The following is a 72,089-nucleotide window of genomic DNA, read 5'->3' as shown; positions in this document are numbered from 1 at the left end:
TTAAATACGAAAAACATATATGGGTAAAAGCCTCACATTTAGATTTAAACCTATATTCCATCAGTTAATGTAAAACCCACCAAAGGAACCTGATTGACAAATCAAGTTCCTAATATAGTCAATGGAAGTTCCTGTTCGCACACATAAAAAACCAAACGATCCGACAAGGCATGTTTAAAGGTGGATGATTTTCGAATACGGCAAGCAAAGGCTGGCAAGAGTTCGAAATGGATCCTCTTGACTGATTTTGTTAAAAAATTACGGGCGGAGAACCATAAAGATTCATCATTCAGTGATAAGAGGACCCCAAAGGACATCGCCAGAACCAGAAAGAGACTTACCCGATAGATAGACACACTGAATTCCAAATGATATTGTCGGCGTTCCCATGATGTGGCGTGCCGTCGATTAAGCCAGGATCAACCGGCATGTGTAGGCCAATCCCTTTAAATATGTTACCTAGGGGGCGGAGTTGTCCCAATGACTCAAAGTAGATCGTAGAGATAGAGAAGGGACTCCACAATGAAAAGGGAAAAAAGATTGTAGGGTTTCTTCGATGGATACCCTTATCTATGTTACGATATATGGGCAAAAATCTTAAAAGGCAAAAGAAATATATATAAGAAAATAAAACAATATATAGAATTCAATATATAGAATTCGAGATTTGAAACCACGTAATTACAAAAGAAGTAGATCGTAAAAATAGAGAAGCGACTCCACAATGAAAAGGGAAAAAAGATTGCAGGGTTTCTTCAATGGATACCCTTATCTATGTTACGATATATGGGCAAAAATCTTAAGAGGCAAAAGAAATATATAAGAAAATAGTACAATATCTAGAATTCAATTTATAGAATTCGAGATTTGAAACCACGTAATTACGAAAGAAGTTTATAGTGCGATATATATGTAAATATCTTAGATTACGGGAAGGGTGTCTGTGAGACCAAGTGTGTGGTCAGAATGATGGATACAATGTGTCGAATTCAATGATTAGAATTCTATGTTCAAACACAGGTGATCTCAAGAGGGATGCTAAAAGAAGGACCAAAGGGGGTAACAGATAAGGTTATAGAGATAAACTCATCAAACGAGATTGTATTAGCAAGAGTCATGTCATAAGAAATTACTATTTTTTGTGGAACTACATAAAAGGAAATTGAATGGGCTAGGACATGTCCAAGCTCGAACGACCCTGAGTTAACAATTGTTGATACGCTAAGAAAGTGATGAGTCATGAAATTATAGGTAAATACTAAGTACTGGAAAGATGTTAATGGAACCTTAAAGGATAGCATTTTCCCAAGGAATTTCTGAATTAAGGCCCTTGTTAAAGGTCCCAAGTGAAAAAATCCAAAAAACCTCACGTTTTTTTTCGGATTTTACCTCCACCTTTACTTTCAGGGAGTTTGATTTTTTCAATGATTCGCCATTTGAAATCATCTGGAGCGTGTTGTTTCTCATTAAAGTGTTTTACCAAAGGAGCTGTTAATTTGTGGGTGCGGATGGCTGAACGATGTTCAGTAAGTCTTACTTGGATCGGTCTAGATGTTTCGCCCACATATCCTAACTGGCATGGGCATATGATGAAATAGACACAATTGGCGGTTTTGCAATTCCACATATCCTTTGCATGAACATGGCACCCATTATGCTCAAACGACTCACCTCCTAAGATGTTAGTACATGATTTACAGGAGGAACATTTAACGGTACCTTTAACAGGAAAGTTATTATCAATGGTACTTTGAATAAAATCAGATCTCAAATGATTGCCAGTAAATCGCGAGTGCACAATAAAATCTTTCAGATTTTTGTTTAGTTTATGGGCAAACAGCGGTTTGTCCAATTTAATCTGTGATGTAGGATTAGAATTCAAAATGTGCCAGTTGCTATTCACAATATGTTTCACTGTATTATCTACGGTGGAGTGCTTAGTAACACAGACAAGTTGGGTATTTTCTTTTGTAGCTTTTTTCCTAAGAAGTGAATCTCGATCGTAAAACCTTGCTCGTTTAAACGAGTCCCTAACTAATCTGTGGGGATATCCTCTGTTCAGGAATTTTTGGCGCATAATGCTGGCTTGTGCATCATAATCGGCTAAGTTGGTGCAGTTTCTCCTGATTCGGATGAATTGGGAGAAAGGGATGCTTTCGCGTTGGCAGCGAGGGTGAAAACTTTTAAAATGAAGAAGGGTGTTCCTAGCGGTAGGTTTCACAAAAAGATCAACAATCAATTTGTTATTTTCGTGTTTGATACTTAGATCTAAAAATTCCACTTGATGTTCGTCATGGTGAGCTGTGAATTTCAGATTCACATCAGTGAGATTAATCCACTGAAGAAATTCCAGTAGAGTCTCTTTCCCACCGGTCCAGACAAAAAAGATGTCATCAATATATCTGGACCAGTGGGAAACACACTCATAAAATGGGGCAATTTCGTTATAAACCATAGGGGTGACTAATATGCAGTTAAGGGAAGGTTTAGGGGCTGGCAAGTGTGGGCACTTGCCCAGCCAGCATGACAGTACCAGACTGCACACAGGGTCTGCACACAGGTTCTGCAATGGCAGACCCTAGACACATTTTAAGGCTGCTTCTGTGGGTGGCGCAACCAGCGCTGCAGGCCCACTAGCAGTATTGGAACAGAATTGTAGGAGCACTCCGAGTTTAACTAGTTTTCCAATCTCATACACTGGTGCCGTGATTGTGAAGGGTTGTCAATCCTGGTACTTAAGTGGTTATGGTGAAAATTGAATTTCCACCCAATCACGCACTGTTCACTTGGCGCTGCTGCGCTTTCTGCGATTTATTCTTTTTTAATCCAGTTGAAACCACTCCTGTGTTTATTTTCATGAATTTCCCTTTTATTTGTTTAGTATACTCTTTTGTTGATAAATTGTCAATTCATTCTACAACAAACATATAACTTTTTACTTGCAAACACAGATTCGCAGTGCATATTTACATTGCAATTATTCGTTTGGCACTTATATTACATTTCATTTAATCAACTTTTCTTGGATGAGCCCAATGCATTTCGGCACTTACACCATGTTTCTTATCTTTTTTCATAGAGATTGCCCCTGATGAAGGCACACACAAGTGCCGAAAAGGGAAATTCATGAAAATAAACACAGGAGTGGTTTCAACTGGATTAAAAAAGAATAAATCGCAGAAAGCGCAGCAGCGCCAAGTGAACAGTGCGTGATTGGGTGGAAATTCAATTTTCACCATAACCACTAGCAGTATTGACATTCACAAGCCCTGGCACTCCTGGTGCACTTTACTGGGGACTGACAGTAAATCCAATGAACCAATCAGGTATACCAATCACAGTTATACTTTTCATAGGGAGCACTGGCACTGCGGCACGGGTTGGCCGTGGTGCAGTGCCCTGAGCGGCGGACACCAGCAAAAACATCTGAGGCACATCAGCAAAAAGTGGAAGGGAAACTCACGCCAAGGTGCCAGGTCTAACAACCAGTTACTGTTTCTCCTGGGCACCGGTTGCTGTTTCACTCAAGCATCAGTTTCTGTTTCTCCTGGGCACCAGCTGCTGTTTCACTCAAGCACCAGTTGATGTTTCTCCTGGGCACCAGTTGCTGTTTCACTCAAGCATCAGTTGCAGTTTCTCCTCACACCGGTTGCTGTTTCTCTCAAGCACCAGTTGATGTTTCTCCTGGGCACCGGTTGCTGTTTCTCGCAAATTCCAGTTGCTGTTTCTACTGAGCACCGGTTGCTGTTTCTCTGAAGTACTAGTTGACATTTCTCCTCTGCACTGGTTGCTGTTTCCCTCAAGCACCAGTTGATGTTTCTCCTGGGAACCGGTTGCTGTTTCTCTCAAGCACCAGTTGCTGTTTCTCCTCACACCGGTTGCTGTTTCTCTCAAGCACCAGTTGATGTTTCTCCTGGGCACCGGTTGCTGTTTCTTGCAAATGCCAGTTGCTGTTTCTACTGAGCACCGGTTGCTGTTTCTCTGAAGTACCAGTTGATGTTTCTCCTCTGCACTGGTTGCTGTTTCCCTCAAGCACCAGTTGATGTTTCTCCTGGGAACCGGTTGCTGTTTCTCTCAAGCATCAGTTGATGTTTCTCCTCGGCACCAAGTTGCTGTCTCTTGCAAGCACCAGTTGATGTTTCTCTCAAGCACCAGTTGCTATTTCTCTCAGGGCACCATTTGCTAGTTCGCCCGGGACTTTACAAGAGCCTGCCTCAGGAGGTAACTTCTCCGGTATGTGATTTTCTACTCAGCAAATGGTGCCGGAGGTGAAACAGTATCTGGTGTCCCAGGTGATGATGAACTTGTTCACTAGGCAAGACATCAACTGGTCCCTGGGAGAAACAGCAAGTGGTGCCCTGGGTAAAACCAGCAAGTTGTGCATTGGGAAAACCAGCAAATGGTGCCCTGGGAGAGCCCTCAGCTGGTGCCCTGGGAGAACCAGCAACCAGTGCCCTGGGAGAGCCAGCACATGGTGCCCTGGGAGAGCTAGCACCTGGTGCCCTGGGAGAGCCAAGCAATACAAAAGGGGATGATGGACGGAGCGTTTGAGCAAATCAAACACTCACCCCCAGTCAACTGATCTGGGTTTAATCCATCACCATTCTTTAGCCCACTCAGCCACCCCATTTCAGACATGGCTATATGCAAATCAGTCTGACCCTTTGCCTCATGGGAAAAGCCCAGCCCGAACTGCCAAGCCATGTCTTCCATGGACCGGAAACAAGCATCCTGGGACCGGTTTCGGATTCATTATCCTCATCAGGCAGGCTATCTTGAATCCAGTGGCCAAGTGAGCAAGGGACTCACGTCTGAGCATACCCTGCCACACTCAGGGCGAACAAAGCGATACAAAAGGGGATGATGGACGGAGCGTTTGAGCAAATCAAACACTCAACCCAGTCAACTGATCTGGGTTTAATCCATCTCCATTCTTTAGCTCACTCAGCCACCCCATTTCAGACATGGCTATATGCAAATCAGTCTGACCCTTTGCCTCATGGGAAAAGTCCAGCCCGAACTGCTAAGCCATGTCTTCCATGGACCGGAAACAAGCATCCTGGGACCGGTTTCGGATTCATGATCCTCATCAGCCAGGCTATCTTGAATCCAGTGGCCAAGTGAGCAAGGGACTCACATCTGAGCATACCCTGCCACACTCAGGGCGAACAAAGCGATACAAAAGGGGATGATGGACGGAGCGTTTGAGCAAATCAAACACTTACCCCCAGTCAACTGATCTGGGTTTAATCCATCACCATTCTTTAGCCCACTCAGCCACCCCAGTTCAGACATGGCTATATGCAAATCAGTCTGACCCTTTGCCTCATGGGAAAAGTCCAGCCCGAACTGCCAAGCCATGTCTTCCATGGACCGGAAACAAGCATCCTGGGACCGGTTTCGGATTCATAATCCTCATCAGCCAGGCTATCTTGAATCCAGTGGCCAAGTGAGCAAGGGACTCACGTCTGAGCATACCCTGCCACACTCAGGGCGAACAAAGCGATACAAAAGGGGATGATGGACGGAGCGTTTGAGCAAATCAAACACTCACCCCCAGTCAACTGATCTGGGTTTAATCCATCACCATTCTTTAGCCCACTCAGCCACCCCATTTCAGACATGGCTATATGCAAATCAGTCTGACCCTTTGCCTCATGGGAAAAGTCCAGCCCGAACTGCCAAGCCATGTCTTCCATGGACCGGAAACAAGCATCCTGGGACCGGTTTCGGATTCATAATCCTCATCAGCCAGGCTATCTTGAATCCAGTGGCCAAGTGAGCAAGGGACTCACGTCTGAGCATACCCTGCCACACTCAGGGCGAACAAAGCGATACAAAAGGGGATGATGGACGGAGCGTTTGAGCAAATCAAACACTCAACCCAGTCAACTGATCTGGGTTTAATCCATCTCCATTCTTTAGCTCACTCAGCCACCCCATTTCAGACATGGCTATATGCAAATCAGTCTGACCCTTTGCCTCATGGGAAAAGTCCAGCCCGAACTGCTAAGCCATGTCTTCCATGGACCGGAAACAAGCATCCTGGGACCGGTTTCGGATTCATGATCCTCATCAGCCAGGCTATCTTGAATCCAGTGGCCAAGTGAGCAAGGGAATCACATCTGAGCATACCCTGCCACACTCAGGGCGAACAAAGCGATACAAAAGGGGATGATGGACGGAGCGTTTGAGCAAATCAAACACTTACCCCCAGTCAACTGATCTGGGTTTAATCCATCACCATTCTTTAGCCCACTGAGCCACCCCAGTTCAGACATGGCTATATGCAAATCAGTCTGACCCTTTGCCTCATGGGAAAAGTCCAGCCCGAACTGCCAAGCCATGTCTTCCATGGACCGGAAACAAGCATCCTGGGACCGGTTTCGGATTCATAATCCTCATCAGCCAGGCTATCTTGAATCCAGTGGCCAAGTGAGCAAGGGACTCACGTCTGAGCATACCCTGCCACACTCAGGGCGAACAAAGCGATACAAAAGGGGATGATGGACGGAGCGTTTGAGCAAATCAAACACTCACCCCCAGTCAACTGATCTGGGTTTAATCCATCACCATTCTTTAGCCCACTCAGCCACCCCATTTCAGACATGGCTATATGCAAATCAGTCTGACCCTTTGCCTCATGGGAAAAGTCCAGCCCGAACTGCCAAGCCATGTCTTCCATGGACCGGAAACAAGCATCCTGGGACCGGTTTCGGATTCATAATCCTCATCAGCCAGGCTATCTTGAATCCAGTGGCCAAGTGAGCAAGGGACTCACGTCTGAGCATACCCTGCCACACTCAGGGCGAACAAAGCGATACAAAAGGGGATGATGGACGGAGCGTTTGAGCAAATCAAACACTCACCCCCAGTCAACTGATCTGGGTTTAATCCATCACCATTTTTTAGCCCACTCAGCCACCCCATTTCAGACATGGCTATATGCAAATCAGTCTGACCCTTTGCCTCATGGGAAAAGTTGAGCCCGAACTGCCAAGCCATGTCTTCCATGGACCGGAAACAAGCATCCTGGGACAGGTTTCGGATTCATAATCCTCATCAGCCGGGCCATCTTGAATCCAGTGGCCAAGTGAGCAAGGGACTCACGTCTGAGCAAACCCTGCCACACTCAGGGCGAACAAAGTGATACAAAAGGGGATGATGGACGGAGCGTTTGAGCAAATCAAACACTCACCCCCAGTCAACTGATCTGGGTTTAATCCATCACCATTCTTTAGCCCACTCAGCCACCCCATTTCAGACATGGCTATATGCAAATCAGTCTGACCCTTTGCCTCATGGGAAAAGTCCAGCCCGAACTGCCCAGCCATGTCTTCCATGGACCAGAAACAAGCATCCTGGGACCGGTTTCGGATTCATAATCCTCATCAGCCAGGCTATCTTGAATCCAGTGGTGGTGTGGAGTGCAAAAAAACGATGGATTTAGGCCCAGATCCTTGTACTGGGGTGAATGTATGACATTGTTCTACATTCTGTCCATCAACTTTGTTTTTTGCAATTTTCACCCCGAGTGTGCTGGGGATGCTCAGACGTGAGTCCCAGGCTTTCCACACCACTGGAGTCAAGCTATCCAGGCTGATGAAGGCTGATAGCCAGAAACCGGTCCTTGGATGCTTGATTCCGGTCTGGGAAAGACATGGCTTGGTAGTTCGGACTGGACTGTTCCCATGAGGCACAGGGTCAGAGCTGATTTGCATATAGCCAGTGTCTAACCCAGGGTGGTGTGGAGTGCAGAAAAACGATGGATTTAGGCCCAGATCCTTGTACTGGGGTGAATGTATGACATTGTTCTACATTCTGTCCATCAACTGTGTTTTTTTGTAATTTTCACCCCGAGTGTGCGGGGGATGCTCAGACGTGAGTCCCAGTCTCTCCACACCACTGGAGTCAAGCTATCCAGGCTGATGAAGGCTGATAGCCAGAAACCGGTCCTTGGTTACTTGATTCCGGTCTGGGAAAGACATGGCTTGGTAGTTCGGACTGGACTGTTCCCATGAGGCACAGGGTCAGAGCTGATTTGCATATAGCCAGTGTCTAACCCAGGGTGGTGTGGAGTGCAAAAAACGATGGATTTAGGCCCAGATCCTTGTACTGGGTTGAATGTATGACATTGTTCTACATTCTGTCCATCAACTGTGTTTTTTGCAATTTTCACCCTGGGAGAGCCAGCACCTGGTGCCCTGGGAGAGCTAGAACCTGGTGCCCTGGGAGAACCAGCAACTGGTGTCCTGGGAGAACCAGCACCTGGTACCTTGGGAGAACCAGCAACTGGTGTCCTGGGAGTACCAGCAACTAGTGCCCTGGGAGGACCAGCAACTGGTGCCCTGGGAGAGCCAGCAACTGGCTTCCCCGGGTAGAACCAACACCAGGTGCCCAGGGAGAACCTGCAACTGGTGCCCTGTGAGAGCCATCAGCTGGTGCCCTGGGAGTACTAGCAACTACTGCCCTGGGAGAGCCAGCAACTGGTGCCCTGGGAGAACCAGCAACTGGTGCCCTGGGAGAGCCAGCAACTGGTGCCCCGGGTAGAACCAACACCAGGTGCCCTGGGAGAGCCAGCACCTGGTGCCCTGGGAGAACCAGCAACTGGTGTCCTGGGAGAACCAGCAACTGGTGCCCTGGGAGAGCCAGCACCTGGTGCCCTAGGAGAGCCAGCACCTGGTGCCCTGGGAGAGCCAGCAACTGGTGCCCTGGGAGAACCAGCAACTAGTGCCTGGGAGAGCCAGCACCTGGTGCCCTGGGAGAGACAGCACCTGGTACTCTGGGAGAACCAGCAACTGGTGCCCTGGGAGGACTAGCAACTGGTGTCCTGGGAGAGCCAGCAACTGGTGCCCTGGGAGAACCAGCAACTGGTGTCCTGGGAGAGCCAGCACCCGATGCCCTGGGAGAGCCAGCACCTGGTGCCCTGGGAGAACCCCCCGGGAGAACCAGCAACTTGTGCCCTGGGAGAGCCAGCACCCGATGCCCTGGGAGAGCCAGCACCTGGTGCCCTGAGAGAGCCAACACCTGGTGCCCTGGGAGAGCCAGCAACTAGTGCCTTGGGAGTACCAGCAACTAGTGCCCTGGGAGAGCCAGCAACCGGTGCCCTGGGAGTACAGCAACTGGTGCCCTGGGAGAGCCAGCAACTGGTGCCCTGGGAGAACCAGCAACTGGTGTCCTAAGAGAACCAGCAACTGGTGTACTGGGAGAACCAGCAACTGGTGCCCTGGGAGAACCAGCACCTGGTGCCCTGGGAGAGCCAGCACCTGGTGCCCTGGGAGAGCCAGCAACTGGTGCCCTGGGGGAGCCAGCACCAGGTGCCCCGGGAGAACCAGCAAATGGTGCCCTGGGGGAGCCAGCACCTGGTGCCCTGGGAGAACCAGCAACTGGTGCCCTGGGGGAGCCAGCACCTGGTGCCCTGGGAGAACCAGCACCTGGTGCCCTGGGAGAGCCAGCAACTGGTGCCCTGGGAGAACCAGCAACTGGTGTCCTGGGAGAACTAGCAACTGGTGCCCTGGGAGAGCCAGCACCTGGTGCCCTGGGAGAGCCAGCACCTGGTGCCCTGGGAGAGCCAGCACCTGGTGCCCTGTGAGAGCCAGCAACTGGTGCCCTGGGAGAGACAGCACCTGGTGCTCTGGGAGAACCAGCAACTGGTGCCCTGGGAGAACCAGCAACTGGTGCCCTGGGGGAGCCAGCACCTGGTGCCCTGGGAGAACCAGCACCTGGTGCCCCGGGAGAGCCAGCACCTGGTGCCCTGGGAGAACCCCCCGAGAGAACCAGCAACTCGTGCCCTGGAAGAGCCAGCACCCAATGCCCTGGGAGCGCCAGCACCTGGTGCCCTGGGAGAGCCAGCACCTGGTGCCCTGAGAGAGCCAGTAACTAGTGCCTGGGAGAGCCAGCACCTGGTGCCCTGTGGGAGCCAACACCTGGTGCCCTGGGAGAACCAGCAACTGGTGCCTGGGAGAACCAGCAACTAGTGCCTGGGAGAGCCAGCAGCTGTTGCCCTAGGAGAGCCAGCACCTGGTGCCCTGGGAGAACCAGCACCTGGTGCCCTGGGAGGGCTAGCACCTGGGGCCCCCCTTGGAGAGACAGCACCTGGTGCCCTGGGAGAACCAGCAACTGGTGCCCTGGGAGGACCAGCAACTGGTGCCCTGGGAGAGCCAGCAACTGGTGCCCTGGGAGAACCAGCAACTGGTGCCCTGGGAGAGCCAGCAACTGGTGCCCTGGGAGAACCAGCAACTGGTGTCCTGGGAGAACTAGCAACTGGTGCCCTGAGAGAGCCAGCACCTGGTGCCCTGGGAGAGCCAGCACCTGGTGCCCTGGGAGAGCCAGCAACTGGTACCCTGGGAGAACCAGCAACTAGTGCCTGGGAGAGCCAGCACCTGTTGTCCAAGGAGAGCCAGCACCTGGTGCCCTGGGAGAACAGCACCTGGTGCCCAGGGAGAGCCAGCACTTGGGGCCCTTGGTGAGACAGCACCTGGTGCCCTGGGAGGACCAGCAACTGGTGCCCTGGGAGAGCCAGCAACTGGTGCCCTGGGAGAACCAGCAACTGGTGCCCTGGGAGAGCCAGCAACTGGTGCCCTGGGAGAACCAGCAACTGGTGTCCTGGGAGAACTAGCAACTGGTTCCCTGGGGGAGCCAGCTCCTGGTGCCCTGGGAGAACCAGCACCTGGTGCCCTGGGAGAGCCAGCAACTGGTGCCCCGGGTAGAAGTAGCACCTGTTGCCCTGAGAGAACCAGCAACTGGTTCCCTGAGAGAACCAGCAACTGCTGCCCCGGGTAGAAGTAGCAACTGGTGCCCTGGGAGAACCAGCAACAGGTGCCTCGAGGAGAACCAGCATCTTGTGCCCTGGGAGAACCAGCAGCTAGTGCCCTGGGAGAGCCAGCAACTGGTGCCCTGGGAGAACCAGCAACTGGTGTCCTGGGAGAACCAGCAACTGGTGCCCTGGGAGAGCCAGCAACTGGTGCCCTGGGAGAACCAGCAACTGGTGTCCTGGGAGAACTAGCAACTGGTGCCCTGAGAGAGCCAGCACCTGGTGCCCTGGGAGAGCCAGCACCTGGTGCCCTGGGAGAGCCAGCAACTGGTACCCTGGGAGAACCAGCAACTAGTGCCTGGGAGAGCCAGCACCTGTTGTCCAAGGAGAGCCAGCACCTGGTGCCCTGGGAGAACAGCACCTGGTGCCCAGGGAGAGCCAGCACTTGGGGCCCTTGGTGAGACAGCACCTGGTGCCCTGGGAGGACCAGCAACTGGTGCCCTGGGAGAGCCAGCAACTGGTGCCCTGGGAGAACCAGCAACTGGTGCCCTGGGAGAGCCAGCAACTGGTGCCCTGGGAGAACCAGCAACTGGTGTCCTGGGAGAACTAGCAACTGGTGCCCTGGGGGAGCCAGCTCCTGGTGCCCTGGGAGAACCAGCACCTGGTGCCCTGGGAGAGCCAGCAACTGGTGCCCCGGGTAGAAGTAGCACCTGTTGCCCTGAGAGAACCAGCAACTGGTTCCCTGAGAGAACCAGCAACTGCTGCCCCGGGTAGAAGTAGCAACTGGTGCCCTGGGAGAACCAGCAACAGGTGCCTCGAGGAGAACCAGCATCTTGTGCCCTGGGAGAACCAGCAGCTAGTGCCCTGGGAGAGCCAGCAACTGGTGCCCTGGGAGAACCAGCAACTGGTGTCCTGGGAGAACCAGCAACTGGTGCCCTGGGAGAGCCAGCAACTGGTGCCCTGGGAGAACCAGCAACTGGTGTCCTGGGAGAACTAGCAACTGGTGCCCTGAGAGAGCCAGCACCTGGTGCCCTGGGAGAGCCAGCACCTGGTGCCCTGGGAGAGCCAGCAACTGGTACCCTGGGAGAACCAGCAACTAGTGCCTGGGAGAGCCAGCACCTGTTGTCCAAGGAGAGCCAGCACCTGGTGCCCTGGGAGAACAGCACCTGGTGCCCAGGGAGAGCCAGCACTTGGGGCCCTTGGTGAGACAGCACCTGGTGCCCTGGGAGGACCAGCAACTGGTGCCCTGGGAGAGCCAGCAACTGGTGCCCTGGGAGAACCAGCAACTGGTGCCCTGGGAGAGCCAGCAACTGGTGCCCTGGGAGAACCAGCAACTGGTGTCCTGGGAGAACTAGCAACTGGTGCCCTGGGGGAGCCAGCTCCTGGTGCCCTGGGAGAACCAGCACCTGGTGCCCTGGGAGAGCCAGCAACTGGTGCCCCGGGTAGAAGTAGCACCTGTTGCCCTGAGAGAACCAGCAACTGGTTCCCTGAGAGAACCAGCAACTGCTGCCCCGGGTAGAAGTAGCAACTGGTGCCCTGGGAGAACCAGCAACAGGTGCCTCGAGGAGAACCAGCATCTTGTGCCCTGGGAGAACCAGCAGCTAGTGCCCTGGGAGAGCCAGCAACTGGTGCCCTGGGAGAACCAGCAACTGGTGTCCTGGGAGAACCAGCACCTGGTGCCCTGGGAGAGCCAGCAACTGGTGCCCTGGGAGAACCAGCTCCTGGTGCCCTGGGAGAACCAGCAACTGGTGCCCTGGGAGAGCCAGCATCTGGTGCCCTGGGAGAAAAAGGCACCTGGTGCCCTGGGAGAACCAGCAACTGGTGCCCTGAGAGAACCAGCATCTGGTGCCCTGGGCGAACCAGCACCTGGTGCCCTGGGAGAACCAGCAACTGGTGCCCTGAGAGAACCAGCATCTGGTGCCCTGGGAGAACCAGCACCTGTTGCCCTGAGAGAACCAGCAACTGGTTCCCTGAGAGAACCAGCAACTGCTGCCCCGGGTAGAAGTAGCACCTGGTGCCCTGGAAGACCAGCAACAGGTGCCTCGAGGAGAACCAGCATCTTGTGCCCTGGGAGAACCAGCAGCTGGTGCCCTGGGAGAGCCAGCAACTGGTGCCCTGGGAGGAACAGCAACTGGTGCCCTGGGAGAACCAGCACCTGGTGCCCTGGGAGAACAAGCAACTGGTGCCCTGGGAGAACCCGTAACTGGTGCCCTGGGGGAGCCAGCACCTGCTGCCCTGGGCAGGGCCGTTTCTAGGTGTTTTGCCACCCTAGGCGACAATTAAAAAATGCGCCCCCTCCCTTTAGTACCACCTCCCCTCAAAAACATGTTGGAATTATGAAGGTGCAACCCGTGTTCTACCTAGAGGCATTTAACAGATAACCATTACACAAAAGAATATGTTGTTAATTGGATATCTTCTCAGGCACTACAGTGTTCAAGTCCTCACACATTCACATAATATAATATAACAAGCCAATGTGTTCAAGAATTATTTGTATCATTTACCCCACTGTCAAAGATTTTGAAAACAATATTTCTGATGTCCTATATATGAGCACATGAGGTAAAGATTGAGAGGATAGGTTAGTGTGTGAGTCAGTATGAATTGCTTACTGATAATCTCGATTAATCTTAGTCGTGTTTGCCCCAGTTACTACTAGAGAGGTGAGTCCCAACTCGAGACGGGAAAATCCAGAAGCATGTTGAAAATGCAAACCAGGTCCACCCTTCTGAGCATCCTAAATAGGTAGCCATTCCCAGCATTTTCCTGACATACCTAACTCGAATGAAGGCCAGGCAAGCCAAGCGGAGGGCAGGAGTGATGTTATGATTAGGATGAGGATAAGTAGGTCTAAGGATAAAGATGATTACCTAAACACATTACCTCTACATCATTGACACTTATCCAATTATCACTAATGAAAAATACTATTATCCCATTGTAGACTTTAGAAAAAACAGATGCAAAGCAACCATTCCTGCAAGTAACAAAGCAGAGAAATCCACAACACACACAGTCACCACTGTGGTCCCAAGCCAGTATACAGAAAACGATGCTGCCTAAACAGTAGGAACGTCAGCCGCCCTGATCGACAACCTCAGCAACCTCGGACTCAGACAACTTGTCACAGCACCCACACACTCTGCTGGCCACACGCTTGACCCCATCTTCTCAGCGAGCAGCCACGTCTTCTTCGACCACACCACCAAACTGCACTGGACCAACCACCGCTGCATCCACTCCACCTTCCAGAAACCCACCACACACCACTGCACGCAGCAGATGCCTCGCCGCAGCTGGGGCAAGATCACCGAGGACCAGCTAACCGCCGCCCTTGCCCAGAACACACCCGCAGACCCAACTGACCCAGACGCTGCAGCCCACAGCCTCAGGCAATGGATCAACGACTGCGCCAACACCCTCTCCCTGCTCAAGAAACCCCCGAACACCCGCACCAGCAAGAGAGCCAGCTGGTTCTCCTCCAGGCCTCCAAGCGACCCTGCCGAAAACTAGAAAAAAATGGGACCTGCGAAAGAACACCGGAAAGCTACACAGCCCACAGGAACACCACATACCGACACCACCAACTCATCAGGTCTGCCAAAAGGACTGCCTTCGGAGACCGCCTAGACAACAATGCACACAACAGCAAAGAGCTCTTTAGCATCGTGAAGGAACTCTCCAACCCCAGCTCCAACACAAAACGACATCCCACCGTCACAAGACCTGTGTGACTCACTGTCCACCTTCTTCCATCGCAAGATCACAGACATCCACCACACCTTCGACGCTGTCACCACCCCGGCTCCCACGACCGCCAACCGCACAAACCGCCTGCGTGCCTGGACCAACATCACTGACACCATCAAGATCATGAACACCGTCCACTCCGGATCCCCGGAAGACCCCTGCCCACACCACATCTACAACAAAGCCAGCAGCACCATTGCACCCCACCTCCGGAAAACCATCAACATCTCCTTCGAGACAGCAACCTTCCTGGAGAGCTGGAAGCACGCAGAGATCAACGCCCTACTAAAGAAACCAAAGGCGGTCCCCAAGAACCTCAAGAACTTCCGACCCATCTCCCATTTCCCTGCTCCCATTTTTTTTTTGCAGAGTTTTATCTAGCGCGAACTAGACCCAAACTGAATCAGGTATCAGAGCGCTTTACATAGCACCAGTTACGTTACATGAAGACACGCATTCATTTTAGGCACGGGGAGATTAAGTGATTTGCCCAGAATCACAGGAGGTTTTTGGCATCGTTACCGAGACTCGAACCCAGATCCCCAGGTCCGAGGTCGAGCGCCCTAGCCGTTAGGCCAACCCCTCTACCCTATTCCCAGCGAAGGTCATCGAAAAGGCTGTCAACATACAACTGACCAGCTTCCTCGAAGAGAACAACATCCTGGACCCATCCCAGTCAGGATTCCGCAGCAACCACAGCACCGAAACTGCCCTCATCGCCGCCACCGACGACATCAGGAACATGCTCGACAATGGAGAAACCGTGGCCCTCATGCTCCTGGACCTGTCAGCCACTTTCGACACAGTCTGCCACCACACACTAAGAGCACACCTCCACAATGCTGGAATCCAAGAGAAGGCCCTGGACTGGACCACCTCCTTCCTCTCCGGGAGAACCCAGAGCATCTGCCTCCCCCGCTTCCGCTCCGAAGCCACCGAGATCATCTGTGGCGTACCCCAAGGCTCATCTCTCGGCCCAACGTTGTTCAACGTCTACATGCCACCACTCGCCCACGTCGCCCGACAGCACGACCTAAACATCATCTCCTACGCCGACGACACCCAGCTGATCCTCTCGCTCACCAAGGACACCACATCGCCAAAACTAACCTCCATGAAGGAATGAAGGCCATCGCCGACTGGATGAGGAACAGCCGACTGAAGCTGAATTCGGACAAGACAGAGGTCCTTATCCTCGGCTCCACCCCCTCGGCCTGGGACGACTCCTGGTGGCTGACGGCACTAGGAGCACCCCCTACACCCACCAACCACGCACGAAACCTAGGGGTCATCCTCGACTCCACACTCTCCATGACAAAGCAGGTCAACACAGACTCCTCCTCCTGCTTCAACACCCTCCGCATGCTTCGCAGGATCTTCAAGTGGATCCCCACCGAAACTAGAAGGACGGTCAACCAGGCCCTCGTCAGCAGCAGACTGGACTACAGCAACGCACTCTACGCAGGAGTCCCGGCCAAACTCCTGAAACGACTCCAACGCATCCAGAAGAATGACCGCCGGCGGCAGATCATTCTCCCACCTCGCCGCCAAGACGTGGAACACCCTCCCCATCCGCCTACGGCAGACCGAAGGCCTTCTAACCTTCTGGAGACTCCTCAAGACCTGGCTCTTCGAACAGTAGCAGCACCCCCCCGCCCCCCCAACGCCTTGAGACCCTCACGGGTATGTAGTGCGCTTTACAAATGCTATGATTGATTAATTGATTGATTGATTGATAGAGTTACATTTAAATCATTAGTTCTGGCCCACCGTGCTCTTCACGGTTGCGGTCCTCTTTACCTACAGAGACATTTTTCCTTCTATGTTCCCGCCCGACCCCTGAAATCTTCATCCCTATGCTTTTCACAGGTTCCTCGTTTCAAGTTTTAGAGGCTAGGGGGCAGCTCCTTTGCGGTGAAGGCAGCTGTACATGGAATGCCCTTCCTCTTGCCCTGCGTACTACCCAGGACCCAGTGGACTTTAAAAGGAAACTGAAAACACAACTATTTTCTTGAATTTCACTTTCCACACCCCGCGTCGGGCCACTCAAGAGTAGCTGTGCACGTTACAAATTCATGTAACATAACATTTTAATTCAAAACTGCTTCTTAATCTGAAAGAAAATGGAGACAAAATGTGTTATTTCAACAGGGTAGGTACCCATGCAGTGGGATAATCCTAGCCTCTGTGGGGCCGATGCACAGAACTAATCTGAGACAAAATCCTAAACTTACTACCTTTGGTATTCAAAGAAGGCACTTACAACTCCTAACTTTATGTCCGCACTAGGGCCGGAATTTCCGCACCGAACCATACTCTCCTCACCCGGACCTTACTCTCCGGCTAGGGCCATACTCTCCGGCTCGAGCCGCAATCTCCGGCTGGGGCCGGATAAAGTATAACAAATGGGCAGGAATGCAATCTTTACAAAAATGGAACATTAGGAATGTGTGATAAATAGTAGAGGATGTCATGAAAAACAGTTTGGGCAGGGAAAAGGGAACGGCCAGACACTACATCATAACCCAGAAAAGTTTTCTCCTTTGCATCATGGTACATGCAGTGCACAATTTGTGCTCCCCTCAGTGTTGACTGCACAGAATGAGTGTATGGGTACTGCCTGAGAGAATGGATGAGTGCATGAGTAGTACCTGAGTGCAAGGTTTGGTGGAAGGGTAATGTCTGGGTCATTTGATGAGTGCAAGTATGAGTGCAAGGGTAATGCCTGGGTCATTGATGAGAGTATGGGTAATGCCTGAGTGAATGGATGAGTACATGGGCACTGCCTAAGTGAAGCTAGAGTAAAAGAGTAGTGCCTGTCTGATTCCATGAGTGCATGGGTAGTACCTCAGTGATTGGATGAGTGTATGGGTAATGCCGTGCTGGAAGAATGGGTGCAAGGTTAATGCATGTGTCATTGGATGAGTGCATGGTTAGCGCCTCAGTGAATAGTTGAGTGGAAGAATAATCCATGAGTGATTCCATAAGTACATGGGCAGTAACTGGGTGATTGCATAAGTGCAGGAGTACTGTCTGAGTGATTGGATGAGTGCATAGGTAGTCCCTGAGTGACTTTATTAACTAGTTCAATCCCCATAGAAAGGGGGGTTCGCCAAGGATGTGTCCTGGCATCAACTCTGTTTTCCTTATTTGTTAACGATATTCCTTGTTTTCTACAAGGTTGTAATAATGATGCACCGAAGCTGGGAGGTGAGTCGATACCGGCCCTACTATTTGCGGATGACACCATTCTTATATCGCAAACACCAAATGGCCTACAATCTTTGCTTAGTACTTTCCAAACCTACGGCAGTAAAAAAGGCTTAGAGATAAATACTAATAAGACAAAGTACATGGCAATAAATCCTCATAAGTCTTTCAAGGAAAATTTTGTTTTAAACGGACAAAAACTGGAATACGTCCAATATTTTATCTACTTGGGAGTTTCATTAGATTCTAAATCAACATGGAAAACCCAAATTGATAAAAGCAAGCTGTTATTAACACAAAACACACTACCGATTTTGAAAAGACACGGAAATAGTCTCAATAAAGCGGTATTTCCAGCACTTGAGATATTCCGGTCTAAAGCACAATCGGCAGCACTATATGGTGCTGAATTATGGGGCCCTTTGAGCAAAAAGGCGTTTGAGGTTAATGAGAACACATTTTTAAGAGCTTTGCTAAAAATTCCAGTACGTACACCGTTAACTCCGCTAATGCTTGACCTTAACATGAAGCCTACGGATCACCATGTAATTATTAGACCATTGATGCTGTGGGTCAGGCTCTGGACAACACCTGAGCTACTAGATTATAGGGTGGCTCTAACAGAGATTAAGGATCTGGATGAAAATAATTGTATTACATGGTTTAAACATGTCAGTACTTGGCTCAAGAAGATTGGCTTAGCACACTTTTGGAGTAGTCAATCAACATTAACCTCAAATTCAAGAAAGATACTAAAAGCATCCTTCTGGGCCTTCATGGACCATATTAGATTGAATGATAGAGCAAATGGATCCCTGACCAGTGAGTTTCTTAAATTTAAAGATAGTGCTTGCTTTGAATCCTTTTTGGATTAAGTGAATCCGGCGTTGGCTAAAACGCTATACTTGAAGTACAGATATGGTGTACTTATGATAAAAACAAGCATAGCAAGGTGGACAAATCTTAGCAACGACATAAGCAATGACATATGCATGTTGTGCTCAGGAAAAGTTAAGGAAGATATTACACATGTTCTATTTTTTTGTCCGGCCTATTCGACCCCAAGAAAAAGATGGATTAAAGCTCTTTGTATAAATATGGGTGTGAGATCGCATAGAGAAGCAGAAAGGATTTTAAAAACTGATACTCGCCAGGTTATTGTTTTTGGTATTAGCAGGTTTCTGCTGGCTGTAAATTTCCTCAGAATAAAGGCTGGTGAGAGGCTTTAGGAATTCTTAGGGAATTGTTAATGAAATGTATGATTTATTCGGGAGCTAATGTAACCAACTGAAACAGCAAAGGATAAATGTTTGTATATCGAAACCATTTATGCTTTATGGAACTAGTTGTATTTTAGCTTGCCGGATACGTGCTTGTAAATAGAATGATCTTATTTATATATATATGCCTTTTTAAACTATTTATATGGGTTTTAGCATAATTATTTATCCCCCCAATACATTTCTTATTAATTGTTGATCTATATCTATCTATGGTAGTTGCAATTTTGTGAAAACATTTTTTTTTCTTTTTTGTGTGTGAACTGTATTTTAATGTATCTTTTATGATACTTTTGTATCGAAATAAAGATCAAAGACTGGACTTTATTAGTTCATGGCTAATGTCTGTTTGCTTAGATGAGTACATGGTAAGTGCCTGAGTAAAAGGATGACTGCAACAGAAATGCCTGGGTCATTGGATGAGTGCATGGGTAGTGTATCGCGGAATGAATAAGTGCAGAAGTAGTATTAGAGGGGAATGGATGAGTTCAACAGTAGTGCCTGAGTGATTGCATGAGTACATGGGTAGAGCATTGGTGATTGCATAAGTGCAGGAGTTGTGTCTCGGTGATTGCATGAGTGCATGGGTTTTGCCTCTGTGAAATGAAAAATCCAAGGATAATGCCTGCGTTATCCTATTAGTGCCAAATGTGTGCTACAGAGATTAGATGACAGCATGGATAGTGTTTGTGTGAAAGGATCACTACCTGGCTGATGACATCAGCAACATAAGGAACGTGTTTAAATAGTGTATAGGATCAACATAATTTTTATTTGCTAATAAATAACATAACAGTGTTGACTGCACAGTCAACACTGAGGGGAGCACAAATTCAGCACTGCATGTACCATGACGCAAAGGAGAAACCTTTTCTTGGTTATGATGCAGTGTCTAGCTGTACAGTTTTCTCTGCCCAAACTGTTTTTCATGACCTCCTCTACCATTTATCGGACATTCCCAATGTTCCTTTTTGTAAAAATTGCAATCCGGCCCATTGATTGCACTTTATCCTGCCCCAGCCGGAGATTACGTCTCGTGCCGGAGAGTACGGCCCTAGTCGGAGTGTACGGTCTGGGTGCGGAAATTCCGGCCCGAGTGTGGACGTAAAGTTAGAAGTCGTAAGTAACCCTGGGCAAAACACTACGCTACGCTTGCGTAGTTTGCGAAGTCTGCGCTACTTCGCACTACGCGAACTGCACGTAGCACAGTGCAAACACGCGTAGCGTAGTGCAGCAATCCTTTTTTGCTTGCTCGCGGTCCTCAATGTCAAGTTTGTGACCGCAAGCAAGCAAAATGACATCCCTGTGAGACTTTTTCCTCGTTCGCAATCAGCAACATCAAGTTGTTGATCGCGAGCGTGGAAAATAAACCTCCCGGCGAGATTCTCAACGCGGGGAGGTCAGGTATCTCATTACGAGTGGTCGCGTATGCTCGCGATGAGAAACTACCAGTCTGCGTTGAGAAAGCTGCAGCTCGAGTAAAAATCTACTCAAGTGGCAGAAAACTACAGCTCTCCCTGGCAAGATGCCGTTTTCAATGATTGCACAGTGCCGGATGCTTGTCCGCACTGTGCAATCATTGAAAACAGCATCTTGCACAGTTCGAACAAGGTCCTATGCAGTTCGCGTAGTGCTACGCGTAGCTCGTGTAGTGCAAATTGCACCTTGCGTAGCTACGCGTAGGGCTACTTTGCAAACTACGCCCAGCCCTAGTTGTAAGTGCCCTCTGTGAAAATAAAAAGTAGTAAGTTTAGGATTTTGTCTCAGATTAGTTCTGTGAATCTGCCCCTGTGTCTTTAAAAAAAGTCCACGCATGTTTTATCAAAGAGAACTAGCTCTCGAGTGGGTGCTCCTAGCGTATCTTCGTTTTGGATAGGAAACACATTATGTTTATAGTAAGGCCCTCACTCACCAACCTAGTTGGTGACATGCTTCATCATCATCATCATCATCATCACTGAGTGCACCTTGGGTTTGCTACGACGCCTGGATGCAGCGGAGCTGATATTGTGCTGTGAGAGTGCAGTGAAAGGAAGTGAGTGAATGTTAAAAAAGCTGTCCTAAGGGTCCCTGGGATAAACAATTACTATTTTAATGAGTGGGTCCTTGGAAATTAGTAAAAACGAGAGCTATATGGCGGCTGAAGCAGGTACCGAGAAGGGTCCCAGACCTTGATGAAAGTGTGACTACAGGTCGGGCCCCCACATGGAAGTCATGAGGCACTTTCCGTATATTGTCTGAGAAAGTGCCACTAGAGGAAATTCTCCTCTATCACATCTCACACCTTTGCACACGTTTCACATACAAGGTTTTTTAATAACACGTTTTTAGACCACTCACTTTGCGCTACACAAAGGTCCAGAAGAAAGCCATACCACTAAGAGAGCATGGCTGAAACATGTTGACCGGCTAGGATATTGGAGTTACCTTAAGATGTCCTTAAATATCCGACTCTCGTGATCACACTGCAGGGCACATCTTCAAATTTTCATGTGTTTTGCCCTAGTCAGCGGTATTCACTTTATCACACTTGGAAGAACGAACGGCTGAATGGCCCGTCTGGACTCAAACCTGTGACCATGGTGTTAAAGACATCCTTATAAAGATGACGTATTACAGGAGTGAACCACCAGACCCTGCATATGGCTGAGCTTAGATTCAAAGGCTAGATGCACACATGTGTCCCCAACACAACGCTTTCATTGATTTTCAAAATCTTTATTTCTGGTCAGGTCACTTATGCTAGGTCTGTTGCTTGGGATATCTGTCTCTGTAGCTTGATATTTCTAATGCATTCAAGAGCAAATCTTAATTTCAGTGGCAAAATAATGAACAAAGATAAGTTAGACTAGTCTGAACGGAAACATGACTTGTCCATGTGTATGCCACTGCTTATTTGTCTATATTTTCCTAAAAGTGAAGTTAAACTAAATCTGAACACACACAGCCTTCTCCATTGCAGAAACACGATGTACACGATCTTACCTTCAAATACTAGCTGCAATTTGCATGAAACTGTGCAAAGTCAGATACTCTTCATTAATTGACTGTCCGAACTATGACATGCATGCCAACATTTTGGAAAGTGGGAGATTTAAAAAACAATAATCAGGAGAATATATGTCTCACATTGACTATTATTGAGGAAGAGGCCTTAATCAGGTCTGTTGACAACAGTTTAATTCTAGGCGACCTCAACCTAAGATGGAATGAATCCAATAACCCACTGATTCAATCTCTCAACACCCTTCTACAAGACAATGATTTGATCCAACACTGCTCAGAGGAAACACATTACAGAGGAGCGACCCTGGATGCCATCATTGCGAACAAAAATGCAATCTCGATTGATCACATCATCCCGGTGGACTGGTCAGATCACCACATCATTCTCTTGCATATCCTTCAGCCGGCCCTATCCCTCCCTCCCACTCAAGCCCCCCCTAAGTGGGTTAGGAACACTTCCAGAATCTCCCAAGACAAGCTAGAAGAGGGTCTCTGCACACTCCTTCCGAACACGTCGGAGTCCCTCTCTACCTCGGAACTCACCTCGCTCTACCATTCCAACCTCGAGCTCGCCCTGGATCAGCTGGCACCTCTAAAACTAAAAAAATCCAGAAGCATCCCCTGTAGGTCTTGGTTCTCTACAGACATCAATGAGGAAAGAAGACATCTAAGAGCCGTGGAAAGAACCTGGAGGACCAACCCCACCGCCCTCCATCGAGACCAACTCAAGACAGCACGCAAAAACTATTATACCCACATCAAGAGCAAAAAGTCATCCTTCTTCTGCTCCGCACTAGACAATGCCAAAAACCGCCCCAAAGAACTCTTCAACATTATTAGGAACCAAACTTCCATCCCTAAGGCAGCCAACCTAGTAGCATCCAAGACCCAATGCGAAAACTTTGCAAGCTTTTTCAATGAAAAAATCGCCAAAATTGATCGCTCATTCAGCATGAGCCCTGCACCCAACCACAACCCTCCACTAACCCCGTCTATCCTCTGGGCATCCTTCCAGCCGATTAAGGAAGAAATGATAAGCAATCTTATCGCCACCGCTAAACCCTCATCTCACTCCCTCGATCAACTTCCCTCGAGACTGACAAAGGATTTGAAGAGCACTCTAGCCCCTATCTGGGCCAAGATCATCAACAGCTCCTTGAACGAGGGCTTCATCCCCGACTGCCTTAAACTAGGTCAAGTCACACCACTTCTGAAAAAACCTGGCCTTGATCTCATGGACTTGAACAACTTTAGACCAGTCTCGAACCTTCCATTCCTAGCCAAAATTCTTGAAAGATGCTTGCTTTCACAATTAACCCAACATCTTGAGGATTCTAATCTATTGGACCCACACCAATCAGGGTTCAGGAAAGGCTGCAGTACTGAAACCGCAATCCTAAATGTCCTAGATGATCTGCACATGTCACTCGACTCCAACCAATGTAGCCTTCTCATCCTCCTTGACCTCTCGGCTGCGTTCGACACAGTGGATCATACCCTCCTACTCAACGCCCTCCGAGAGAGAGCGGGCATCAAAAAGACAGTCTTAAAATGGTTCTCCTCTTTTCTGAACAACCGCACTCAAAAAATAAAGATCAACAACTTCGAATCTGACCCCCTCCCCATCAGTAGAGGAGTCCCTCAAGGGTCAGTACTCTCGCCACAACTCTTCAACATCTACATGGAACACCTCACCTCACTTCTAAGGAACTCCAACATCCCCTTCCACCTTTACGCGGACGACACACAACTCTATTTGAAAACCACTTCGATCGCAGACATTCACAGACTTAATGCGACACTCGTGGAGGTCCAACAGTGGCTCGCAGCCAATCACCTCAAACTGAATGAAGAAAAAAACGGAAGTTCTCCTAATTTCGAACAAAGATGAAAACCCACAAATAGTGGACTGGCTCAAAGCCTTAAATGCCCTCAAAGTCTCTCTAACGCCAACGGATTCCGCTAAATCCCTAGGAATCACTCTTGACCCCAAACTGGACATGAACAAACACATCTCTAAAACCGCCAAAAGCGCGTTCCTGAACCTGAAACTCCTATACAAAATCAAACCCTTCCTCCCCCCCAAAGACCTGAAACAGGCCACGCAGGCACTTGTGCTCTCCAGAATTGACTATGGCATCGCAGTGCTAACTGGAACTGCCAAGGCGCACCTAGGACCTCTCACCTCCACCCTCAACGCAGCAGCAAGAATGGTCACAGGAACTAAGAAATTTGACCACATCTCTCAAGCACTCAAAGAACTGAAATGGTTCCAGATTGACCAACGAGCCAACTTCCGCACAGCTTGCCTCACACATAAAGCCCTGCATACAGGCAAACCGGAATACCTGGCCTCCAAACTCAAAAGGGCAGGTCAGTCCAGGAACCTCAGAAGCTCCAACACACTACTACTCATCCCTCTGAAATCACAGAAACGCAAAACCTCAAATAAATCCTTTGCGGGGAATGCCCCCAGGATCTGGAACGCCATCCCCCCCCCCCCACATCAGAATGACCGTCTCCTTCCCGCAATTCAAATCGCTACTCAAAGCCCTCTTCCTTGAACACTCTGGTGCCTAAGGAGAACCCCACGCCTGATGGTCGAAGTCCGTATGACTGTCGTACAGACTCTATTTCCTGCTTGTTGTTCTTGATTCCTGTCTTGCTTATTCTCATTTGCTGCATATCTGTATTTGCTGTGAAGCGCTCTGATACCCTCGGGTCCAGCTAGTGCTATATAAAACTTCAATAAATAAATAAATAAAATATATGGGACTTGCAAGTGTGCGGCCGCAGGACCTGATATCAGACATACAGATACATGTTTTTTCCCTTTACCTGTCAGTAGCACGGAGAAAGCACTATGGAAGACAGAGAGCACATGACAAAAATGCTGTGCACTGGCCTTCAGGAGCAGGTTACTGGCAATGCAGAGTCCAAGTCACACAAGACCAGTCCCTGCCATCTGAAGCCCGCAGACGAATCGGGTTTCTGCATGCAGGAATCGGGAGGCGGGAGAATAGCCTTGAAATCGGTGATCACCCGCCTGAAACGGGAGGGTTGGCATGTATTCTATCATTACCAATAGCGAATAGAAAATAACGCTCATGCAAAAGCCATGGACCTCACCGGCCTGAGACTTGATTGTTGCACAAATATATTTTTTTACCTCGCTACTGCAGCATGAGGCATAGTCCGCATGGTCTGCAGCGAGGCCCTGCTTAGTTCGAACCTGGTACATTCACATAGGGGCCTGTACGGCCATTTCTGGTCTGTAATTTACTATTGAGAGCAGCATGAGGACTTACTGGCTGTTCCCAGGCAGAAGAACCCTGTGACAACAGGCGAAAGATAAGGTGGCCGCCTTCCTTCTTGTTATGTTCCATATAGGTACCCCAATATTGGCCCGGGTAACATCCCAACCTTTCACCTATATTCATCCCTACACTACATACATAACGGTCTGCTAGGACTGACCCTTTACCTAGTTACGGTACTGCTCACAGAACGTGGGGTTTTCCTTGAGTAATAGCCTCATACATTATGCATGAGGATCCTTGGAAACTCAGCAGGACCACCATCTCCTGTATAATAACTATGTACAAGGTTTATTCCCGACATCATCCTAAGTCTGCTAGTGGCACAGCAAGGTAGAACCCCTGGGGAAATCTTTGGGTATATAAACATCACATTTTGCTGAGATAGTCAGAGGAGATCAGGACTTTCTCAGCCGACACACTGGCGCGGGACGCTGAGGTTCCTGCGTGCAGACACTCCAGCTCACAGTGGTCTGACATCCCTTGTGGGGTGTCCATCTCGCGACCAAGACGGGATCCCACAGTCTCTCACTTCAGATAATGGGGTTGACTTTCTCCTAGAGGGATTCTTGGCTGAACACCTACACACATGCTAGGTACACTTAAGTATATCTAGATAGGATTGCATCGTAGGAATACGTATTTTTTTGTCCTGTACTTTATATACTTGCCTGTATTCATGATTATAGGAAAATTGTAGAAATCTACCATCCTATCAACCTGATTCATGTACATGCCGTTTTGCGTGTCCCTAATAGCGAATCATAGCGATTCGCTATTGAGGACACGCAAAACGGCATTCATGTAGGAATTGCTACTTAAATAGCGATTCCTACATGTTCTTTATTTGCGAGTAGCAATTTGCTACTCGCAAATACTCCCCATTCATTCCTATGGGCCAAGAGGCCCATAGGAATGAATGGGGATTTGCGAGTAGCAATTTGCTACTCGCAACTAAGATAGCGATTTTAAGGGTGCCAGGGGTGTCCAAAGGACGCCCTGTAGCACCCCTAAAATGCACTTTTGGACAGGTGTTGCGCACACACATGTCCAAAGGACATGTGTGTGTGCTACATGCAACTTTGAAAAATGCTTTTAAAAGCATTTTTCTGAGTTTTTGCTATTTACCGACAGGTCTGACCTGTCGGTAAATAGCGGCCCCAAAAGTTCAAAATCGCTATTTCTTGATGTTTCATGAATAGCATTTGAGGAATCTCTATTAGAGATTCCTTAAATGCTATTCCTCGCATATTTGCGACTTCTTAAATAGCGATTTTTGCATTTGGTATCATGAATACCAAATGCAAAAATCGCACTCGCAAAGGGCCAGATTCTCAGAATCTGGCCCTTTGCGAGTGCAATTTACCTACATGAATCAGGCTGTTAGACTTTCCTAGTGCTTCTAATCATCTATATCTGTTTCTTACTAGTGGTTGTTTCAGCACACCTATTTTACACTGGAATGACGAATGTTCAATAAATGCTTTTTGAAAAACTGCCATATCGTTTATTCTGTGTATCTCTCTGAGACAAAGTGAGCACGAGTGACTGAGCGAAAAGTACTGTACTGTTTCCACGATCCCTGATGGGACAGAGTTGTCATGTTCGATAGTTGCCAAGAACTATTCTCTCCTTGGTAAGAGGAGTTTCCTGTGGCACTGTGAGCTAGCTGGTGTACAGGCTAACATATCCGGCGGGGGTGTCTAGAATCAATCAGCACACCAAGCCCGCAGTGTATGTTGTCTAAACATGCAGATCATATATAGATTTATAAGCATTACACAACATTCTGTGCCCTTCTGGTTCCTTCCCACTTACAGGACATGTACGCATGAACGCACCAGGCCGAGCTCCCACCAGCACATGCATATTAGTTTTTTTGTTTTAATTTTTTTTATACCAGTTAGGTAAAACAGGATGTCATTCATATTTGAATTTATTTATCTATTTTTATGTTATTTATTTATTTTTAGAGTGTTCTATAGCGCAAACCAGACCCAAGAAAGGGTATCAGAGCACTTTACATAAAGAGCAGGGTGTACACCTTTAATGGAGAGCATTGCAGACAAAATAAATAATATAAAACTAACAGAGAATAGCAGCATTGAGAATTCTTCTGAACAAGAAAGTAAGTTCAAGTTCGTGCGGGTCTTAACTTCACGGTCGAAGTGACCCGAGAGAAGAGGTAGTTAGGAGGTTGTAGAGCTGGTGTCATAATTGTGCGGATTTAAGGAAGGAATTTGCTCATCAAGAATAATTGCTGTTCAACACTTGCTCATCTCTCCAGCCAAGTCTGTGGAAGAGGCTGAAACGTCAAAAACAGGCACTTCGTTTAGGCGTGTGTAGCATGGGCAGAAAACATGGCTAAAAGGTGTTAAAGTTACACTAATTAAAGTTATATTCCATCCCTCTCACGCTGTTTGATTTATACAATTCTTAAGACATTTTAATGAACATCATATTATTCACCACCTCTTCCATTAGAGGTTCACGGCATTCCAAATTTCCAGTCCCAATTCTTTTTTATTCAGGTATTCCGTTGTTAAGATGGGGAGTTGCCTTTGCCTTTGGCTGAGCTGGTCACCACGGCAACACTGAGTCGGACAAGGATGCAGATGGAGTGCAAAAGAGGTGACCAATGCAACGTCTAAAATCTTCATTCCCCAACCACCAAAAATGCTTTTTAACCATGATTAAACCCCATCAAATGCAAACCCACCCTCTATTGTACTTTAGGGCATTTGATCAGTTTCCTCATGAATGCCTAAAGAAACATTTGTAATGAAAGTACAGCATTCTGTACCTATAACAGCACAAACCCCACCTTTGGCAGCCAAGACAAACTCAGGTGGAGTTGTGATTTGTGAAAGAGCACTTTGTTAGGCTACTCATTGGCCAGAGATTAAACCTAAGGCAATTGCAGCCAAGTTGGATACTTCCTGTATTACTTTTGTAACTTGACACATCTCATAGCTTGGCAGTCTTACTCCATCTGCAGCATGGCAAAAAACCTCATGCAGCCTCTGGAATATCTCTGGGCTGTCTCTTCGGTGGAACTGGAGGCGGTGTTGAGGAACCTGTAATTGCGGGTTGAATGTAAGCAGTAAAGCTGATCCAGGCCACACATGTGCTCTGTTCCCCGTCCAGGCCTTCCAGCGGCCTACTATGTGCCAGCAAGACTCCAGAAGGGGAGACTGCTCTGCTCAGAGTTACTTGGTTAAAAACAGGAGACTAGATTTGCTTGGAGCTTTTGACATGATCAAGTTATGTTGACAAAGCTGCATAAAGACACTATGTAATGTTAGAATATTGGAATGTTGGGAGCTCCATTGAAAACAATGGAGTGCTCTGGGCTTATTATGGCTGGTATAAGCCTGGAGCTCCAACATTCCAATGTTTCTTTGGTCTCAGCTCTGGCCCATAAGGCTTTGTTCTTTTTTGTTAGAACATTCTTCCCTCTAGTGGCAGAATGTTCTAATAGCCTTATAGCCCTTTGTAGCTGGGCTATACCGGCTATTGAAGTCCCTCTCCCTTGTTAAAGGCACTCGCCTTCGGCTCGGGCCTTCAAACGCTGGAGAGGGCCTTTAATAGCCGGTATAGCCCTCTACGGCAGGCTATAAGGCTTTAATGAAGTCCAGTAGCCGAGATGTTGTTTCAGTTGATTTATGAAGTCTTGGTTACAAGTTGATAAGTTCATGTGAACCAGCCCCACCAGGAGCAGCCTGCCTGCTGCCCAGCCCATGCTCAACTGTCCACACTCACACCAGGCACCCAAACATTCCACTCATGTCCACCACACCAACATCCCACTCATGTCAATCACCCAAACATTCCACTCATGCCCATCACATCAACATTCCACTCATGTCAATCACCAAAGCATTCCACTCATGTCAATCACACCAACATTCCGCACAGAACAGTCACACTGGCTGAGCAGCGAGGAACCAGGTACATAGGAAAAGCGTAAAAACAACGACAGGATATCACACACCACAGTCTCTGACTTTACAAGCCAGTTCTTGGACAGCGAATGCAAAAGAACATAAGTGGACATAATTAATTGATCAGACAAGGGCATCACTTGATCAGCAAGCAAAGGTGGGTAATACTACTATCAGGAATGAAATGCCTGCACCCATCCAAGTCACCACAGTGCGCCCTCTACTTAAAAGAATCAGGACGACGGGCACTCCCCTTGGAATACATGGACAGGATTTGAATCTTTCTTCAGCACGAAGAAAGATTCAAATCCTGTTTGTACTTCTCCAGAGCTTCTATGTAAGTCTGGAGTTCACAGAGGGAACGCGTGTCCTGGCGGGGGGCAACAGGCTTAGTATGGGTAATTGCTCCATGCTCTCTTCCCGCCCTCTCCAGAGAGAGACGCCGTCCAAATAGGTTTGCAGCAGAGAGGGCTCACCAGGTCCACTGAGGAATGAGGCAGTGGGGACACTTCCCACTACTTAAGTCATTGGTAGGAAGAGAGACTGCACCCTGATGATGCTAGGAGCGGAGGGACTATGGGACACAAGTACATTAGAACGGTCAACTTCTGCTTACCCTTGGCAGGTCCAGGGTCTATCAGTTCGATCGTGCGCTCGCGGCACGGTGGGTGCATCCAGGCATGCAGCCTGCGTCCCTTCACAGCAGTATTCATGGTGAAAAGGACACGGTGCAGGCCTCGCCACTGGGGGAGAGTGCAGACTTTTGGTGTTGGATTTGCACGTGATTGGTGTCAGCTGGTTGTAAATTATGGCAGGCTTATTTCAGGCTGGAAGGAAGGGCAGCTTTGACCTAACATTGGAAACAAGTCAGTTGTTAATGTTGAGGAAGAGTAGACATCATAATGCAAGTGTAAACCAAGTAAAGCTGCAGACACTGAAGGAGTGACAAGAAGTAGCAAAGAGTGACCAATCTATGGAGGACTTTGCTTAGAAGTTTGGTCGGGGTGCCTCCAAACGGCCAGAGTATCAACAGTAGAGTGTCAGCCTACCTGAGCCCAGTTATCCACACTCATCTTAAACAATTGGTTATTCAATGCTCCATTAAACCGCTGAGCCTTCCCTGGAGACTTGGGGGCAGAGTTACATCACATGGCGCATCCCTGCAAATCTGCAGGGACGCGCCAAGTAACATGCGACAGGCAAAACCACCCGTGCGCCACCACTGATGCGCCACAATGCGGGTACCTTGGCATATGGATGGGCACATGCGTTTCGCATCCACCGGCTGAAAGACGGCGCATTGTTGGTGTCACATCGCAAGCGTGACGCGACTCCAGCAAGGCTCGGGGCTGCCCCTATACCTAACGTGCTGCGTCAATCCTTACGCCTACTTCAAGCAGGCCCAGGGTTTTGACGCATAATGGCCATAAAAGTGACTGAGTGAAATCTTATAGATTCAACTCAGCCACTTTTGCGAGGCATTCCTGCGCCGGAACACCCCCCCCCCGCGCCGAAACACCCACATGTGGCGCAGGGGTTTACAATGTGACGCATCTCCTTAGATGCATCACGTTGTAAATACCTCCGAAGCATGGTGCTGGCTTTGCACCGCCACTGCGTCACAAAAGTGACACAATGGCGGCGCAAAAGTGGCGTACGGGGCTTGAAAATCTGCAGCTTAGAGTGGTACACACAATTGAAATGTTCTTTTATATTAAAAGGTTTTCTTAGTATTTGGAAGACAAAGAACACAAAATGAATTCCTTTATTGCTTCCAATCTGGAGAGTTAATACTAACTCTGGGCAGTGAAATGTGCTCCGTTTGCGGACTTTGCGGAGTTTTTTTCCTTGCTCGCTTTTATCAACATCAAGTTGGCGATCACAAGCGCAGAAAATCCCCCTCCCGGCGAGATTTTTCCTCGTTCAGGATCGTCAACATCAAGTTGGCGAGCGTGGAAAATCAACCTCCTAGCGAGATTTCCCAACGCGAGCAGTCAGATTTCTCATTGCGAGTGGTCGCGTATGCTTGCGACTGCTCGTGTTGAGTAACCATCCGCTCACATTGAGAAAGCTGCTGCTCGAGTAAAAAGCTACTTTAGTGGCAGAAAGGAAGCAGCACCCGCTTGCGCTGTGCATGGTGCCATTTGCAATGATCACACAGTGCGGACAAGCACCTAGCACTGAAAATCACTGCAAACGGCAATTATCTAACATACTCCGCTGCTCGCGGTGCTCCGCATTGCGCAGCAGTTTTTTTTGCAATTCGCGGAGTTCATCATAGCGGAACTCCACAAACTCCACCCAGGCTTAGTTAATTTCCAACCTTCTGATAAAATTGCAGTGCAGAGCAGTTTCTTAACCACACTAATTGCATACGTTGTGCGCAGGCTTCAATCCATCCAGAGAATATGCACCTACCACTAGAACATGAACATAAGAACAGCATCAAGATATTTGAATGAATTCTATTGCATATGAACAAAAGAGGCCCCATGGAGGTGGGTTGGCAATGGGGGTGGTCTTCACACTTTTATTGGTGTTGAAGGTTTGCCAAGTGGCAGAGGCTTGAAAATACTGTTGGGCAATGGAAAGATACATGAATCTTCTAACGTGCAACGCCGTGGTGCTAAATTTAGGTGCAACACCCTGAAGGCATACTGCTAATGGCATTGAGGTTTCTTTTGCATTCATAGTTTAACCATACATTTATTCATTCTCTGGGGCACATTGTATTTCAGAAAGATCCATTAGGGTGGGCTTGAGGGGCTCAGTAACCTGGCACAGATATATGGCAACTTCAGACTTGAGAGGCAAAGAAGCCTTTATGGTAGTTTGACCATCATAACATTTTCTTTGAACCAAGGGGGAAGCCAGAAAAGTAAAATACCACCCCCCTCCCCCGAACCAGAGCTCTTATTGCACCAAGCATGTGAAACAAGTCATTGCGTCCCTCCCCAGAAGAGCTTGTTTTTCTCTTCCATTCAAGCATCTATCCATACATCCTTTCATCCTATCATCCACCCACTGATATCATCCATGTCACCTTTACATTCTGTTAAAAATTAAATCTTTCATCCATCATTCAGTCTGTCACAATTTTGTTGCCTGTCCACCCATCCATCTATCTATCCATCCATCCATCCATATCTGAACCCATCCATCCATCCATGCATGCATCCATCCATCCATCCATCAATACATCCGTCCATACATACATCCTTCCCCTTATCTATCCCCCTTCATTCATCCATTCATCTTCCCCACTGTCACTCATCCATCCATCCTTCCACTCAGCTATCCATCTTTTCAGTTATCTATCCCCCTGCATCCATCTATTCTTCCATCCATCCATCTTTTTACTATCCATCCTCCCTTTCACTCCATCCATCGATCCATCGATCCATCCATCAACCCATCCACTCATCAATCCATCCATTCACCCTTTCGCTCATCCATCTGTCCATCCTTTCCTCCATCTACACTCATCCATCCATCCATTCTTTCACTCATCCATCCTTACATCTAGCCTTTTGCTCATCCTTCCATCCTTTTTCATCATCCATTCACCCACACTTTCTCTCACCGATTCATCCACCCTGTCACTCATTCATCTATTCATCCATGCATCTATCCATCAACCCTTTCACTCACTCACCCTCTCACACTTTCACGTCGGTTATTATTCTCCCTCTGCCGAGCTGCAGACAGAAGGGGTCTGTCAGGATCAGGGTAACGAACAATGGTGCGCCTGCCTAAAAACAACGAACTACTAGTCCCAGAAACCCAAGCGGCGAGTAGGCGGGAACTATAATAACTTCCTAAACCCGGGGGACGGGTTGTATTGGATTCCATGTTTGTTCCGTTTTGATTGCGGTGTGATCTGATGCTGCTCTGAGAGCTGTGGTGCTTCGCTAGCTACGCGAAGACACGGCCGTTGCTCTGTGTGTTGCAGGTGAAGGGAGGAAGGGCGCTTTCTCCCCACTGTTGGAAGCACCGTGAGTCGGCTGACTCGCGGCTGCGCGTTCTGTGGTGTTTCGCTGGCGGCTTACGCGAAAACACAGACCCGCTGTATTTCCGGACTGGTTTACCGTTCAGGAGAGGATCGGCTGATTCTCCTCGGGGTGCGTGGTGCTTCGCGGCGTTCTGTGCAAAGACACGGACACCCCTGACGTAGAGCTCCAGGTTCAACGAGTCGGTGAGCGGCTCGTCGTTTCAGTCTCGCCTGGATCAAAGGGAGTGACCTTCTGGTGGAATCAGGCGGAGGGGACGCTTATTTCAGATTGGACGGTCGGAGTATCCTCACGTTATCACGGGAACGCTATTTTGGTGAAGGAGCCCAGGACCTCTGTAGACTCATTTCGTTTGGCGGAAAGGTAACGAGGAGTACTTCACTCTTGGGATTTTCTTTGAGTTTTCTTTTTCTTATCTTCGGGGATATTGGTGCATGTAATACCTCGCTTCTGTGATGTAACAGAAGACTATATTTGATTCTGCTGAGGGCTGGTTTGTCTACCCTATCTAGGACTTTGGCTTCCTGGTATATTAAGGGGAACCCTGTGATTCGCAACAGGTATGTAGAATGTAGGTGTTCGAGTAATAAGAGAGGGAGGGGTGATATTGAACAGAGTCAGTATATTTGTGTTTATGTTCACAGGACAGAGTCCCAGAGCACCAAGGAAGAAGAGAACCCAGTGTACTCCTGGTCAACAACTTCACGGGTTCGAGGTAGGCGGAGTTCCTAGGGAATCAAGGGAAAGGAGGGGTTATGGGAATGGGACACCAGAATACTCTAACGGTTTGTCCTTTGTATTCCAGGTAACCGCCTCGCAGAGCACCAACCCGGCCCCCCTATTTTTTCCCTCGCCGGATCACCTCTAGGCTCTGGGTGTCCTTCCTAGAACCAGGCCTGGGGAGATCCGGAGGTGGACCCTCCATAGCATCACCCGGATACCGAAGAGCATCGGATATCCTTGACAGAATCCAATACCCATGATACACTGCTCTTCCTGGTCCGAGTGTTCCTTCAGGATGGCTACCATGGACGATGTGCTTCAGGTACTGTTGTTGGTTCAACAGGAGCTGGCTGATTCCAAAGCAGAAACTGCAGCTCTGAGGGAAAAAGTGGATAGGCAAACACGCAACCCATTTGACGCCTCCTCCTCCAACCCCCATATCCATGTCACCGTGCCACCGTGCCTCCCCCTGTTCCGTTGGCTACGCCGGAAAGGTATCCCATAAGATCCAGACCTTCCTCACCCAAATAGCGTTACACTTCTCGTGCAGACCAGCTTCCTTCCCAAACAATCTGTCCAGGGTCGCTTTTGCGATTTCGTACCTCTCCGGGGATGCAGCCGATTGGGCGGTCCCGCTGGTACGGAACGATAGTCCTCTGCTATCGGATTGGGAAGGGTTCAGAAAGGAACTCGAAAGAGTCTTTGACCGTAGGGCTACCACGTTTAGCGCAGACAAGGAGTTGTTAACGCTTAGACAGGGAAGAAAAGATCTGTTGTCCTATATGACGGCGTTCAACCATCTGATAGCAGAGACTGCCTGGCCCGAAGAAAAGAGAATGTCCCTCTACTACCAAGGTCTGTGCGATGAAATGAAGGACGTGTTGGCACAGATAGACCCACAGCCTACCTCATGCATTGACCTTATTAATCTCACCTTGAGGCTGGACCATCGCATGTCCGACAGACATGGGGGTAGTCGAAGGGGAGACAGGGCACCACCGGTGAGCGATCAGGAGACCAGAACCATGGCTTCGTCCAAAGAAGCAGGGCCCAAACCCATGGATATTGGAGCGGTTCGACTGTGGTAAATAAATAAATAATTACCTGATCTATTTTTGACTATAATCAATAAACGGTTAGCTCAATAAATAAGAGTCAAGATACGAGGTAGCTAGAGTATACAGGCTTTAATTAAGCATAAAGGACAAGAACAGGACAGCCTGTACGGGATCTGGGGAAGATGCGCATCTGGGGGCAGGAACAGGCAATTGGGACAACTTTTTAATAACAGTACATTAGTATATATAGTTAAACAAAATACATGGCATTCAATACAGTAGGCGTAGCAGTAGGCGGAGTTTGTAGCAGTCGCGAAAGATAAGGCATGACTGATGCAACAAGAAGGCGTGTACAGGGCGTATACATAGACATGTGGTGCAAACGTAACAGAATATGTCATAAAAGGGGCGGAAACATGGAGGGGGCTACCTGAGCAGCTGGGACCTCTAACCTAATGGTGCGCGCAAACTGACAATGACGTGTTACTAGGGAGAACTGGGGGGCTATGACTTCTGTGCTAGAAGAGGAGACTAAAGTCTGGAGTGTCAGAGCGACATGTACCTAAAGCCTATCTGGTATCTAGTGTTTAGAGAACATGTTGATAGAATCCAAAAGTTAGCAGAGCAAAGGCTAACAGACATTGAGACTGGTGCATACATTATCCTATATGTAGTGCGTGTGCGGGGAATATTCTATGAATATTAATACAGTATTTCTCTTACATGGAGACATAAAGGCTAGACCATGACGGAAACTATTGATGCGATTCAGTAGCTTAGGAATGCAAAGAAGGAGGGCTGGACTGATAGCTAGAAACATAACATACTCTTGGCAGACTCGGAGGCAGAGCCAGGCCGAGCCGGGCACTGCGAGGCATGAAAGTAAGCTAAGGGTCAGGGATACAGGTGGGGGCTGTATCGCTCCTCGGAGAGGGTTCAGGAAACAGGAGCTGAATCTGGGTCCGGGCCCTTTTGAGGCCTAGAAACGGGGACTTTCAATGAATTAACGTGCACACTGTGAAACGTGGCAACGTAGCTTTACATAGGCCTGATATTCGTTGTATTCACGAAAACTGGAAACTGGCATACTAGAGATGGACACAACTATAATTGCGTCTTTAATCGATCAAAGGGGAATACATGCATATCGATCATGCACATATGACATTACATGGGGAACACGTAGGCACATATAACATGGCAAAATTTACTTTTCCACATTCCCTCCTTGTGCCCTACGTTTCCATCAGGAAACATCTATATTCATGATACCATCTATCATTTCATACAGCATCGTTTGCTCGTCTCGAATTGTCTTGGAACGGGATTTAGGACTAGGAATACAAGAGGTAGCACAAATGCCGCAAATCGCAGGGCCACATTGTATACAGAGGCAGCAACTGAATATGATCATTACTGCAATACCCAGAAATGACAATACTTTCCATCCCCAGGCAGATATGATACTCCAGAGCCAACCGGACCATGTCCAGGTGCCTGGATTCTGGTGTAACTGATGGGCAATTTTATGAAGTCTGGTTATAGCTGAATAAACAGACGGCGCGTTATTAGGAATGAAAATGCAGCAACTAGATCCGATGACTCTACATGCTCCTCCTCTATCGGCCAGTATGACGTCAAGAACGAGACGATTTTGGAGCACGACAAATCTCATAGCAGATTGCTCTTCGGTTAAGTTACCTAGAGCAGAAGTAGTCTCATTCACTACTGCTTCAAGTGTTCTGGTTAATCTACGGATTGACTTCTATTGAAATCTGTATACTGTTCTAGAGCAGTTTCAGTTTGATCGACAATTGGGGACTCAATCTCCCTTCTATGTCTGACGTGTACTAGATGTGTGTTTCTGTGATAGTCAGATGGGGCTAGAAAAACTGGTGGCAGTAGGAAGGCAATGTAACAGGTTCCATCCCAATCGAGGGGCAGACGAACATATGCGGTCTGACCACAAACAAAATAAGAATGACGTGAAGCTTTGAAAATAGATTTCCCACTGTCACTATACTCGACAGTAGTAGTACAATCACTATGTCCTACATGTACGGAACCATTATTTCGGACACATAATTCGCCTTTGACTGGTAGTACTGAAATAGCAGGTAAGTCTGGAGTAGTATCAGACTGAACATTCAGGACCATAAAATTCGAAGAATAATTACCTAAATTGTAAACTTCATTTTCTAGATCTAACCCTGTTCTATGGGGAAGACCTTGCTTGTCTGGAAAACATGTTCTATTCAGAAGGGACATATCATTTGAGGATGACGTTAACATGGACCATGCTCCACACGAACCATTATGTGAGAACGGATAAGGAAAGAGTGGCAGAACTCCCTTCGGTGTCTGGAAAGGGGGGAGTCGACCACACACCCAACAATTGGTAGCATTGCTGGTCTGGTGAGAATAATGTAACATCCTGATGAATGTGTTATTGCGCATAGCAAGACGATAGGATAACTCGTGAGGAGGCAGATCACTAAATGTGTGCTCTACTGTAGCATTAGAAAACTTATTTACATGAGAAATCGGAAAACATAAATGCAATGCATAACTTGTGCAGGTAACCATCAAACTTAGAAACAATAGAAAACTTAGAAAAACGATACATCGGACAGAGTTTTGACTAACTCTCTCACTATGGGGGTCTATCTCATACATGTCAGATACCTGTCTAACCGTTTCACCCGAGGGGGACTTAGACAATTAAACTGGCTGACTTATTTTACTAGACCGGAGTTTTAACTTATACTCCTGCTGCGGAGTTTTCTCTAACAGAGGAACTTTCAATTCGGGATTGAGATTAATGTCTGATTTAGAGTCTGGTTTCAGGCAGTCTTTAAATATGGAACAGTCTTTGGAATTGTCATTAAAAGTCTTTTTTCGGATTCCATGAAATTTCTTGATATGCGACAGATGGACCCATCCCTTGCGGCCTTCCAACTTCACGGCCGTACGGGTGGTCAGAAGGACTAGTTTCGGCTCCTTCCAGCGAGGTTCCAGCGGACTTGAACGATCAAAGTTCCTTACGAGTACCAGGTCGCCAGGAATGACCTCGTGCGGTTTCACTTCAGTATTGTCTGGGAATGCAGCCGCAACCTGTGAACGACAAGAGTGTAGGGCAGACATCAAGGAAGCTAGGTAATCTGTCAACATATTACTGGAAACATCTGTAATACTGCGGGGTCTAGGTGTACCCCACATATTTGGGGGGCGGCCGAATACGACCTCATAAGGGGACAGACCTGATCTGGAGTGTGCGACCATGCGCATAAAGAATAAAGCAACTGGCAGGGCAACTAGCCAGTCTACCCCTTTCTCTTGACATATCTTGGCAATACGTATTTTCAGGGTCTGATTATGTCTCTCTACGAGACCGGCTGCTTCTGGATGGCGTACACAATGGAACTTCCACTGGTACCCTAACAAGAGGGAAACATGTTTCATGAGCTCAGATGAGAATGGCTGGCCGTTATTAGAATACACGACCCTAGGGAGTCCATAACGGGGGAAGAATTCACGAACCAACTGCTTGGCAGTGGTTGCTGCTGTATAATCTGGAACAGGATATGCTTCTGTCCACCTGGACAAAGCGCATACAACTACAAGGACATACTTGAAACCTCGACATCGCTCCATCTGAATATAATCCATCTGGAGGACTTCGAAAGGGTGGTCAGGGGGCTGGAATCCACCTTGTTCCACCGGGACACTTTTACCTGGATTGAATTGACAACATATCATACAAGTACGGACTTTCTGCTTGGCTGCAGCTCGTAAATGCTTGTTAAACCAAATGTTCTGAATACTGTCTAACATGGCTTTTTCTCCTAGGTGTGCTGGACTATGTGCGGTATTGATAATGACTTGAACCATAGAGTCGGGGAGAAACCATGTGGCTTTTCCCTTCGTCAACCATCCCTGATCTGTCTGGACCCCTCCTTGTTCGGACCATTTCTTGATTTCTTCAGGAGTAGCATGTAACTGTATGTCTATGACATCTTGTGTAGGGTCCTTAACTGTCATACAAGTAGTCTGTTCTGGAGTGGATGTCTGTGTCTTGTTAACTGGAATGTCTGGTGTCTGAGCTGTAAGCTTGGCTGTTCGATCTGCTAGATCATTACCTTGGGAAATAATGTCAGTAACTTTCGTGTGTGCTTTGCACTTCATGATAGCGATAGCTGTCGGTAAATGTATTGCATCTAACAGAGCTTGAATGAGGAGACCATGCTGAATCTTGGTTCCATGAGAAGTCATGAAACCTCTCTCCTGCCAGAGCACTCCGAAGTCGTGTACAACTCCGAATGCGTAACGGGAATCCATATATATGTTTACTTTCAGGTTCTTGGCACGTATGCAGGCTTGGGTCAGAGCAACTAGCTCTGCTGCTTGAGCAGACAAGGTGTCAATACGGTGTGTTTCAATAACTTCAGTGTCAGTAGTTACTGCATACGCGGCTACTAGTTCTCCTGTACTAGTTCTCATACATGAACCATCCACATAAAGTGTCAGGTCAGGATCAGGTAATGCAATGTCTGTCAGGTCTTGTCTTGGCTTAGTCATAGTGTTAATGACTTCCACACAGTCATGTGTGGCAGGATTTGAAGTAACTGACGGTAACAGAGTAGCAGGATTTAGAACGTTGCAGCGTCTGATTTCTATGTGTGGCTGGAACAGTGTCAGTTCATAACCTGTTAAACGTGCAATGGTCAAGTGCTGAGTCTGTGTTCGATTTAGAAGAACTTCCACGGAGTGTGGAACTTGTACTGTCAGGGAGTGTCCTAATACTATGGAATCACTTTGTCTGATTGCTAGAGCTGTGGCTGCAACTGACTTGAGGCACGCAGGTAAAGCCTGGGCTACTGGATCTAATGTGCTCGAAAAATAAGCACAAGGCTTGTACTGTCCGGCTTGATCTTGTGTGAGAACAGATAATGCAGTACCATCACGTTCTGTGACAAAAAGTGTAAAAGGCTTACTGTAGTTCGGTGTAGCTAGAACAGGTGCTTGGCATAAGGCTTTCTTTAACTCATTAAAAACAAGTGTATGTTCAGATGTCCAAGGGAGGACAGTCGATACGGCTGCCTCCTGTGTCGTTAACTGTATCAGTGGCTTTGCTAGAAATGCATACTGAGGAATCCATTGTCTGCAGTAAGAAGTAAGGCCAATAAAAGCACGTACCTCCTTCTGTGTCTTGGGCTGTGGAAGACTCGCTATTAACTGGATACGGTCTGGTGTCAACTGCCTACCCCACTTGGACAGTAAGTGGCCTAAGTAGATCACTTGCTGGACACAGAACTGGAGCTTCGAAGGGGACACCTTGTGCCCCATCTCGGCTAGGAAATACAGAACTGTAAGTGACGCTCGCTCGCAAGCACGCTCAGAACGGGCTGTGATCAGTAGATCATCTACATACTGGAGCAGGGCAGTGTCAGCTGGCATGTGAATATTGTCTAGTTGTCTTTTAAGTGCTTGACTGTAAATGCTAGGACTTTCTGTGAAACCTTGAGGAGCTCGTGTGAATTTATAGCTCCTTCCATTTAAACAAAAACCGAAAAGGTACTGGCTATCTGGATGAATCGGAACACTGAAAAATGCATTCTTGAGGTCTATTACAGTGAAAAATACAGCTTCAGAATCAATAGCTGTCAACAGAGATGAAATATCTGGGACTACTGGATACTGGGGTATGATACATTTATTAAGTTCTCGAAGGTCAATCACTAATCGATATACTGGAGGTGCATTTGGATCAGTACGTTTCATGACTGGAATGATAGGTGAATTACATACATTGGAGTCAGTTTCTACAACTACTCCTTGAGCAATGAGCTCGTCAATAATCTTGGATAAGGCTGCTACAGCCTCAGGTGGCAATCTGTACTGTCTGATTCGTGGCAAGACTACACCTTGTTTGAGAGTCACACGATGGGGTGTGATTCGCATAAAACCTACATCAGTTGGACCTTGCGCCCATAAATGCTGTGGAACATTAGACAATCTTAGATCAAAATCTCGTAATACATAGTGACCTTTAAAATCTCTTAAGAACAAACGTATTCCTTCTGGAGAACAGCAAATAACTGCACCTAATTCTTTCAATGTTTTAATACCTAACAAATTTTCTGGACATGACATCGTAAGTAACAAATCAGTAGTTCGGGACAATGGACCAACTTCTAGAGTAACTGGCTTTGATATCTCGTTTACAATAGGCTTTCCTGAAAATCCAAGGGAAACATTTCTAGAGCCTGAGAGCGGAGCCCCTGGAACCTCGTCATGACTGATGGTAGTCCTACTTGCCCCTGTATCAATCAAAAACTTTCTGTCTTTCCCTAATACTTGACTATGCACATAGGGACCCTCTTGATCTACAGGTATCTCGATGAGAGGCAAGCCTACCTCCCTCTCTAGGCTGTTTCATGAATACGGTTGATATTCTGGATACTCTGTCTGGGCATACTGGTACATCTGCTGTGTAACATGCTGTGTTGCAGCAATAGGCTGCGGTGCTGGAACTGTCTGTTGTGCATTCTGTGGCTGAGAAGTCTGTGAAACTTGTTCTTGCCTAGGCGGACGTGGTCTTTCTTTAGTTTTACCAGTAGCTATGTCGTGTTTCAGAACTGCACACTCGTTTATAAAATGACCTGGCTGTTTACAATAATTGCATGTCCCTTTAACGGGAGTTGCAGGATGACTGGCTTGATTCGGACCCCTCTTCTGACTGTCTTGTGGAACAGATTGTGCAACTAGTACTTTCATTTTCGTGTCCTTCATACATCTTCTTTCGTGTTCTTGCTCTTCCCTGATTCTGTTCTGGTGATACTGAAGCATCTGTAACATCTGGGACGGGGTACTAGCTTGCCAAGTACTTTCGACTTTCAAAACTCGATTTTTAACTTGTGGACTTGAATTCTCGACTAGTTTAGTAACAAAAAGATGAGGGTATGACTCGCTACCTGTCTTCAGACCACTGTTGATAATGAAACATTTTTCGAATCTAGAATAAAAATCACTAGTATCTTCATCCTGTTTCTGTTTGCATGCTGAGATTGCATCCCAATCTTCCTTTTTCGTGGCTAATAATCTTGGCAAAACCTGAATCAATAACTCTGGCAATTCTTTACATTTCTCTCCAAGACCGGTACCTGGTACTCGTATCTTATCTTCAGCTTCTAGAACTGCCCAATCAATCTTTTTCTCTCCCACCTCCCATTCTTTTTCCTTGAGTTTCTCATATACCCCTGCGGGCAACAGGACCTTTAACATTTTAATGATATCTGGATACGTGTATTCTCCCATACGGAGCATGTCTTTTAATTCTCGATGGAACCCTGCTGGATCTTTGTCGTGACAGGGAATTAATTTCTTCATCTCTAAGAGTTCCATCTTGGTAACTGGGGTGTAAACAAATACTCGTTGCATTTCACCATCCGGTGTCCTAACTGGATGTACTTCTCGTAACGGATGCTGTCTATCTATGTAAAATGGTTTACTTTCTGGAGGTGAGACGTGAACAAAATGCGGATTCAAAAACGTTCTATATTTGTGGCGCTGTTCTAGAATGACACTAATTAAATCGGTACCTAAACCTTTCCATTTATACTGGAGTAACTCGTTCAGGACATTATGTAATGGACCTGGATCAGAATGTTGACCCTCATATAATGTAATGAGGTGCTGGATCATATACATACCCACCAGTCGCTGCTCGGCTGGGGGCAGTTTCAGAAACATTTGTGCCACTATTTCGTCTGGTAAAGTGGTAGAATCAGTAATCCATCGGACTGCTGATCGGACTAGTTCTTGTTCATGCATGGTACTGAGTTCACTATAACCGATTCGTGATTTCAGAATGTGATCGGTAGCTTGAAATACTTGTTCTAGAGATCCTTGTTCTGGTGCTGGAAGATGAACGACTTTCTTGTGTTCTAGGCGTAAATGTCGGTCTGGAAACCTAGATTTACCTACATACGCTATGCTGGCGGTATTCTCGTCTTCTACTTCTTCAGTATCAGAGTTACTTTCTTTCTCGTTTACTTGTGCTTTACGATTGTCGTGTAACCTTATTATTTCCTTGCGAATTTTCTTGTACATACTCTCTATACTACTGAGTGTCTTGTGTCTACCCTCGGCTATATTATCACTCCACCTTGTCAGAACTTTCATTTCGATCGGATCTTTTGTCGGACAATCTTGTTCCCTTATTAAACAATTGATTAGAAACTTTAATAACATGAGCTGGGTCTCAGCTTTCCTTAGAGACATAATTTCGCCAATACTTTCTGGATCTTCTCCTGTACGGATGAAGCGATACATTCTGTCTAGATCTTCTTTCATATTCGGTAGGGTGTCCAAATACTCGGTCACCCGTCTTACACGTAATGAATATATAACCATATTATCGTCGCCTGGGACTGGATCATAACGGCATTCGGTAAGAGCTCGTCTGATTTCTGCGACGGACTGATAGTTGGGCGTACGTTGTAACGCACGTTCATGTAACTCGACTAACGTTATACGTTTATTTGGCGGCGGGGTACCAGGAGGACCTCCTCCCGCGGCCCCTAAACTGGAATCGTCGACTGATACTCTTCGTGCTGGCAGAGTGACCGATGTAGCTGGGACTTGTACTATGGGCTGGACCGGGGGTACCGTAACAGGTGCTGTAACAGGTGCCCCGGTGGCTGGAAGAACAGGAATTACATTATTTACAGGAGCTGGCGGAGCAGGATTCGTATATTCTGGGACTGTGTCGTCCAAATAGGACGAGAGAAAAATATCAGCTGCGGTCGGTTTGTGACGTAGCTTAATCGGAACTAATGGTGGCGGAAAATTACATGGTGCTTCCGGGGTTGCTTTTGGCAAGCCCTCGGCAAGAAGAGGATACATACCCTTAATGAGGGCATTTCTCTGTCTGTCTGACTGTTCGGCTTTAACTCGTTCACCTACTTCGATTAATTCCCTTTCCTGGGCTCTTTCTGAGGATTCTCTACTTAATTCTGACTTTCTGATTTCTTTTTCTGTTCTTTTATGAGATTCTTTGCGCCATAACTCGATGGCATCTTTCTGGGACTGTCTGGCTTTCTTTTTCCATAATACTTCTTCTACTCGCATGATGCACTCGGCATCCCACGTACCTGATACGGGCCATCTATACTTTTCCTCTAATTGTTTGGTGTATTCCACCCATAAATCTAGATACAATATGGCACTTATGCCATGCTTTTGATACATGAAATGACCTGGGCTGTCCCTAGGCGGGACAGGAACTGCTTCTTCGAGCAGACCTTTTCTAGTTTTTAACTGACGTAATCTTGAGAACAGAGGCATGACTAGACTGGAGTCTGGACACAATACAATACACAATGAACACAATAATTACTTGAAAACAGATCATTCATACCACGACATTGAAAATACATGAAATAACATTTAAAAATAACGGTTCGGACAGAATACTACCTGGAATACTGAAAACAGAACACATGAATTTCTCGAGAACAGAACTGACTAGAACAGAAACTAGAATGACTGGATGCACTGCTAAAACAGTACGAAACTTACCGGTCCCATAAAGAGACAAGTCAGGACCCGCATCCACCTAAGTGGACACTTCGTGTTGGATCTGTGTACCCAAACCCACGGACCAGAGACAAATCAATTGACCCTGTCTAGATACTACCCCAGCAACGGTACTCACCGGGCAGCAAGAACGGAAGGCCTCGGACTAGACTGGACTGCTACGACGACGGACGGACGAACTTCGGACTTCAGTTACAGGTGGGCCTCCGGATACCTCGGACCTTGGACTCTCGGCTTGGGCTCTGGTCGGGACTCGCCGCGTTCCTCCACCGCCTCGTCTGGATGCTGGACCGCAACCTCCGTCTCCTCCGTGGGCCTGAGGGATACTTGAAGCAGAAATATCTGCACGTGCACGGTATGGTTCCGTCACGGCTGCAGAGGATCAGGGGGCCTGCGTGGCTTCTCCGGCGCGTGGGGAAAGGGCAAGTCCCTATTCGGGCGCCATTATGTGGTAAATAAATAAATAATTACCTGATCTATTTTTGACTATAATCAATAAACGGTTAGCTCAATAAATAAGAGTCAAGATACGAGGTAGCTAGAGTATACAGGCTTTAATTAAGCATAAAGGACAAGAACAGGACAGCCTGTACGGGATCTGGGGAAGATGCGCATCTGGGGGCAGGAACAGGCAATTGGGACAACTTTTTAATAACAGTACATTAGTATATATAGTTAAACAAAATACATGGCATTCAATACAGTAGGCGTAGCAGTAGGCGGAGTTTGTAGCAGTCGCGAAAGATAAGGCATGACTGATGCAACAAGAAGGCGTGTACAGGGCGTATACATAGACATGTGGTGCAAACGTAACAGAATATGTCATAAAAGGGGCGGAAACATGGAGGGGGCTACCTGAGCAGCTGGGACCTCTAACCTAATGGTGCGCGCAAACTGACAATGACGTGTTACTAGGGAGAACTGGGGGGCTATGACTTCTGTGCTAGAAGAGGAGACTAAAGTCTGGAGTGTCAGAGCGACATGTACCTAAAGCCTATCTGGTATCTAGTGTTTAGAGAACATGTTGATAGAATCCAAAAGTTAGCAGAGCAAAGGCTAACAGACATTGAGACTGGTGCATACATTATCCTATATGTAGTGCGTGTGCGGGGAATATTCTATGAATATTAATACAGTATTTCTCTTACATGGAGACATAAAGGCTAGACCATGACGGAAACTATTGATGCGATTCAGTAGCTTAGGAATGCAAAGAAGGAGGGCTGGACTGATAGCTAGAAACATAACATACTCTTGGCAGACTCGGAGGCAGAGCCAGGCCGAGCCGGGCACTGCGAGGCATGAAAGTAAGCTAAGGGTCAGGGATACAGGTGGGGGCTGTATCGCTCCTCGGAGAGGGTTCAGGAAACAGGAGCTGAATCTGGGTCCGGGCCCTTTTGAGGCCTAGAAACGGGGACTTTCAATGAATTAACGTGCACACTGTGAAACGTGGCAACGTAGCTTTACATAGGCCTGATATTCGTTGTATTCACGAAAACTGGAAACTGGCATACTAGAGATGGACACAACTATAATTGCGTCTTTAATCGATCAAAGGGGAATACATGCATATCGATCATGCACATATGACATTACATGGGGAACACGTAGGCACATATAACATGGCAAAATTTACTTTTCCACACGACCGCCATTGTCTAGAACCGAAAGAGAGACCCGAAGGGCCCAAGGGTTATGTATGTACTGTGGACGGAAAGGACATTATGTCCGAGACTGTCCATCCAAACCCAAGAAAAGAAACACCTATTTGGCGGATACCATCATTGGACATCCCAGAACAGAAAAACTCTGAAGCGCATATAGTGTTGGATATGTTGTTGACTGCCCGTCAGTTGACGCATCCTGTCCGTTCCATGATTGATTCTGGGCCCACGGGCAATTTCATAGACCAGGGTCTGGTGCATCGTCTGGGGTTAAAGAAAGTGCCCAGTGAAAAACCAGAGCCGGTATTAGCGGTAGATGACACCCGATTGAAATCAGGTCCTATAGTTGAACATACGGAAACCCTAGAACTCACCCTTCCGGGGTTATCACAGGATCACGTGGAAGACATTGTCTTCAACATCATCGAGGCCCCCCAGTATGAACTCATATTGGGCATGCCGTGGTTGTGGTTACATAGCCCTTCCGTGAACTGGAGACAGAAAACCCTTAGCTTCCAGTCCAGAGACTGTAGGGAAAGGTGCATGAGAGAACATGGGTCGGTAGCCTTGTCCCTTGCCCTGGTACACATAGTGGCCACAGCTGCCGAGAAGGCCATGGTTCTTCCTGCAGAGTACAGCGCATACCACGAGGTGTTTAGCAAGGAAAAAGCCGCAACCCTGCCACCACACCGCGAGTATGACTGTAGGATCGACTTGATTGATGGAGCGGTCCTGCCTTCCTGCAGAGTTTATTGCCTGTCTGAGCCAGAGAACCAACACTTAAGGGAATACTTGGATCATTATTGTGCCATAGGATTCATTCGTCCTTCCCGCTCCCTGGCAGCCTCGCCACTGTTCTTCACAGCCAAAGCCAATGGGGATCTCAGGGCTTGCATAGCCTACCGCGTCCTGAATAAGAACACGGTGAGAAATGGGTATCCGCTCCCGCTCATTCCAGTATTACTAGATCAGGTACGAGGAGCGGCTATTTACACCCGTCTCGACCTTCGAGGGGCATACCATCTGGTCCGCATACACAAGGGAGTCGAATGGAAAACAGCCTTCAAGACTAGATACGGCCTGTATGAATACTTGCTTATGCCGTTTGGGCTGTGTAATGCCCCAGCGGCATTCCAATTTTTTCTGAACGACGTCCTGAAAGAGTATCTGGATCGCATCGCGATCGTGTATATCGATGATATACTTATCTACTCCGAGTCCCCAGCCCAGCACCCGGATCACGTACGGATGATACTTCAGCGATTGCAGGAGAATCACTTGTACTGCAAACTGAGCAAGTGTGAGTTCAGTGTTTGCCAGGTGGAGTTTCTGGGGGTGATTCTGAGTCCTCAGGGATTCAGCATGGCCGAAAGAAAGGTGGCAGCGATACAGGAGTGGCCGGTCCCAAGAACCGTTCGTGAAGTCCAATGTTTTCTTGGGTTCGCCAATTATTACAGACGCTTTATCGCTCACTTCTCTCAGTTGGCGGCTCCCATCACCAGACTATTGAGAAAAGGAGCGTCATATGTTTGACTCCTGAGGCTACCAAAGCATTTACACAGCTCAAGGAGGCGTTCTGCTTGGCACCGATACTAAGACACCCGCAGGTGGACATCCCGTTCATAGTGGAAGCTGACGCTTCGGATGTGGCGCTTGGGGCGGTTCTCTCGCAAAGGGACCGGGAGACAGGCGAATTACATCCGGTGGCGTTCATGTCTAAAAAACTATCCCAGGCCGAAACAGGATACACTGTGGCGGAAAAAGAACTCCTGGCCATCAAAAGAGCCTATCAGGAATGGCGACATTACCTGTGGGGGGCCCAACATCCTGTAACGGTATATACGGACCATCGCAACCTGCAGTTCATGAAAACAGCCAGACACCTGACTCCGAGACAGATGCGATGGACTCTGTTTTTTGCCGGATACAACTTTGTCATTACCTTCCGTCCGGGCTCTGATAACAAAAAAGCGGACTCACTCTCAAGGCAGAGCGATGCGGAGAACTCACGCATAACTGCTCCAGAGGCCATCGTGTCTCCTGATAAGGTTCTGTGCGTTGTTACAGCAGACAAATTCCTAGATCAGGTGAGAGACCATCGTTCTTTGCCACAATGGCAGGAATGGGCATCGAAGGACCAACATCGTATCCTACAACATGGCATTCCTTTGTATCGCAATCGGCTGTACCTACCTTATCATGAGGTCCGCCAGAAGGCTTTTAACTGGTGTCATAACGCGGTACTAGCAGGGCATCCGGGGAGCCGGAAAACCCTCTCGTCCTTACAACGCTCCTTTTGGTGGGAAAACATGGCGAAGGATGTAAAGACCTGGGTTTCCCAATGTGACACTTGCGCTCGGGCCAAGGGAGAGGCCTGCAGGGCAAAAGGAGTTTTTATGCATTTGCCTACCCCGTCCAGCCCCTGGCAGAACATCAGTCTTGATTTTGTGGTTGGTTTGGCCATGGATCAGGGTTGCAACGCTATATTGGTGGTGGTGGATAGCCTGACCAAAGCGGGTCACTTCCTTCCCTGTAAGAACTTACCTACTGCAGCACAGACCGCCCAGATGTTGCTTCAGCAAGTGGTCCGGCTGCATGGTCTTCCCAAGCTCATCGTCTCAGACAGAGGTCCACAGTTTGTAGCCATGTTCTGGAAGGCATGGTGTAAGGCTTTGCAGGTGGAGGTGGCGTTATCCACGAGTTTTCATCCACAAACGGATGGCCAGACTGAAAGACTAAACCAGACTCTAAAAAAATACCTGAGATGCTACGCAAAGGAAGCCTCGGAATCCTGGGTCTCGATGTTTTGGTTGGCAGAATTGTCATACAACAATTCTTGGCATAGTTCCATCAAGGAAACACCTTTCAGGGCTAATACCGGATTCCATGCCAACACACTTCCCTTGACGGTACCAAGTGAGATAGCAAACCACCCCTCAGTACATGCTCAAGTTAGGGATCTAGTGAGAATACACAAAAGAATACAAGCTGAGCTGAGTCGGGCAAAGGCAACCTACAAGAAATGAGCGGATGTTCATCGGCAGGATGGGCCGCAGTATGCCGTGGGGGACAGGGTGTGGCTGTCCACCAAAAACATCCGTTTCAGATACCGTAGTATATTCCATCCGAGGTACATCGGTCCGTACCCTGTCCTTCGTCAAGTGAACCCAGTGGCGTATCGCCTGAAGTTACCTGCCTCCCTCAGAATCCATCCGGTATTCCACTGTAGTTTGTTGAAGCCGGGGTTTGGGCGCAGGCGGGTGGCGCCTCCTCCGGTGGTTAGGGACGGCCAGTTGGAGTATGAGGTGCGCAGGATCTTGGATTCCCGGTTCCGTAGGGGACGTCTTTGGTACCTTGTGTCATGGAAAGGGTATACCTCAGAGGAAGACTCCTGGGAACCCTGTATGGGAATACATGCCCGAGGGCGGTACGTCTGTTTCATGCTCGCAACCCGAGTAAGCCCAGTTCGAGGCGGCGCTTGGGAGGAGGACGTACTGTCAGGATCAGGGTAACGAACAATGGTGCGCCTGCCTAAAAACAACGAACTACTAGTCCCAGAAACCCAAGCGGCGAGTAGGCGGGAACTATAATAACTTCCTAAACCCGGGGGACGGGTTGTATTGGATTCCATGTTTGTTCCGTTTTGATTGCGGTGTGATCTGATGCTGCTCTGAGAGCTGTGGTGCTTCGCTAGCTACGCGAAGACACGGCCGTTGCTCTGTGTGTTGCAGGTGAAGGGAGGAAGGGCGCTTTCTCCCCACTGTTGGAAGCACCGTGAGTCGGCTGACTCGCGGCTGCGCGTTCTGTGGTGTTTCGCTGGCGGCTTACGCGAAAACACAGACCCGCTGTATTTCCGGACTGGTTTACCGTTCAGGAGAGGATCGGCTGATTCTCCTCGGGGTGCGTGGTGCTTCGCGGCGTTCTGTGCAAAGACACGGACACCCCTGACGTAGAGCTCCAGGTTCAACGAGTCGGTGAGCGGCTCGTCGTTTCAGTCTCGCCTGGATCAAAGGGAGTGACCTTCTGGTGGAATCAGGCGGAGGGGACGCTTATTTCAGATTGGACGGTCGGAGTATCCTCACGTTATCACGGGAACGCTATTTTGGTGAAGGAGCCCAGGACCTCTGTAGACTCATTTCGTTTGGCGGAAAGGTAACGAGGAGTACTTCACTCTTGGGATTTTCTTTGAGTTTTCTTTTTCTTATCTTCGGGGATATTGGTGCATGTAATTCCTCGCTTCTGTGATGTAACAGAAGACTATATTTGATTCTGCTGAGGGCTGGTTTGTCTACCCTATCTAGGACTTTGGCTTCCTGGTATATTAAGGGGAACCCTGTGATTCGCAACAGGTATGTAGAATGTAGGTGTTCGAGTAATAAGAGAGGGAGGGGTGATATTGAACAGAGTCAGTATATTTGTGTTTATGTTCACAGGCCAGAGTCCCAGAGCACCAAGGAAGAAGAGAACCCAGTGTACTCCTGGTCAACAACTTCACGGGTTCGAGGTAGGCGGAGTTCCTAGGGAATCAAGGGAAAGGAGGGGTTATGGGAATGGGACACCAGAATACTCTAACGGTTTGTCCTTTGTATTCCAGGTAACCGCCTCGCAGAGCACCAACCCGGCCCCCCTATTTTTTCCCTCGCCGGATCACCTCTAGGCTCTGGGTGTCCTTCCTAGAACCAGGCCTGGGGAGATCCGGAGGTGGACCCTCCATAGTATCACCCGGATCCCGAAGAGCATCGGATATCCTTGACAGGGTCCACCAAGACCCTCAACCCGCTGTAGCTGCTAAAGCGGGTGGGAGGGGGAGAGAGGGGGGCTGACAACACCCCCTCTTTGAATACTTGGCCCTGGGTGGGTTCATGGGCAGCACAATTTACAGCAGCTGAGGCTACCGAAGAGAGCCACATAGGAGCATTTTAATCGGGGCCCCTGCGGAAGGGAAGGACCCTTGTATCATCTGGAGAAGCTTGAAATGATGAGTCACCCAGAAGTGTGCGTGGGGTCAGTGAGAGGTACAGAGACAGTGAGAGGTGCAGCAACAGTGAGAGGTGCAGCGACAGTGAGAGGTACAATGCCAATGTGAGATGCAGTGTCAGTGAGAGGTGCTATACAGTGAGAGGTGCAGCGACAGTGAGAGGTGCAGTGTCAGTGAGAGGTGCAGCAACAATGAGAGGTACAATGACAGTGAGAGGTGCAGCGACAGTGAGAGGTGCAGCGACAGTGAGAGGTGCAGCGACAGTGAGAGGTGCAGTGTCAGTGAGAGGTGCAGCAACAATGAGAGGTGCAGTGTCAGTGAGAGGTGCAGCGACAATGAGAGGTGCAGCGACAGTGAGAGGTGCAGCGACAGTGAGAGGTGCAGTGTCAGTGAGAGGTGCAGCAACAATGAGAGGTGCAGTGTCAGTGAGAGGTGCAGCGACAATGAGAGGTGCAGCGACAGTGAGAGGTGCAGCAACAGTGAGAGGTGCAGCGACAATGAGAGGTGCAGCAACAATGAGAGGTGCAGTGTCAGTGAGAGGTGCAGCAACAGTGAGAGGTGCAGCGACAGTGAGAGGTGCAGCAACAGTGAGAGGTGCAGCGACAATGAGAGGTGCAGCGACAGCGAGAGGTGCAGCGACAATGAGAGGTGCAGTGACAGCGAGAGGTACAATGACAGTGAGAGGTGCAGCAACAGTGAGAGGTGCAGCAACAGTAAGTGGTGCAGCAACAGTGACAGGTGCAGCGACAGTGACAGGTGCAGCGACAGTGAGCGGAGCAGCAACAGCGAGAGGTGCAATGACCGTGAGAGTGTCAGAGTCTTACTTGAAGTGTTCCAGATTCTTCACAGGAGCAGAATGAAGCCTTTTTCCCAACTCCACTCCAATGACCACTCCAGGCCCTTGAGAATTTCTACGGGGGTATGAAGGGACTTCTGGGGGGGGGGGAAGGGGCATGGGATAGAGAAGAGACAGTTTCACCTTCTGGGTGCCTGCTAGGAACTGTTGTTCTCAACTTCCTTCGTAGTTGATTGTAGTGTGCACTGCAAAATATAAACAACAATTACCAAGCCCTTGTCCTTACTGAACACTACTAAAAATATCTTCCCTCTCTGCTTCTTACGTACCCTCTTCTGACTAGACTCTTGCCTCTCTTCTATTTTAGATGTTCACTTATGGTCCCTCAATTCTGTTGTAGATAGGTATTCTCAAGAGATGTCTTATTTTAAACCTGGAAGACATTTAGAAAGAAATCTTAATCATACTAATCTATTTACTCCATTTTAGTATATTAATTCTATGGGCAACCTATACTCACTACTGATCTTTTTATTTCAGGTAGTAAATATGAAGCTCGGTGAACACTTGAGCTGGTAAGTATCTTCTTATCTCTTTTAAACGCAATCGATAAACATTTGTATATATAATTGAACTGTTGTCTTGAGGCTCTTCCAATCCTAAATAAGCCTAAGAAAACTGAACCTCTGTTATTCTTTTGGTACTTGCGTGAACCGCTACTGTGGAAATTCCCGGAACTATTCTTCTTTCTGTGACTTGCGCTGAGGTATTCTGGAATAGTCACTATCGACTCCGGAAACTGACGCGCAGAGAGGAAAACCTAACTACCGTCCAGGGAAACTCAAGAACGCTCCTAAACTACCCTAACTAGGAAAACACTCAACGAGCAGGGCTGAAGTAGTTACTTCAGTGAGGTGCGTAGAGCAAAGGGCGCGCACGAGCTTCACACAGCTCCTCGCGCTCTTCGTGAGACAACTAGAACGCTGACTCTGAATAGGCCGCCATCTTGGAAAACCGCATTTGCACTGAAGCTGTCCAAGACTGATTTAGCCTCTTGCTTTGGTCGATTGCTGGAATTAAACTCCTTGTTGTCTTCGCAATGGTGGTGACTCCTGGACTTAGACCAGTTACGCGATCCTCTGGATTCCGCTTCCTGACAGAGAGGTAGAATGACAGTGAGAGGTGCAGCGACAGTGAGAGGAGCAGCGACAGGGAGAGGTGTAGTAACAGGGAGAGGTGTAGTAACAGTGAGAGGTGTAGTAACAGTGAGAGGTGCAGCGACAGTGAGAGGTGCAGCGACAGTGAGAGGTGCAGCGACAGGGAGAGGTGCAGCAACAGTGAGAGGTGCAGCGACAGTGAGAGTTACAACGACAGTGAGAGGTGCAGCGACAGTGAGAGGTGCAGCGACAGTGAGAGGTGCAGCGACAGTGAGAGGTGCAGCGACAGTGACAGGTGCAGCAACAGTGACAGGTGCAGCGACAGTGAGAGGTGTAGCGACAGTGAGAGGTGCAGCGACAGGGAGAGGTGTAGTAACAGGGAGAGGTGTAGTAACAGTGAGAGGTGCAGCGACAGTGAGAGGTGCAGCGACAGTGAGAGGTGCAGCGACAGTGAGAGGTGCAGCGACAGTGAGAGGTGCAGCGACAGTGAGAGGTGCAGCGACAGTGAGAGGTGTAGCGACAGTGAGAGGTGCAGCGACAGGGAGAGGTGTAGTAACAGGGAGAGGTGTAGTAACAGTGAGAGGTGCAGCGACAGTGAGAGGTGCAGCAACAGGGAGAGGTGTAGTAACAGGGAGAGGTGTAGTAACAGTGAGAGGTGCAGCGACAGTGAGAGGTGCAGCGACAGGGAGAGGTGTAGTAACAGGGAGAGGTGTAGTAACAGTGAGAGGTGCAGCGACAGTGAGAGGTGCAGCGACAGTGAGAGGTGCAGCGACAGTGAGAGGTGCAGCGACAGGGAGAGGTGCAGCAACAGTGAGAGGTGCAGCGACAGTGAGAGTTACAACGACAGTGAGAGGTGCAGCGACAGTGAGAGGTGCAGCGACAGTGAGAGGTGCAGCGACAGTGAGAGGTGCAGTGTCAGTGAGAGGTGCAGCGACAGGGAGAGGTGCAGCAACAGTGAGAGGTGCAGCGACAGTGAGAGTTACAACGACAGTGAGAGGTGCAGCGACAGTGAGAGGTGTAGTAACAGGGAGAGGTGTAGTAACAGTGAGAGGTGCAGCGACAGTGAGAGGTGCAGCGACAGTGAGAGGTGCAGCGACAGTGAGAGGTGCAGCGACAGGGAGAGGTGCAGCAACAGTGAGAGGTGCAGCGACAGTGAGAGTTACAACGACAGTGAGAGGTGCAGCGACAGTGAGAGGTGCAGCGACAGTGAGAGGTGCAGCGACAGTGAGAGGTGCAGCGACAGTGAGAGGTGTAGCGACAGTGAGAGGTGCAGCGACAGGGAGAGGTGTAGTAACAGGGAGAGGTGTAGTAACAGTGAGAGGTGCAGCGACAGTGAGAGGTGCAGCGACAGTGAGAGGTGCAGCGACAGTGAGAGGTACAATGACAGTGAGAGGTGCAGCGACAGGGAGAGGTGCAGCAACAGTGAGAGGTGCAGCGACAGTGAGAGTTACAACGACAGTGAGAGGTGCAGCGACAGTGAGAGGAGCAGCGACAGTGAGAGGTGCAGCGACAGTGAGAGGTGCAGCGACAGTGAGAGGTGCAGCGACAGTGAGAGGTGCAGTGTCAGTGAGAGGTGCAGCGACAGTGAGAGGTGCAGCGACAGTGAGAGGTGCAGCGACAGGGAGAGGTGCAGCAACAGTGAGAGGTGCAGCGACAGTGAGAGTTACAATGACAGTGAGAGGTGCAGCGACAGTGAGAGGTGCAGCGACAGTGAGAGGTGCAGCGACAGTGAGAGGTGCAGCGACAGTGAGAGGTGCAGCGACAGTGAGAGGTGTAGCGACAGTGAGAGGTGCAGCGACAGGGAGAGGTGTAGTAACAGGGAGAGGTGCAGCGACAGTGAGAGGTGCAGCAACAGGGAGAGGTGTAGTAACAGGGAGAGGTGTAGTAACAGTGAGAGGTGCAGCGACAGTGAGAGGTGCAGCGACAGTGAGAGGTGCAGCAACAGGGAGAGGTGCAGCAACAGTGAGAGGTGCAGCGACAGTGAGAGTTACAACGACAGTGAGAGGTGCAGTGAGAGGTACAGCGACAGTGAGAGGTGCAGCGACAGTGAGAGGTGCAGCGACAGGGAGAGGTGCAGCAACAGTGAGAGGTGCAGCGACAGTGAGAGTTACAACGACAGTGAGAGGTGCAGCGACAGGGAGAGGTGCAGCAACAGTGAGAGGTGCAGCGACAGTGAGAGGTGCAGCGACAGTGAGAGGTGCAGCGACAGTGAGAGGTGCAGTGTCAGTGAGAGGTGCAGCGACAGGGAGAGGTGCAGCAACAGTGAGAGGTGCAGCGACAGTGAGAGTTACAACGACAGTGAGAGGTGCAGCGACAGTGAGAGGTGCAGCGACAGTGAGAGGTGCAGCGACAGTGAGAGGTGCAGCGACAGTGAGAGGTGTAGCGACAGTGAGAGGTGCAGCAACAGGGAGAGGTGTAGTAACAGGGAGAGGTGTAGTAACAGTGAGAGGTGCAGCGACAGTGAGAGGTGCAGCAACAGGGAGAGGTGTAGTAACAGGGAGAGGTGTAGTAACAGTGAGAGGTGCAGCGACAGTGAGAGGTGTAGTAACAGGGAGAGGTGTAGTAACAGTGAGAGGTGCAGCGACAGTGAGAGGTGCAGCGACAGTGAGAGGTGCAGCGACAGGGAGAGGTGTAGTAACAGGGAGAGGTGTAGTAACAGTGAGAGGTGCAGCGACAGTGAGAGGTGCAGCGACAGTGAGAGGTGCAGCAACAGGGAGAGGTGTAGTAACAGTGAGAGGTGCAGCGACAGTGAGGGGTGCAGCGACAGTGAGAGGTGTAGCGACAGTGAGAGGTGCAGCGACAGTGAGAGGTGCAGCAACAGGGAGAGGTGTAGTAACAGGGAGAGGTGTAGTAACAGTGAGAGGTGCAGCGACAGTGAGAGGTGCAGCAACAGGGAGAGGTGTAGTAACAGGGAGAGGTGTAGTAACAGTGAGAGGTGCAGCGACAGTGAGAGGTGCAGCGACAGTGAGAGGTGCAGCGACAGTGAGAGGTGCAGCGACAGGGAGAGGTGTAGTAACAGGGAGAGGTGTAGTAACAGTGAGAGGTGCAGCGACAGTGAGAGGTGCAGCGACAGGGAGAGGTGTAGTAACAGTGAGAGGTGCAGCGACAGTAAGAGGTGCAGCGACAGTGAGAGGTGCAGCGACAGTGAGAGGTGTAGCGACAGTGAGAGGTGCAGCGACAGTGAGAGGTGCAGCGACAGTGAGAGGTACAAGACACTGAGAGGTGCAGCAACAATCAGAGGTGCAGCGACAGTGAGGGGTGCATCGACAGTGAGAGGTGCAGCGACAGTGAGAGGTGCAGTGACAGTGAGAGGTGTAGCGACAGTGAGAGGTGCAGTGACAGTGAGAGGTGTAGCGACAGTGAGAGGTGCAGCGACAGTGAGAGGTGCAGCGACAGTGATAGATACAATAACAGTGAAAGATGCAGCGACAGTGAGATGTGCAGCATCAGTGAGAGGAGCAGTGGCAAGGGAAATAGACGAAAACCTGTGGGTGAGGCTATTGCACGAGTCAAAGTCAAACAATTTTGGCGCACAATAAATAGCCCAGCCAACCAGAATGTTCAAAGAATAAATTCTCACCTGACAGAGGAAGCCTGGGCCTCGCATCAGTAGCAACATTTTAATGCACCGCGGAGGCAGAGCTCCCGAAATACACCCGAGGCAACCACTCTCAATTTAAATGTCCCACCAGGAAAGGATCATATTTCATTCACAACTCTCCAGATTAAGAACAGAATAGCCAAAGGCAAGAGAGAGGTTGGCCTGGTCCCCAACGGGATTCCACCTATCCTATTCAAAATGGACCCAGAATACTGAGCTTCTATACTACGACCGCTGTGTGGCCAAATGGCAGGAGAAGTCATCGTCCCGAACTCCTGGATGGGGTCAATCATATCCCCAATATACAAGAAAGGGGACACGAACTCAGAAAAAAGTTATGGGCTTGTGGCTTTTAATTGACATCGAGGTGAAATTTTATGCTGGCCTCCTTCTGGAAGATCTTATTGTCTGGGCCGAAGAACAATGAATTATACAGATCAACCAAATGGGCATAAGCAAGGGCATGCTGACAACTACGACTATACTTGCACTGTCCCTACTGGTAAACGGGCCAAATTAGCAAAACATCCTCTATTCATGTGTTTTATCAACTACTCGTCAGCTTACGATAAAATTGACAGAAGCAAACTCGGCCCAAACTCAAGGAAAAGAACATACCGTCGGCTCTCCTAAACCAGTTAATATTGCTCCATACAAACACATGGGTCCAATTCAAACTATAAAATGGAAAATGTCGGTCCAGGAAAATCCCAACAACCATGGGGCCTTAAACAGGATGCGTCCTGGCGCCGACCCTCTTCAACTTGTTTACGTCTGACCCATTGTCAGAATTGGACATTTGCAATTCTCATGCACCAAAGATGGGAGGGCTACAACTCTCCAATCTCCTGTATGCAGACGACCTCGTACTGGTCTGTCGGACCCCTATCAGCCTCCAACACTTTCTAGACACAACTAGTCGACATTCAGCATCCAATGGCCTAACCATCAACTAAGTTAAATTGAAGGTGATGAGGATACATCCAAAGAAGGAAACCCTACTGCTGGCATATGGCAGACTCATCAATTGAAGTAGTCGGCCAATACAAGTACTTAGACGTGATGATGCATAATAAAGGGACTTTCAAATTTCAAAATGAGGCAATCAAAAGAAGAGGCAAAATCCATTGCGGTAGCTATAGAATCGATCAAACATAAAACTGCCGGCCCTAGCCTTATCCCACTGCTACAAGTCTGGCAAGCAAAACTCAACCCAGCAATCACTTACGGGAGTAAGTGCCTGAAGGGAAGAGATGCGGTTACTTTAGACAGCACTGTCTCAAGAGCGGCCAGGATGATATTTAACTTACCAAAGTACGTCTTGCCAGCCCAAATAAGGCTTGAAAAGCCAAGAAATAGCCTGCAAAGGATCCTACACCAAGAGCTGGTACAGGATAAAAAAGCTGAAGCAGGTACACTGAACTCCCATTTATGGAACAAAACACACCTAAAGAGGGAGTGCGCAGCAAGGAGCTATTTGACAGCATCAATAGACCGTCGGGGACTTGATGAACTCTGGACGGCTACAGAGACTTACCATTGTTTTAAACAAACTGTAAACAAGACAGTGAAAAGACTATCCCTAGTAGAAGATTAGGCGACACTCAAAGAAAGAGCCCATGGATGGTTTGTTTTTCACAGCTACGATAAGTCTTCTCCACAACCATACCTAGGCGTGGATTTTAATAGGAGAAAGAAAGAAAAATACCTTCATTCCCGATTGGGCTTTTTACCATCATTACCGCATCTTCCCCCTTGGAAATGACCCCCGGGTCAGACAATATGCCGCTTATGTGAAGATGCCAACAAAAGTGTGTTACGCCTATTGTGTATCGGCAGGGATCTACCGGCTGAACGGGGACCGTTGCTGAAGCCGCTCTTTGTAAGTAAGGGGATCAGAACCTGCAGACAAGCTGTGAAGGCATGCCTCGGAGGTGGAGACGTTCAGCTAGCATGTCGCTTTGTTCAATTCATGGACGCGGCAGGGGCAAAAGCTCTATCATCAAGCGACCGGAACACTTTATCTCTGCATCCAAATGCCTCTTAAAGTGTCACATTACAACGAAAACCACATTTTCAGGTCGCCCGCACTCGGGTGATACACGGTCAAGCAGTTGAGAGATGCAGAGATAGTGAGAGGTACAATAACAGTGAGAGGTGCAGCGACAGTGAGAGGTACAATGACAGTGAGAGGTGCAGCGACAGTGAGAGGTACAATGACAGTGAGAGGTACAATAACAGTGAGAGGTGCAGCGACAGTGAGAGGTACAATGACAGTGAGAGGTGCAGCGACAGTGAGAGGTGCAGCGACAGTAAGAGGTACAATGACAGTGAGAGGTACAATGACAGTGAGAGGTGCAGTGACATTGAGAGATACAGTGACAGTGAGAGGTGCAGCAACAGGGAGAGGTGCAGCAACAGGGAGAGGTGCAGCGACAGTGAGAGGTGCAGCGACAGTGAGAGGTGCAGCGACAGTGAGAGGTGCAGTGTCAGTGAGAGGTGCAGCGACTGTGAGAGGTGCAGTGACAGTGAGAGGTGCAGCGACAGTGAGAGGTACAATGACAGTGTGAAAATAATTGGGGGGCGCTACCAATCAGAATATAAGATCCTTAAGTATTGCCCGGCGGTGTCGCCTCTTGAACCCACAAAGAAGTTAAAGTATTGAAGAGGCAGGCGCTGGAGACTGGAAGGCAGGAAACAAGGTTTTTATTCTCTCCGGAGGAGAACACAACGAAACGGACAGAAGGTATCGTTCTGAGGTGCTCTAACTGCATCCCTGAGGCCTGGCCTCTTATACACATGTTTATCTGTTTATTGCATGTAACACATTCTCGTCGATACTTTGATGTACGGAAAGACATCCTCAGAATCCCCCCTTCCCAGCCCGTTCCCACGCAAGGTTACAGTGGGAGTCCCCGCCCCGTTCACAACAGGTGATGATCATCGCGCAGCTGGATATTCCGCCGATTCACGGAGTGTGCGGGGTTTGATCGGATCTCGTAGGGCGGGGGGCTTTGATCAACCCGGGGATCCCTTGCTGGGGGGAAACTTTCTATTGCACGGGGAGGGGCAAGGAACAGTATCGGCAGAGCTGGGTGTCGGCCTGGGAACGAGGAAGACAAACGGGCACACGGGGAAAAGGGGTTTGCATCAAAGGGCCGGGGATCATAAATGGGAAGAAGGGAGGTGTCGCGCTGGGAACAGGACGAGGGCCTGGCGCAGAGCAGCGCTGAAGAGGGGTTTTATGATTCGCGGCAGGTGCAGGCAGGGGGTTGTCAGTATGCGGGGGGTGCCGGCGAAGCTAGGAGTGGGAGAGAGGCGCGCTGGCTCTCGGCGGGAGCAGGGAAACCATGGTGTTCAAAATGGCGGCCGTTTTACGCGCACAAAAAGGTTAAGGAGAGCAAGAGGGCGCCGATAATGTTGACGGTCTCAGTCCAACTTTCGACAGTCCCCCCTTTTCAACATATCTAGCCACCTTGCTTTACTCAATGTCAATTTTCATCAAATTTCTAACTTCGGCATCATACAATGCTCTCATATGTTCGCTTCCAATGTCCACAGTTTTGGGAAAAATGCAACTCGCACATAGAGAACACATAGGTGGCAGACATTGAATTCCTAAGCATAGGCCACATATTACAACTACGGGAATCATGATAATGGTGAGTAGTCTCCAGCCCCAGCTTTTGACGGTGTCCCAGAACCAACCACCAAGCGACCATTCTTCTTGCTCTTGGTGAACTTCCGAAGAGAGTCTGTGAAGATGTTCGATGGCTTTGTACACTGAGGGTGAGTTGTCCGGTATGTATGTACAACAGCTGGACCCAATAATGCGGCATGCTCCTCCACGGTCCGCCAGAACCACATCTAGAACGAGGCGGTTCTGGAGAGCCACCAAACGGACCGCTTGGAGTTCGGCAGTGTTATTGGCAAAGATGCCCGCTGTGATGTTCATGGTTGTCTCGACTGCCTGAGTCAAATGTCGGATGGCACGGCTGTTTGCCATCGGGCCCCAGAGGGGGACGAGTCCTTTCATAGCATCGAGGAACTGCGCCCCTGTTGAGTCGGCTTGCTCAACGTCTTTGGCTCGTTTTTGCCTGTGGTGATTCGCTGGGGCCACATAAGTTGGAGGAAGGACGAAGGAGATGTAGCAAGTGCCCCCCCAGCCTTTGGGGAGCCAGGTGTAGGCCCTCGTGCCGCAGATGAAATACATGTTTGGGGATGACACAAAGGAAGGTGGATCCGTGGAATCCAGAGTTCTGGTAAAGCGGCAAGCGCTGCGACCCACCAGCTGTGTCCCAAGTCCTTCTACACACATGTGGCCTGTGACGTTGATGACCGTCAGGGCCACAGTCAGAGTGGCAGCCGTTCGTTTCCGCAGATAGGAGAAGGTGGGTCTGGTTGGATTGTTGAACACCTGCATTTCGATTCGTTCTTTAGCCGGGATGTCCATTTGGATCGAGTCGCTGGGGGTCAGCGGGCAGAAGTGTGTCTTTGTCTTGTTTCGCCCGGCCCCATGGGAAGAATGTGCTGCAGTTCTGCTGGAGGTGGCATTGCCCGTATAGCTCTCTTGCAGGAGGATCAGCCAGGCAAGGCAGGAGCCGTGGACAGAGAAGGGTGAAGGGATGAATGGTATTGAATGTCCAGTGGCATGGGGTAGCAACCCACAGATCCAGCAGTTGGTGGTATTGGTGGCAAGATTGTGCTGGTGAAGTAGCTGCACGAAAGAGTTGTTCCAAAACTCCTTTCGCCTCTCTCTTAGTTGAGGAGAGAGCGAAATTAGATAATGTTCCTTCATGGTGGTAGGCTGAGCAGTGGTTAGGAATGTTTCGTGAGCAGGTGAGTGTTCTTCCATAATCCAGAGCGTAGTCATGAGGAGAAAACAGAGGAGGATTACGATGAAGAGTGCAATTGTCTTTGAGCTATGGAGTCTGTCTATTCTCGGATTTCTGTAGTGGGTATTTCCTGCTGTCTCCGTCGGCTTCTTATTTGGCGCTTCCATCATCTTCTTATCTGGCGCTTCCATCATCTTCGTCTTCAAGGTGCTCGGTAGTGGGCAGGACCACAGACTTAGTTTTAGCTTCTCTCCAGGTAACCCTTGGTAGTTTGGGTCACCGTTCTGAGATCCTTTAACCTAGTCCGTGGCCTACTTAGCCGAAGCTCCCTCCTTTCGACGCAGGAAATACCCTTCTCGAGATGGCACAGTGGGGTCAGGATGTTTTGAAAGTTCAAGTGTCTCAGTATCAGGGTAGCAGTTCAACGATGGTCGGTCCTGGTTCAGGAGCTCTTCTTGGGTGTTGACGGTGTCTGTCGTGGCCAGGGCTGGAGAGACCTTTTTGCAGTGATGAGCGTGCAGCCAGTGTTTCTTCCCCTCCACTCGAAGTGCGGTCCGAGTGGTGATCAGCACTTGCCAGGGGCCCGTCCACCGGGGTTCCAAACTCTTTGATCGCTGAAAATTTCGGATCAGCACGAAGTCCCCCGGCTGGATGGCGTGACCCGGACCCCTGGAAGCATCGGGGATGGCCTGCTGCACCTGCTGATGAAGGACAGACAAAGTTTCAGTCAATTTGTACAGATAATCAGACATTAGGACATCCGGAACGTCATGAATGGAAGTTGGTTTCGGGGCAGACCAGACGCTCATGGGTCGACCGAAGACAACTTCATAAGGGGTTAAGTGATGTCGGGTGGGGGTAGAGCGCATCGATAGCAATGCCAATGGGAGGGCGTCTGGCCATTTCAGGCCCGTCGTAGCCACTATTTTGGCCAGTTTAAGCTTTAGTGTGGCGTTGTGTCGTTCGACAAGCCCAGCAGATTGAGGGTGGAAGACTGCGTGGAATTTCTGTTTAATACCCAGCCCATTTAGGATGAGCTGGATAACTTTGGCTACAAAGTGGGGGCCATTATCACTCCATAAAACACGACAGAGGCCATAACGGGGGAAAAACTCCTTTAACAGAACCTTTGCTGTGGCCATAGCGGTGTTGTCACGGGTTGGATATGCTTCCACCCACTTGCTAAATGCGCACACCACGACGAGTACATATTTCAGGCCTTGGCATCTGTCTAGCTGGATGTAGTCCATCTGGAGGACTTCAAATGGGTGGTTTGGGACCCCGAATCCCCCCCGGGGTACTACAGTTCCTTTCCCAGGGTTGTGTTGTAGGCATATTAAGCATTGTTGGACCAGGCGTTTGGCGGAATCTGGGATCTTGTCATTGTGCCAAACCCTGGAGACAAGTTCGATCATGGGGGCTGATCCTATGTGGGCAGGGGAGTGTGCCATGGTTAATATGGGAATCAAGTACGAATCAGGTAGCAACCATCTGTTCGTGTCTTTTGTCCGCCAGCAGCCTTCATCGTCTTTCAATCCCACCCGTGTCCATTCAGTCAATTCGTGTTGTGTGCTAGCCGTTTGTATGTCTCTAATTGTGTCCTTGGCGTCAGTCCAGTTTTCTGCTTGTGACCTGGTCACGTACATATGTGTTGTCGTTCTATTTTCAGCTGTCGTTCGGGCGGTGATGTCGGCTAGTGCATTTCCCTGTCCAATAATGTCTGTCACTTTCTTGTGTGCCTGGCATTTGATAACGGCAAGTTTGTTGGGGAGGAGGACAGCTTCGATTAAGGCGGAGACTAAATCCCCGTGCAAAATGGGTGTGCCGTGTGAGGTCAAGTATCCTCTCTCCCTCCAGAGGAGCCCAAAATGGTGAACCACCCCGAAGGCATACTGGCTGTCGGTGTAAATGTTCGCTGTGGTTCCTGTTGCCAGGATGCAGGCTCGCGTCAAAGCAATCAGTTCCGCTGCCTGGGCAGATCGCTGGGCGATGCGGGCTGTTTCTACTACAGTTCGAGCCGTGGTGACTGCATAGGCAGCGGAAGTGGTACCATCGGGGAGTTTGATGCAAGAACCGTCCACCCACAGCTCCCCGTCGGGGTCAGGGAAAGCCGTGTCTCTGAGATCGACCCTACTCCTGGTCTGTTCGTCCGTAAGAGTCACGCAGTCATGTACGGGGTGCACATTGGGACCGTTCTCTGGCAAGGGTAACAGAGTTGCTGGGTTCAGTGTGGTGCATCTTTTCAGGGTGATATGGGGGGCAAGCAAGGTCAGTTCGTATCCAGTCAGTCGTGCACTCGTCAGATGTTGCGTCTTGGTTTGGTTCAGGAGGGTGTCGACTGCATGGGGTACCAGTACCGTGAGGGAATTCGAGAGTACAATCCCCTCACTCTGTCGGATAGAGACTGCAGCAGCAGCTACAGCTCGAAGGCAGGCAGGCAAGGCTCTGGCGACAGGGTCAAGAGTGGCAGAGAAGTAAGCGCACGGTCGTTGCTTAGGGCCGATGGCCTGGGTCAGGACAGATAAAGCGCACCCCTCCCTTTCGTGAGTGTAAAGGGAGAAGGGCTTTCTGTAATCAGGGGTACCCAGGACAGGGGCTGAGCAAAGAGCATCTCGCAGTTCTGTGAAGGAAGTTTGACACTCAGGAGTCCAAGGGAGTGGGAAAGGGACGTCTTTGTTTAGCAGAGAAAGCAGTGGTTTTACAACGAGGCTGAAGTTTGGTAACCATTGTCGGCAGAAGGAGGTGAGGCCTAATAGGGAGCGAACCTGCTTCTGGGTTTTAGGGACAGGGGTATCTAGAATGGTTTGGATTCGATCAGGGGTGAGTTTTCTTCCATCTTTGGACAAAAGGTGGCCTAGGTAAGTGACCTGGGGTAGGCAGAATTGCAACTTCTTCTTGGAGACCTTGTGGCCATTTTCCGCAAGGAAGTGCAAGAGTTGAATGGTGGCGGTAACCGCTAGAGGGGTGGTGTCGGCTGCCAAAAGGATGTCATCGACATATTGTACCAACACCACCCCGTCGGGTAACTGGACTTGGTCTAGTTGTCTTTTGAGGGCCTGGCTGTAGATGCTAGGGCTTTCCGTGTAGCCTTGAGGCGCTCGGCAAAACCTATATGAGCGGGCTTTTAGGGTAAAGCCGAAGAGATATCGGCTGTCTGGGTGGATGGGGATGGAGAAGAATGCGTTCTTGAGGTCGATGACGGAAAAGGTGGTGGCAGTGGATGGAATCAAGGTCAGGATGGTGGTGATGTCTGAGACCACAGGGTGCTGGGGTACCACCACTTTGTTGATCTCTCGGAGGTCGATGATGAAACGGTATGCTCTCTCATCTCCCTCTCCCTGCTTCTTGATAATGGGCAAGATAGGGCTGTTGCAAACGTTGCTAACCACTTCCTCTACCACTCCTGCGTCTATCAGTGACTGGATAATCATTACCAATGCCTTCTCGCCCTCTGGCGATATCCGATATTGTGGGAGTTTTGGGAGTGTTGCGTCTGGTCGGACAGTAATGTGCACTGGGTCAATTAACATACGCCCTACGTCCGAATCCGCTTTGGCCCACAGATACGGAGGTAGAGTGTCAAGCAGGGACGCGTCAACGTCGGTGATGGAAAACATGTGTCGGGGGGAACAATGTCTAAGCAGAACGGGGTTGTCGTAAAGAAACACTCGAACTCCATCTTGAGAACACCTAATCGTCGCTCGGAAGTGTTTCAGTAAGTCAAGTCCCATAATGGCGTCAGGGCTATTGGAGGAAAGCAAGAACGTGGTGTCGGTGGCGTTGTTTTCTACGTCAAAGAGAATCGGGGCAGACAAAGGGTTGGTGGAGGGCGTTCCATCGAAACCTGTCGATGTTATGAGTGAGCCAGACAAGGGTGCCCTTGGAATCAGTCGTTTAGATAACGCACTACGTGTTGCGCCAGTGTCTACCAGAAATGGAGACTTGGTACCCAGGACCTTAGCAGTGACGTAAGGGCCCTGCTGGTCAACATAGAGCTCGACTGGATCCCTTCCTCGCCCTTGGCTGTCCTATGCGAAGGTGTGAGTGTCGTCATAGTCAGATTGTTGATATTGGTTCTGCCTGGGTCGGTCGAACGTATTTGGTCTGTTTGATCTGTCATTAGTTGCGTCATTTGGGGGCCCTCGTTGTTGTCCCTTAGGTCTCGGTCCGTTTGCTACATCCCTGGGGTCTTTGTTTCTGATCATTTCCAGAAGAACTGGGCACTGGGATTTCCAATGGCCAGTCCCTTTGCAGAAAGCGCACTGGTCTTCTCTAAGGTCTGTGCGTCCACTGTAGGAAGTCACAGTGCGGTCCTGGGGAAATGTAGTCTTAGGGACGTTTGTCTGGTAGTTTCCCCGGTATTGGTCTCGTCCTATAGTCACCCCTTGCAGTTTGGCAATCATCACCCTCTCTTTTAAGTCCTTCTTCTTTTTCTCTGTCGCCCTATCGTTTTCATTTTTCTGATGCTCATAATATTGGGCCATTTGGAGAATCGCTGTAGGTTTGGAGGCTGCCCAACTACTCTCGCTGGCCTGTAGTTTCTGGGAGATTTCCGATGATAGGCCCTTAACATAATTCTGGACAAACAGATGGTGTCCGGTTGCAGTGGTCATGTCCTGGCCGCTGTAATCGGAGAACACCGTTTCAAACCGGGAGAAGTATTCCGATACATCCTCCTGGGGTTTTTGGCGACAGGCTGTTACTATCGACCAGTCCACTTTCTTTTCTGGGATTAGGGTTTTTAATTTCTCTACGATTTTATCTGGGAGGTCTAGAATGGATTTCAACGGCTTTTGTCCTGGTCCCCGTTGTTTGTCCAGGTCATCGAGTTGTGACCAGGTATGTCCAAACAGCTCAAGGTGGTCGACTTTCCGGATTTGCTTCCACACATCAGCTGGTAGACATAACCCGAAGAACAAGTCGATGTCAGCCAGGGTCATGATCGTTGAACCCAGGGCTGTACCCAATTCAGTATAGAAGGCAGTGGGGTTTTTACGTAGGTCGGGTAGAGATTTCCGGAATGTCAGTATCTCTTGCCGGTCCCATGGCTGGTAGACCCAGTTGTATACTACCCTTCCCTTCGCATCTTGGTTGTTTGAATCATCGTGAGTCCCTGTACCCCGAGGAGGAACCCAGTAAGGGGCAGCCTCACGTATCGGCATCATGGTGTTAGATTGCTCGGTTGGTGGTTCGGTCACTACGGGGGCTGCGGATTTAGCTCCCGGCTTTCGTTCAGTGAGGTGGCGGAAAACCTCAAGCGTACGCGTAAGGAGGTCCGACACATCACACTCGCCCTCATCCCCGATATCGACCTTCCGGTACAGAGTCCTTAGGCTCTCGGGACCTTTGTCTCGATATCGGTCCTCGTATGCATTCAAGACATGATAACACAGTCGTACGGTAAAATGTCGTCTGTGACTCCCTGTATACGAGCTGAACATATCTGTGATGTACTCTTCATCATCCTTCCTTTCTACCAGTGTCCTTGCTATTTTGTCGATCCCCGCTCGCTCATCTTTGTCTAGTCTGTTTGTTCTTGCAGGGCCAGCCCCTCGAGTCTCATGGTCGTCTATCGTTGTTGTGGATGCGGGTTTTAACACAAGGGGTTCGGCTGGCACAGATGCCATTGGGGCCGACGCTGTGGCGGTACCTTCGTTTATACCTGGGGGTGGCGCGTGCTGCGCCACGGGTTGAGAAGGGGCATATGGAGGGGGCATGTAGATGATAGGAGGACCTAACAGCAGGTCCTCATTGGCTTGTCGTTTCGAGGGTAAATCAGGGTAGAGCATGGAGGGGGTTCTGACCGGACACTGGCTTGGCGTTTCCATTTCTAGTTTCTGTTTAGCTTTCTCTCTTTCCTTTATCTCTTTTTCTAGTTTCTGAGCAGCTAGGTGGGCTGCTTTTCGCAGCTCTTTTTCCAACCTACTCTCAGTTTTCTTTTTACGTTGTTCAGTTTCTTTTCGCCACATGCCGAAGCTGTCAAGCATAGTAGGTGTTGTCTTGTTTTTACCCAGGGCAGTTTCTAGCGTTTTTATTTTATCATCATCGAAGGATCCTATCAGGGGCCATTGACTTTCTTGACCCTTTTTTGTATATTTATGCCATAGTCTACTATAGGCTATAGCGGTCAATCCATGCTTCATGAACATGTCCTTATTAGGGGTGCCTTCCAGTGGGGCTGGATGGTCCATCTCTAATAAGCGGTCCGGGCTAAACAGGCTACTAATCAGTGGGGAGAAGACAGACATGACGGCTCGTAACGAGGGACTAAAAAGTCAGCACTGCCTATCTTATCACTAGGTGCAAAGACTGGACAGAATATTTCTATTCTACGTTGTTTGCAGGCAGTGAATACCTCATGGATCAAAAATAACAAAAGACCAATAAATAACAATGGGGAGAATGAGCAGGTCCGCAAAGATCTGCGTTACCTACCCTTTTCACTATCTGCAAAAAGGGTGGTCTCTTCCCTGTTTGCAGATAGGGAATCTCCAGGAAACAATAGTTTTGTGAACAACAGTTCAGTTTCAAGTGATTATTGAGTGGGGGAGAAAAAATAAGCACGGCTGCTGCCCTACCTATCCTCCACTGTTTGCAAAGAGAGAGCCCGTTGTTTCTCCGTTTGCAGACAGTGAATCTCCAAATAAATAAAAAGAGCAATACTAGTATTTTTAAACAAACAAGCAATCAAGCAAATATTTCGCGACTTGTCGTGGTTACACGACCTTACCCGGACCGCATGGACAGTTTCCTGTCTTCCGAATCCAGCGCCCGATCGTCCTCTCTTCTTCGTTATCCTCGCGGCACTCCTGATGGTTCCCAGTCAGGACCGTAGATCACTCGAGAGAGGTCTGTTCGGAACCAGTGAAGTTCGGATGATCGGCTGTCAGACGAGGGTCTATCGGACAGACGCGTTCCCGATCGTTGCAGTCGTTCACTTTGTCGTCAGGACCTCTCCCACTGGATCCATGGGTCGCTGATGGGCCCCACGCTTGGGACGCCAATTGTGAAAATAATTGGGGGGCGCTACCAATCAGAATATAAGATCCTTAAGTATTGCCCGGCGGTGTCGCCTCTTGAACCCACAAAGAAGTTAAAGTATTGAAGAGGCAGGCGCTGGAGACTGGAAGGCAGGAAACAAGGTTTTTATTCTCTCCGGAGGAGAACACAACGAAACGGACAGAAGGTATCGTTCTGAGGTGCTCTAACTGCATCCCTGAGGCCTGGCCTCTTATACACATGTTTATCTGTTTATTGCATGTAACACATTCTCGTCGATACTTTGATGTACGGAAAGACATCCTCAGAATCCCCCCTTCCCAGCCCGTTCCCACGCAAGGTTACAGTGGGAGTCCCCGCCCCGTTCACAACAGGTGATGATCATCGCGCAGCTGGATATTCCGCCGATTCACGGAGTGTGCGGGGTTTGATCGGATCTCGTAGGGCGGGGGGCTTTGATCAACCCGGGGATCCCTTGCTGGGGGGAAACTTTCTATTGCACGGGGAGGGGCAAGGAACAGTATCGGCAGAGCTGGGTGTCGGCCTGGGAACGAGGAAGACAAACGGGCACACGGGGAAAAGGGGTTTGCATCAAAGGGCCGGGGATCATAAATGGGAAGAAGGGAGGTGTCGCGCTGGGAACAGGACGAGGGCCTGGCGCAGAGCAGCGCTGAAGAGGGGTTTTATGATTCGCGGCAGGTGCAGGCAGGGGGTTGTCAGTATGCGGGGGGTGCCGGCGAAGCTAGGAGTGGGAGAGAGGCGCGCTGGCTCTCGGCGGGAGCAGGGAAACCATGGTGTTCAAAATGGCGGCCGTTTTACGCGCACAAAAAGGTTAAGGAGAGCAAGAGGGCGCCGATAATGTTGACGGTCTCAGTCCAACTTTCGACAACAGTGAGAGGTTTAGCGCTATTGAGAGGTACAATGACAATGAGAGGTGCAGCGACAGTGAGAGGTGCAGCGACAGTCAGAGGTACAGTGACAGTGAGAGATACAGTGACAGTGAGAGGTGCAGCAACAGGGAGAGGTGCAGCGACAGTGAGAGGTGCAGCGACAGTGAGAGGTGCAGCGACAGTGAGAGGTGCAGCGACAGTGAGAGGTGCAGCGACAGTGAGAGGTGCATCGACAGTGAGAGGTGCAGCGACTGTGAGAGGTGCAGTGACAGTGAGAGGTGCAGCGACAGTGAGAGGTACAATGACAGTCAGAGGTGCAGCAACAGTGAGAGGTGCAGCGACAGTGAGAGGTGCAGCGACAGTGAGAGGTGCAGGGACAGTGAGAGGTGCAGCGACAATGAGTGGTGCAGCGACAGTGAGAGGTACAACGACAGTGGGAGTTGCAGCGACAGTGTGAGGTGCAGCGACAGTGAGAGGTGCAATGACAGTTAAAGATGCAGCAACAGTGAGAGGTGCAGCAACAGTGAGAGGTGCAGCGACAGTGAGAGGTGCAGCGACAGTGAGAGATGCAGCGACAGTCAGAGGTACAGTGACAGTGAGAGGTGCAGCGACAGTCAGAGGTGCAGCGACAGTGAGAGGTGCAGTGTCAGTGAGAGGTGCAGCAACAATGAGAGGTACAATGACAGTGAGAGGTGCAGCGACAGTGAGAGGTGCAGCGACAGTGAGAGGTGTAGCGACAGTGAGAGGTGCAGCGACAGTAAGAGGTGCAATGACAGTTAAAGGTGCAGCAACAGTGAGAGGTGCAGCAACAGTGAGAGGTGCAGCGACAGTGAGAGGTGCAGCGACAGTGAGAGATGCAGCGACAGTCAGAGGTACAGTGACAGTGAGAGGTGCAGCGACAGTCAGAGGTGCAGCGACAGTGAGAGGTGCAGTGTCAGTGAGAGGTGCAGCAACAATGAGAGGTACAATGACAGTGAGAGGTGCAGCGACAGTGAGAGGTGCAGCGACAGTGAGAGGTGTAGCGACAGTGAGAGGTGCAGCGACAGTAAGAGGTGCAATGACAGTTAAAGGTGCAGCAACAGTGAGAGGTGCAGCAACAGTGAGAGGTACAGCGACAGTCAGAGGTACAGTGACAGTGAGAGGTGCAGCGACAGTCAGAGGTACAGTGACAGTGAGAGGTGCAGCGACAGTGAGAGGTACAATGACAGTGAGAGGTGCAGCGACAGTGAGAGGTGCAGTAACAGTGAGAGGTGCAGTGACAGTGAGAGGTGCAGCAACAGGGAGAGGTGCAGCGACAGTGAGAGGTGCAGCGACAGTGAGAGGTACAATGACAGTGAGAGGTGCAGCGACAGTGAGAGGTGCAGTAACAGTGAGAGGTGCAGTGACAGTGAGAGGTGCAGCAACAGGGAGAGGTACAATGACAGTGAGAGGTTTAGCGCTATTGAGAGGTACAATGACAATGAGAGTTGCAGCGACAGTGAGAGGTGCATCGACAGTGAGCGGTGCAGCGACAGTGAGAGGCGCAGTGACATTGAGAGGTGAAGCAACAGTGAGAGGTGCAGTGACATTGAGAGGTACAATGACAGTGAGAGGTGCAGTGACAGTGAGAGGTGCAGCGACAGTGAGAGGTGCAGCGACAGTGAGAGGTGCAGCGACAGTGAGAGGTGCAGCGACAGTGAGAGGTGCAGTGACAGTGAGAGGTGCAGCGACAGTGAGAGGTGCAGCAACAGTGAGAGGTGCAGTGACATTGAGAGGTACAATGACAGTGAGAGGTGCAGCGACAGTGAGAGGTGCAGCGACAGTGAGAGGTGCAGCGACAGTGAGAGGTGCAGCGACAGTGAGAGGTGCAGCGACAGTGAGAGGTGCAGCGACAGTGAGAGGTGTAGCGACAGGGAGAGGTGCAGCGACAGGGAGAGGTGTAGTAACAGGGAGAGGTGCAGCGACAGTGAGAGGTGCAGCAACAGTGAGAGGTGCAGTGACATTGAGAGGTACAATGACAGTGAGAGGTGCAGCGACAGTGAGAGGTGCAGCGACAGTGAGAGGTGCAGCGACAGTGAGAGGTGCAGCGACAGCGAGAGGTGCAGCGACAGCCAATGGTCTTGTATCCCCTTCTTTTCCTCATCATCGAGGAGAAGGGCAAGGCTGCCCATTATCTCCACTCTTATTTATCCTTTCTCTGGAGCCTTTTTTGAAAAAAATTCAGTTGAACACAAACATTACTGGTTTCTCTTACAGAGTTAACCAGTTAAAGCTGTTACTATACGCGGTCGATATTTTATTATTTATTTCAAACCCACAATCCACCTTACAAGCATTCTTATCAGAACTGACTGACTTTGCTCTTCTATCAGGTTATATGAGCTCAATGCCGACAAATGTGAGATTCTCCCACTGAACAAGCTCTGTTTTCATGCTGACTTCTAATCTTCTTCTTTTCATTGGAACCCAGTTAAAATGAAATATCTTGGACTTTGGTTTACTTCTTCTATTAAAGATTAGGGGGCATATTACCAAC

The sequence above is a fragment of the Lissotriton helveticus genome, chromosome 3_2 (assembly GCF_964261635.1).
Source record: "Lissotriton helveticus chromosome 3_2, aLisHel1.1, whole genome shotgun sequence".
In the NCBI taxonomy this organism is placed as follows: Eukaryota; Metazoa; Chordata; class Amphibia; order Caudata; family Salamandridae; genus Lissotriton; species Lissotriton helveticus.
Note: the sequence above shows the minus strand (reverse complement) of the source record.